The sequence below is a fragment of the Eumetopias jubatus genome, unplaced genomic scaffold (genome assembly GCF_037043125.1).
Source record: "Eumetopias jubatus isolate StellerSeaLion01/CBP00866 unplaced genomic scaffold, mEumJub1_p1.0 scaffold_2, whole genome shotgun sequence".
NCBI lineage: Eukaryota > Metazoa > Chordata > Mammalia > Carnivora > Otariidae > Eumetopias > Eumetopias jubatus.
The window spans coordinates 161,973,194-162,045,282 of record NW_028274808.1 but is presented as its reverse complement, the minus strand read 5'-3'; the positions used below and the strand labels follow the sequence as shown (position 1 = coordinate 162,045,282).

Below are 72,089 nucleotides of genomic sequence, written 5' to 3'. Positions count from 1 at the left end.
AAATAATACACGTTAACAATGGCCTGTTTTCTAACTAACTAATCAATAACTGTTTTCTAATACAAATATTAGAAAATCCAAACAGTTCAATCAAAGCCTATTTTCTCTAGTGCTTCATACATCCGATTAATAAGGTTTTTTTTTAAAGATTTTATTTATTTATTTGAGAGAGAGAGAATGAGAGATAGAGAGCACAAGAGGGGAGAGGGTCAGAGGGAGAAGCAGGCTCCCTGCCGAGCAGGGAGCCCGATGTGGGACTTGATCCCAGGACTCCAGGATCATGACCTGAGCCGAAGGCAGTCGCTTAACCAACTGAGCCACCCAGGCACCCCCGATTAATAAGGTTTTATTGTAGGGAGGCAGGAAGTTATTCAGCACAACATGAAAGGCAGTTTGAAAATGTTGGGGACACAGCTACACAAGTCTATTTATAATTAATTTCCAGAGAATCATGCTAAGAGTCATAAAGTCTTGGCAATGCTAGATAACACTGTGATTTTTCCCTCTTAGAGGTGTTTATGTGCATATTTAGATGCATCAGACGCAGATACATAAGACATCGCTCCTACTTTCAAAAGAGCTCCCAGTCTAGAGGAAGAACCCAGTAGAAACCCAGCAAAATCTGCTGTATAACACTGGTTCCAGGTACAACCCCAGCCCTCACGGTAAGGCTCGGCACTCGGTAAATGTCACAAATGACTACTGAACTGTCTTGAAGAACGGGGATTGGGGGGTCCTGCTCATGTAGAAAGCACTGCATTAACAAAGGTGAAGAGGAAGTAGGTATAGAGGGAAGGAACTAATGTTTATTGCATTCTTAACATTTGGCCTGCAGTAGATACTCTATAAATATTTGTTCAGTGAATAGGCATCCTCGTTAGAAAATCATTATAGCCATTTGTAGATAAAGAAACTGAGACACGGACAGATTTAAATAATATTTCAAAAGTCACTTAACCAGAAGTGGTGGAGTTAGATATGGACCCCAGGCTGTCTACAGAGCAGGCTTATCTTCTCCGCTGCTGTGTGACTAGAGGGCCCACGTGTGGCTGACATAAAAGGTGTCCCTCAGAGCCAGAGAGGGGACCGGACTGCAGCAGTCTCTAAACGGACATCCTAAGGCACATACACAGTCTTCAGTGACAAGCCACCCGAGATGTTCAAGTAGGAGAGTGATGCCAGCAGTCTTTATTTCAGGGAGTTGGGTGCGACAGGGTGGCCGGTGGGGGGCGGGGGCTGTGGCAGAGAAAGTAACCTGACAAAGTGAGGAAGCACGGTTGCAAGGCTGATGAGAAGGAATATGAGCCTGAGCAGGGGCTGGGGCAGTGGAAAGGGGGACCACACTGGATGAGACCTGGAGATGCATGGTGGGGGGGGGCAGCCATCAGTGCTCACTGGCAGATGGATTTGAGAGAAAGGAAGGGATGCAGGATGGGGCTGGGACTTCTAGCTTGGGTGGAGGACGATGCCATTAGCTGAAACAGGGGCTATAAGAAAAGGAATGCAGCTGGTGGGCAGAAGATAACGTTTGGGCCCTTCCAGTGGACACTCCAAAGAGATGTATGATGGACAGCAGGAAGTAAGAGATGAGAGCCAAGGAGAGCTGCGGAACCAGAAAGGGCTAGAAACCTCCAGCCTGGGGACGCCTGGGCGGATCAGCCCGAGAAGCGTCTGCCTTTGGCTCAGGTCGTGATCCGGGGTCCTGGGATGGAGACCCCCCACCCCCCACCCCCGCTTAGCGGGAAGTCGGCTTCTCCCTGCCCCTCTCTCCCTGCTCATGCACTCTCTCTTGCTCTCACTCTCTCTCAAATAAATAAGTAAAATCTTAAAAAAAAAAAAAGAAAGAAAGAAAGAAAGAAAAGAAACCTCCAGTCTGTACGAGGCCGTTGGGGTCAGAAGGGTGACAGGGTCAGGGAGAGAGGGAGAGAAAAGCGAAGAGAAGGCAGAGGGGTCGGAGTCGGCGAACAAGGCTCAGCAGCGAGGGGCGGGGCTGCGGAAGGAGGCCCCGGGGGAGAAGGGTGGCACAAGCCAAGGGAAGAGCCAGGTCCTGGTTTGGGCTGACAGAATGTTCTTGATGATCCTGGTGATTTCAGCTTCCCAGGAACGGGTGGGGCCAGGAGCGGATGGGGCAAAGCCCGGGATGTGAGCACAGCCTATTGTATCTGAGGCTCGCAGCTAGGAAAGGAGGGACTCGGGACAGGGGAGTACGGCGGAGGGAGAAAGCTCAGGGGGACCATGTGTGCATCGCGGGGCTGGCCGCTTTCTGAACGTGGAGGGGGGAATCAGACTGAGCAGTAGCATCCTTTTTATCAGTGTTAAAAGATGGGAATATCGCAATATTAGTGTTCTCGGGGGATGTCCTACTGATTTGTTTTACAATGATGCTCTCTTTGGAAGGGATAAACATAGGACTGGGTTTATAGCAAAGGCAGTAGCAGGTGGCTTAAGTGCCTCAATTCGTGAACCAGAATGTCCTAGGCTCAAAGCCCAGGTCTGCCACGTACTGTGTGGCATAAGGTAAGTTATTTAACCTCTCGGTGGCCCAGTTTCCTCATCTGAAAACAAGAGTAATGACAGGACCACTTTATACACTTGATAGGATTGTTATGAGCATTATTGAAACCGATGAAAGGACACGAATGACTCGGAACAATGCTGGTGCAGAGCCAGCCCCATGGAAGCCTTTAGCTGCTACTGTTAATTGTTATGCCAAGGATCTTGGGCATCAGCCCCGGAAAGAACCCTGGTAAGAACCCTGGATTTTAACTGACCACGATCTTTCCACCTACCACCAGCCTATGTTGCTGCTAGGATTGCTTGCTTTGGCTGTTCTTTCTCAACATGAAATGCTTTTAATTTTGCATGTAACAGACCCTATAAATTAATATTTGCTCTTCCAGATTAAAAGAGGCTGTTCTTTTTTTTTTAAGATTTTTTTATTTACTAATTTGAGAGAGAGAGCATGAGTGAGAGCACGAGCAGGGGGAGGGGCAGAGGGAGAGGGAGAAGCACTCCCGGCGGAGCAGGGAGGTGGAGGCTATGCGGAGCTCAGGACTCTATTCCAGGACCCAGGGACCATGACCTGAGCCAAAGGCAGACGCTTAACTGACTGAGCCACCCAGGTACCCCAAAAGAGGCTGTTTTTTTTTAAAGATTTTATTTATTTGAGAGAGAGAGAATGAGAGATAGAGAGCACGAGAGGGAAGAGGGTCAGAGGGAGAAGCAGACTCCCCGCTGAGCAGGGAGCCCGATGTGGGACTCGATCCTGGGCCTCCAGGATCATGACCTGAGCCGAAGGCAGTCGCTTAACCAACTGAACCACCCAGGCGCCCCAAAGAGGCTGTTTTTAAGTGGAAAAACAACAGCCTTTCTGCAGGGTAATGAGGACAAAGACACCTTTTAGGAGAAACTGGTTTTGGTATAGTAAAACTCTGAAGTGCGTTGCTCATAATGGTAAAATGAAATAAGTATAATATGGGGGCGTTCTCCATGTTAGTAAATATATTACTGTTTGGGGGAGCTATATATATGCTTCATATCTTTCTTAAAACATTCTTCTTCTAAAACACTCCAAAGCACCAAAGTAAAAACATCTGGTACCAGGCAGTATGCAAAAAATAGCCTTTTATCTTGCAGCGATTTTTTTTTGGTGGTGGTGGTGGCTGGTTGGTTTTTTAAAAATTTTTTTATTGTTATGTTAATCACCATACATTACATCATTAGTTTTTGATGTAGTGTTCCATGATTCATTGTTTGTGCATAACACCCAGTGCTCCACGCAGAACGCGCCCTTCTTAATACCCATCACCAGGCTAACCCAACCCCCCACCCCCATCCCCTCTAGAACCCTCAGTTTGTTTTTCAGAGTCCATAGTCTCTCATGGTTTGTCTCCCCCTCCGACTTACCCCCCTTCATTCTTCCCCTCCTGCTATCTTCTTCTTTTTCTTTTTTCTTAACATATGTTGCGTTATTTGTTTCAGAAGTACAGATCTGTGATTCAACAGTCTTGCACAATTCACAGCCCTCACCATAGCACATACCCTCCCCAATGACTATCACCCAGCCACCCCATCCCTCCCACCCCCCACCACTCCAGCAACCCTCAGTGTGTTTCCTGAGATTAAGAATTCCTCACATCAGTGAGGTCATATGATACATGTCTTTCTCTGATTGACTTATTTCACTCAGCCTAACACCCTCCGGTTCCATCCACGTTGTTGCAAATGGCAAGATCTCATTCCTTTTGATGGCTGCATAATATCCCGTTGTGTATATATACCACATCTTCTTTATCCATTCATCTGTCGATGGACATCTTGGCCCTTTCCTCTTGCAGCGTTTTCTGAGGGCAGCTGGGGTTATTATTTGGAATTGCTCTCTCTCACTGCTACCTGCTGGCAAGGTGCCAGATGACTTACAGTCCGTGACCACACTGGTTGGCTTCTGAGTGCTCCCCAAAGGTTGCAAAAAGATGCCCTCATTTCTTCCTATTAAGAAAAAACATTTTAATTTACATCCAGGGCCAGGTCCTGGTTTCATGAGCTGTAGCTTATTCAATATGAACAACATTCTTTAACACTCTTTCAAATAGGGCTGTCACTTCATTAAAAAATGATTTTGGGGGCACCTGGGTGTCTCAGTCGGTTAAGCCTCTGCCTTTGGCTCAGGTCGTGATCTCAGGGTTCTGGGATCGAGTGCCGCATCAGGCTCCTTGCTCAGCGGGGAGCCTGCTTCTCCCTCTGTCTGCCTCCCCCTGCATATACTCTCTCTCACTCTCTCTCTCTCCCTCTCTCTCCCTGTCAAATAAATAAAATCATTTAAAAAATGATTTTGTAATACTTCCTCAGTGAGAATAGAAAGATAATTCAGCTTTTACTCGATCATGGTTCATCAAAGTTTGTTTACTCTTGATAGTTGAGAAGAATTTTCCTCAGCTTCACAATTCATTTGCAACGTCATGTACGTACTGAGGTTTGTGGTCAAATCTGGGGAAGTCTCTCGTTCTTGTACCAGCGGTAAGATTTCAGGACATTTTCTAGCTTCCTTGTACAGTACAGTGTCTAGTCTGGAGTACTGTTTGAAGGGACAGCACTTATTAATCATTTTGGCTCTGTGAGCCCCTTGTTAGGGGTATACTAAGGGGTATACTATGATATACCTTATCATTTTAGATGGCACTATTTCACATCAAGTGAGCAAGAAATTTAAATATTTTTCCAGTTAAATATATTTTTCTCCTCTTCATTATTGGAATTATCAAACAGCCCAAAAACCTATTTATTACTTCTATCTGAAATGTATCTCTTCCTCTTGATGAATTACTGCTTTTGGTATGATCTGAAATTTTTATCACAAGTTGCTTCTCCATGTCAGACTAATTTCTTTTGATTTCATTCTTCATAGTAACCGCTTTTGTTTCATATTCTACTAACTTTTTATCCTAATTTTCTTTCAAAAGGGTAACTATGTGAGGTGATGGATGTGTTAAAGTAACTTTATTTTGGGGGGTGATCATTTCACAATATATACATATATCATATCCTCACATTGTACACCTTAAATTTATACAATTTCATTTGTCAATTACATTTCAGTAACACTGGACGATGTTTTCCTTTCGGTTCTTTAATAAATAAATAAGTCGTCGAATGATATCTCATTTTGCTGAAACTTTCCAAAACACTTTCCAAATTGCAGGTAACATGACACATTTTCCACTCAATTTCTCCTTAGCAGGATCCCAAAACTTCGTTCAGATGCTCTAATGCCCTTGGCAGGTGGGACATGTGACAGACAGGAAGTTGGAGTGGAAAGGGACAGCTGTCTGCACCAATTGTGGTTAAAATAGTTTACTTTTGGAAAATTGTATGTAAATGTATGCCCATGCGAGCACCTTGCTGGGGCCCCTTGCAGGGGGCATTAGGTCCACTGGAAATCTCCACACCTTACCTTAATTACTTCTGTTCCCAGGAAGTGCCGCGGGTCTGGGACAACTTTGCATTACTTACTGATTCTGTTCTGCAGTTCCTCTCTGTGCAGAAAACTGCTTTAATTTAAATTGGGTGGATAGAAAGTCAATCTAAAATAGAGAAAATTCAGAACTAGGAGATTAGGAGATATTAGAATTAGGAGATATTTTTATTTTATTTATTTATTTATTTATTTATTTATTTATTTATTTATTTAAAGATTTTATTTATTTATTTGAGAGAGAGAATGAGAGCTAGAGAGCACGAGAGGGAAGAGGGTCAGAGGAAGAAGCAGACTCCCCGCTGAGCAGGGAGCCCGATGTGGGACTCAATCCTGGGACTCCAGGATCATGACCTGAGCTGAAGGCAGTCGCTTAACCAACTGAGCCACCCAGGTGCCCTAGGAGATATTTTTAAATATACTTTTTACAGTGTAAGCTAGAAAACAAGAGACTGGTCTTGTTCTGTCCCTGAAACAAATTGAGCTTGATTCATCGGTAAAGTGAGTTTACTCGTCTGTAAGTGAGAGTATTGGGGTGTCCGCTGAACTAAATAACTAGATGATTTTTATGATCTTTTTTTGACTCAAAACCTCTGTAAACTTGACGTACATAAATACACACACTGGGTTGTTTCTAAGAAGAGAGCAAATCAGACCTTTTTCTAAAAAATGAACTTGCAGTAATTAGGGAGATTATTTCTTATTTGTGTGCTACTAGGCTTGAACACTTTGATTATAATAAACAGTCTAGGGGCGCCTGGGTGGCTCAGTCCTTGAGCATCTGCCTTCGGCTCAGGTCATGATCCCAGGGTCCTGGGATCGAGCCCCGCATTGGGCTCCCTGCTCGGCAGGAAGCCTGCTTCTCCCTCTCCCACTCCTCCTGCTTGTGTTCCCTCTCTCACTGTGTCTCTCTCTGTCAAATAAATAAATAAAATCCTAAGGAAAAAAACTGGTCTAAATATTTGCTTTAGTCACGATCTTATATATTATTAATTGACCTAGAATCCCACATTCTTCTGTTATAGTACATAATATACTTACAGCCCAGTTCCACAGTGATTACCACTGATTTAATATTGTCCAATGAATATTGTATGTATATATGTATATAGTACTAGGCAAACATTGTTATGTCATCAGGCTTTTTTTTATTGTTGAAAAATATGCCACCTTCTAGGGGAAAATATTGTTTTAAAAATAACTTAAATAGAAGATAAAAGTCTTTTTGCTTTAATCTGATTTGCATTCCTAAATTTTATTGTCTCTTAGAGAAGATTGATGCTATTTCCACCATGGCTAGCCAGTTTGCAAAATCTTTAGATCTGAAAGCAAGTGTTGAGGCTCAAAGTGTTGGGTCCCTGGTTTATTCTCTCCTAGAAGGCCCTGGGCTCATTGTGCAAACTCATTTCATCTCTTTCCAGCAACCTGCTTTGCACTCTAGAAATCCCTGGGAAGAACGATGCCGAGATTCCTTCTGATGCGACCTTTGCCCTCCTCTAATGCCTCCTGGACAATGTATGTCATAACTAAGACAGGCTGATGAGATGATTTTTCCCAGGACAAGAAGGTGCACTGCAGCTTCCATCACCAGACAGAGGATCAGCTAGAATAACTGAGCACGTCTGTTCAATGGGCCTCTTATTTCAAGTTGACCTTAGTAAGTACCCCGTGACATAGACAATCCAATGCACACATGGTTCAGAATGCCACATATTGGGGGAGGGACTTCTTGGCCCCTAAGGACCCCCAATAGGTAACACAGCATGCCACCTTGCTCAAGTCTCCCCAAGGTGCTACTGATTTGGAAAGGAATTCTTAGCATATGATGCTCAGTCCTTCCTCCTGCCCTTCCCTCTGGAATCAACCTGCAGAAAGCGGATGCTCTGTTCTGCAATTGGCCACCCAATAAAGGATCTGCCTGGTGGGTTGAGACCTGTGGTTTTCTAGGGTGCTGGTAGCTGTGTGGGCGAGTCTGCCTACTTCTTGAGTTGTTATTAGGACATCCATTGTTGCTGCATATATAAACCACATGCTCCTATTCAGCTTTTTCCAGTAATTAAGCTGCTAGTTTTTTATTCTTCATCTGCTTGCTTCCTTTGTATTTCTCAGTTGGTTCAGGTATTGGGTGGGGAAGAACGGTGTTGTTTATTAATTCCTTCAAGCTGCGACGCTGTGTGCCAAGACACAGGGAACTACATTAATCAAGACAGAGTTCCTTCCCAGTGTGAGTGGACAATCTAGCAACTATGAAGATAGAGAAATTACGAATTCACCTGGGTCACATATTGCCAAACTGGGCAATTCCAACTCTTTTCCCCTTCATCCACCAGCACAAGCTGGGATTCCACCTCTGGATGAGCCATCACACAGGACTACTCCTGGCCCTAACTGCATGTGATGAAGCTAATGGCGTGGGCAGTATTGCAAAATGTGTTCTGTGTGTGTCTGAATGGGAGAGAATAGACAATGAGATGAGAGAAGACGAGACGGAAGCTAGCTGGAACTATTTCAAGCTGATTCTGGTGCTGAACTCGTTTTAACTTGCCAAGCAGTGGAGTACATTATCACATCTGCCCGGTCCTTTTCCCATAAGTTAGTAAGCTTCCTTTGAGCGTGTGTTAAGTGACAGGTACATTTCTCATGCTTTGTCTTTGGGTTCAAGGTTTCTTCAGTAGACTGTGCTGGCGTGCTTGGTGAAACATCTGTTTTAGATCAACTGCTCACTCCCTGAACTCCATACACAACTTCGCTTTTCCTGACTGTCCCTTTTCTAGATGTCACTCCATTGATCTGGAATGGATTTCTCCCAATCCCTGCCTTTTGTAACCCTTTCCATACCTCCAAGCCCATCTGCCTTGGTCACCTTAGTGGTGTGAGATTTTGCTCTATGTATGAAGGACCCTTTCTTTACTTAAATGTTTCCTTAATAAGCTACCTGCTGAATTTCATTTTCTTCTTGAAGTTTCTCTAGTGGGGCCCCCGAATTGGTCTTTCATAGTTCTGTCATGTAGGAGTCTAGTAGAAAATGATTTCACAGACACAGCAGTGATCTCTTACACTTCTCACAAGACACACATATGGATATCTATTTGATTCATTTGTTCAAGTATTTTGTTTCAGCTCAAGTTATATACTCTGGGAGGGATGTTATTTTGCATCTTCTAAGATACCTATTTAACAACTGGGGTTCAATTAATGGCAGAAGAGAATGAACAAATCCCCTCCCCCCCTGCCAAATTCTGGAAGACGTGTCAAAGAAATCTACTATGAACCTTAAATGCTCTATCCTAAAACTTCATATGCATTTTGCATCCTTCTCTGTAGTATATTCACATTTATTTTAACATAAAAGCGTGATGCTTTTTGTGAAATGCTTACACTGAGTGACCATAGTGCTCTGAAAAGATGTGCAATAATGAACTGCCGAGTCTATGTATTTCTGATACGCTCCTGCTCACCCCTGTTCCATATTCCAGTTTGAGAAGCATGGCTAATAGATGTTTAATGAATACTTACTGGATGAATACATGATATCCAAATCTGGTAACACGAAAGAAATTCTTGTATTTAGGTAACTCCTTCCAGAAATTTATATATCGGGTCACAGTCTTCCGAGGGAGCTAACTTGAAGCATGGTATGTTTGATCCGTATCTCTTTCAAGTCAGACCAGTTAGTGCATGGATGCCATCATTTTTTATGTTCTATAATTACCCTCACTTTGTAGGTGGGAAAATGGAGGCTTAGGCATGTAAACGAGCACCACATTAGTCTATGTGTAAATAGACTGTAACAGCCATGGCTCCAAGGGCCCGCAGGTCTGCTCCCTCCCATGAGGGACAGTGGCATTTTCCACGCTGGGCTGTGATTACCTGAGCACTTTGGCTCCACCACTGGACCATGAGCTCCTCCCTTGCTGGGACTCTGTCTTGATGCCCTCTGTGCACTCATGGATCATGACAGCCCCACCCACACAGAGGGCTCCCAGGAAATGTTAAAATGAAGTAAGAATGTATAAATAGAAGAAAATGCTGAATGCTTCTTGATTTTCCAAGCCTGTCTTCTAAGTAAGTCTTTTTTGTAAACTGTGTTTCCATAGTGTTCTTGAATATAAGTCTAAATGAAAGAAAACCTGATGCTTATATTATAATATGAACTCAGTATTTCTCGAGACTTTCTAGTTCTATTTTTACTGTATCGAAAACGTTCACTCAAGCAGATCTTCTTTACTTTGGCCAACATGATTGATTTCCTTTTCACTCTTTGAGAAGCCCTCTTGGCCCATGCCACAGTAATTGTTTCTGTTGGTCTCTGAGAACAGGTACTTCCTGCTCTGTTGTTGCAGGAACACAACCTGCCTTATCTCCTGTGGGGATGATGGTTATCATCTTGATCACTACTCTTACAGGACTCTGAGTAGAAACTGGCTCCAGGTAGATATAACAAGAATCACTTGCTAACTATTTGAAATGCACAGATTGAAATTCTACAACTTACACTAGTTCTTTTTTTTTTTAAGATTTTATTTATTTATTTGTCAGAGAAAGAGAGGGAAAGAGACAGAGAGCGGAAGGCAGAGGCAGAAGCAGATTCCCCGCTGAGCAAGGAGCCCGAGGCGGGACTTGATCCCAGGACCCTGGGACCATGACCAGAGCTGTAGGCAGATGCTTAACCAACTGAGCCACCCAGGCATGCCACACTAGTTTTTTTTTTTAAGATTTTATTTATTTATTTGATAGAGAGTGTGAGGGGGGAGGGGCAGAGGAAGAGTAGAAAGAACCTGAAGCAGACTCTGCACTGAGCGCCGAGCAGGGCTCGATCTCACGACCCTGAGATCATGACTTGAGCTGAAACCAAGGGTCAGATTCTCAACCAACTGAGCCACCCAGGCGCCCCTATACTAGTTTTTAAAAGCAGATTTATTGAGATTTAGTTCACATACCATAAAATCCCCCTATTTAAAGTATATAAGTCCATGGCTTTTGGGGGATTCACAGAGTTGTGCAACCACCAACCCCCCTCCAATTCTGGAGCATTTCTCATCACCCCAAAAAGAAACTTTGTATCTTTTAACCATCACTCCCTAACCCCCACACCTGCCCCAACCATGTGCACAATGAGATAGCTCTGTTGCAATTATAAGAAGCTACTTTGTTTGAATATGAGCTGGTCAGGATTATTGTGTTTTCAAGTGACAGAAACCTGAATCAGACTGGCTTGGGCAAAAGGGAGGATTTATTGTCTAACAGGATCCATGGATGCATTGAACAAGCAAACTTTGGGCAGGGCAAACATGCAGCTGGATCTTAGAAACAAATGGAAAGAGGGACTTGAATACTGCCAAGACTCTTTTCCTCTCTGCTCTTCTTTTCATGTTGTCATTTGTCCCACTGCAAACCGTTTTCCTCCACGTGGTGGGAAACATGCAGCATTTCCCTGCCTTCCATTGCATGACATCCCCCACCAAGGAGGCTAAAAAGCCATCAACACGGACAAAGTTCCATTGGAACACAACAGGCCAATCTTCAAAAATCCTTATTGATTTGTGGGGTGGGTTTGCTTCTGGGTTATATGGCGATTTTGTACTTTGAACTGGGTATAATCTATAAAACAGAAGTGTGGGTCGGTGAGACCCAACATCTGGGTTACAAATTAAAGCTATAAAAGTAATAAAAATTAAGATGCATGTTTACTTCACACCATGTGCTTAAACTAATAACAGTCATGATGCAGAGGTATAGGTACAATAAAATCTGTGAGAGGTACCATAAAGGTAAGGTAAAAAACACGAATAAAATAAGGAAGGACTGTCAGTGCAATCGTATGATGGAGTTCATAGGAGAGGTAAGTGGAAGTAGTGTGTGCAACTTTTAGGAAACGTCCTTCTCTTTTCTTATTCTTGTTGGTTTGAATGAGGATATGAAGTCTGGTGCTGAAGCAGTTATCCTGAGTCATGAGGTGGAATCTGCCTGTTGAGGATGATGAGCAACAAGATAGAAAGAGCCTGGGTTCCTGATGACTGTAGAGCTGTCCTATCAACCCAGGATTACTGATGCCAACATTTACGTGAGATGGACAACACCTCAACTTGTTGACGTCACTGTTACTTTGGAGTTTGTATCATATTTGGTCAAAGCTTGGGATGAATAATTGCCATGACATGTTTTCTATTCTAATAATTTCTCAATCTCAATGGATCGTACTAGCAGGGTGGATAACAACATTTGCAGATAAAACCTCAAAAAACCCACTTGCTTCCTATGTACTCTTTCTCAGGAAGCCGCTGGAGTCCACCAATGAAGAGGAAGACATGGGATCCTGGAAAGAGGGAGCCCAACACAGAAGAGAGGTGAGAGCAGTTTCTCAAATGGCGCTGATGGGAAGCTTCAGGACAAGAGCTCTGGAGCCAGCCTGGAGAGCAGCCTGTCCAGACTGGAGCAGAAGAGTGGAGGGCACCACCAGGAGAGGTGATTCCAGAGGAAGAAGGGAATGGGTAGAAGGCCTCATGGGTTTGACTATCATGAGGTTTTACAACTCTGGGGGCCAGTTTGGGAATGAATTTGTGGTTATCACAGGTAAGTAAATGAAAAAAAAATCAATCATAAAGAGAACACAAAAACTATATGAGAAATAAAATAGAATTGCAGTGTTCTGCATGATGCGGCAGTGACAGAATCTTAACACAATAAACACACTACTGATTTATGAAAAATTTGCGAAATTGTCACAACTATATTGGATAAAAGAAGGCAAGAAGTATGTGTGTGTGTTTATGTGTGTAGGGAGAAGAGATTAAACCCCCATGTTCTACAATAAAAAAATCAACAACGATGTCTAATTTTTTAAAAAAATCAACACATAAAAATATGGAAGTAAATACCAAAAAAACAGCTAAGGGGGGGATGCCTGGGTGTCTCGGTTGGGGGACCGGCTATTGGTTTCAGCTCAGATCATAATCTCAGGGTCCTGGGATTGGGCCGTGCCAGCCCTGCCTGAGCCTCCATGCTCAGTGGGGACTCGGCCTGAGGATTCCTTCTCTCTCTCTCTCTCTCTCTCTCTCCCTCTGCCCCTCTCCCTACTCGTGCACGCGCGCTCTGTCTAAAATAAATGGGTGGATCTTAAAAAGAAAACAAAACAACTAAGGAGTTGAAACTGGTTACCCCTGAGGAATGGGGATCAAGGGCAGGGAGGGGTGAGCCAGGGGAAAGATGTTTTGTCATTACTATGTGACTTTTAAAACCATGTATTCTATTCCTTTGATCAGAATAAAGATTGAATTAATGAAATAAAATGAAACTATTTGACTATATAATCCCTAAACTCTTTGGAGAGGTTGGATTGCATGCAAGAACATTAGGAAAAAAATAAGAAGGGAAGACATTATCAGGGAGAATTAGTCTGCAAAAGAAAATCCTAGTTTAAAATAATTTATGTAGAGGTACCTGGGTCGCTCATCCGTTAAGTGTCTGCTTTCAGCTCAGGTCATGATCTCAGGGTCCTGGGATCGAGCCCCGCATCAGGCTCCCTGCTTATCGGGGAACCTGCTTCTCCTCCTCCCTCTGACCTTCCTCCCCACTTGTGTCCTCTCTGTCCCAAATAAATAAATAAAATCTTAAAAAAAATAAAATGATTTATGTAGTTTTCTCTTTGTTTTCTGTCAATAAGAAAAAAATTCATTCATTCATTCATTCATTCATCAGCAAATATCTATTGAGGGCCTGGCATCTCACTGTTCATACTGAGTGCCAGGCCTACAAGGATGAACATGGCATAGTGCCCACCGCCACAGAGTGTACCCTTTAACCTTGGTGCTGCTTACTCTGTTCACTACAAAGTAACTATAGCATCGCTGTTTTTCTCAGAGCCTACTCCAGGTCAATCATTTTTCATATGGTGATGCAAATCCTCACAGTGACTCCACAAAGGAGGCTTTACAGGAGAGGAACCTGATGCTCAGAAAGGGTAACTCACTTGCCCAATTGCATCGGAAGGCTGGAGTCAAGATTTGAATCTAGGAGAGCTTGGTTTGACAATGCCTCTCCTTCCATGGCCTTCCTAGACATTCTTGGGGTGGTGGGTGAGTATAACAGCTGTTACACACCAGGCGTTGGGCTAAGGGCTTCGCATGCCTTACACTCATTTGCTTTGGCCTATATCTAAGGAGGTGCTGAAAATGCCAGTCACTTGCTCCCCTGGGCTTTCTTGCAGTAAGAGCACACGGTCTAATCTCCATCACTCAGACTTTGACCCAGGAGCCGGTGAGGCCAGAGCATCTTCTCTGGGGGCAGGGACATATGCCCCTCAAATCTCCAAGTGAACCTGCTGTGAGGAGCATATTTAACAGCATAAATGCATCCACTGCCCGCATTCATTCCATGCCTCTGCTCTAACCTGGCAGCTCCGTTCAATGGAGGGGGAAAGTGATGCACAGGAGCCGGGCTAGTCCTCCCGAGGCCGGATCCTCCGGTAGCCTCCCATTCTGTCCAGCTGAGACTTTCGCAGAGGTCACCACAGTCTGGGGCTCCCCCCTCCTGTCCTCCCTTCTCCCCGCTCTCTTTTGCAGGAGCATTGGACCCACATCACCCTCTGAAGGCTCTCCTCGCCTTCTCGGGCTCCCTCCCCTTTTGTTTTTCAGGGGTATTCCCCTCATAGATACCTTTCAATTTTAATTCTGTCCTGGTGTCTGCTCCCCTAGGGACCTTAGCTGACACACTGTCGCTGGAGGTGTTGGCAGATATGGCAGCCGAAAAGGCGCGGTCTGGGGGGCAGTGGTGGCTCCCATGCTGGTGGTGGGAGCAGGGGAGTTGAGTTCCCAGCGCGGACATGGCGAGCTAACTGTGGCATCCGGTGCTCAACGCAGCAGAGATTTTCTCCATGGATCAGGAATACAGCTTGGCTTCTGACCCTTGCTCCCAGAAGTTTAGCTATGGGCTAGTCCACGGGTGAGCTGGGATTTGAATACGGATGGGTTCATCTCTGAAGCCCCACTCTTAAGGGTTGTATTATGGTCTCCATTTTTCCAGTTCAAAAGAATGTGGTGCTTTTAGTGGTAACCTTAGTTGAAAACCTGACAGAAGACTCTGGCAATTGAGGAGACTGGATCCCTCCCTGCCTGTACTGATTTCCCTAGAGAGCATTTACTGAGCAAATATTCCTGAGAGGCAGCATAACAATGCTTAGAGGACAAACTAGTTCAAGCATCACACTCACATTTTTGTAACCTGATTATTCCTCTTTCTCTCCTTCTTATGCCTAGAAGGGCACAGGATGAGCACTCAAGGGCATCCCCTTAATTTTTATACTCCCTTAACCTCTGGGGAAAAAACTGGATAGGGGCATATCGGTTAGGGCAAGGCTAGTTCCGTACTGAATAAACCCCGGCATTTCAGTGGCTTAATCATATTCACCAGTTCAAGGTTGGTGTTCCCAGTCAACAGGCTAGCTTTCCTCTTTGTAATGAGTCAAGGTCTTCGGCTCCCTTCCTCCTGTGGCTCAGCCTTTCCCTAGGGTCTCATCATAAGCAGAAGAGGAGAAAAGGGGAGAGAGGCAGCACGTTCCATCCTCCTTGTCTGGCAGTGACACATCCCTTGGTCACATTCCACTGATGAGAACTAGTTACCTAAGACCCCATGGAGATGCCAGAGAGCTGAGAAGTGCAGCCTCTGGCTGGCAGCTCCTCTCTAGTAACAGCTCTGTTCTCTGGACAGCAGAGGACAGACAGGAATGCTTGGGCAGATAGTTAACCTTCTCCACCATCGGAGCTTCCATTTTGTTTCCATTCAAGGAAAGCAACTTAGTTGCCCAAAGTGGAGAGAGGCAGGCAAAGAGTATTCTTTTGTTTCTTCAGAGCCACAAGCTGAAGTCCGCTGATCTCAAGCAAAATCCAGTGCCTTGAAGACTTTGGCTAAAACAAAGCCAAGATCATCAGTTTCTTAGAGATCATTACTTTTTTCATTTTGTTAGAGACGTGTAACCTCTCTCTTTTGAATGAACTGAATGGGGGCGTGTTCATGTTTTCTAGGTAGGGAGTCTGTTTATTGAATATTACCATAAACAAAGCAACCTAAATATCCATCAAAAGGGGAAGGGTTAAGTAAATTATATATAACCATGCTATGAAATAACATAAAGCCATTAAAAGTCACGTTTCAGAAAATTCCTGATGGACATGAGAAAATATTCTTAATGTATTAGGCAAAAAAGAAGCAAATAATCAAAGATAATTAAATAACTACTAATCAATTCCTAATTAAAATGAAAAGGACTAACAACTGTAAATTCTCCCTCTGTATATACATATAATATAATGGACTGTGTGTGTGTGTATACATATATATATAATAGACGTAATGAATTGTAATAGATTGCATTATTGTTCAAAACACTCCCTGCTTCTTTTGTATACACTTTGCCCCACTGAATCAGCTTGACCACTCTATTTGCCGAGTGTGATGTAGTCTTCGATGAGACCCACAGGTAGAGGCTGCTGCTTCAGCCTGAGTCCCAGATTCATGGGGATGAAGAACCGTGGCAGCTGCCCCGCCATGGACATGTGATGTGAGTGAGTAATAAACATCTGTCATTGTAAAACACGGACTTAGCTTATACTAAAGAGGCCCGGATGCTCTAAAAAAAAATGGGCATACTTGAGAGCTTGAAGAGACACGAAGGAGAGTTTCTTCTTGTTTTGCCTCTTCAAAGAAAATCATTTCTGTTTTTTGTTAGACCAGAGGATCTTTATTATTCCATAAAAAGTATTATCTACTTGTAGAGATTCTTGTCTTCTGATAAAAATAGTCTCAATATGTTCTGACTGACCTTGACGTGTTCAGCCTCCAAGAAACAGGGAAGGAGGAAAGGAGCAGTGGGTAATGCCATAATGGGCTTCATTCATTTCCATGCAAAATAAGAATGCAAATGGCATTTGGAGGTCAAAGAAGAGATACCGACAAAAATGAAAAGACCGTGGCCTTTGAAATTAGATTAAAACCAGGCAGACTGTAAATACAAAAACTGAGGTAGCAGCAGTGAATTACGTATAATGGATGCATTCACAGAGCAGATCAAGCTGAATGACGCTGATAGTTATATAGTAACTTATATTCTGTATGTCATGAGTAAAAGTTATACAGTAACAATAGTTAAATAGCAACGAGATTAAATGGAGAGCAAGGTAATTAAAAGTTCATCTAAACGGGCGCCTGGGTGGCTCAGATGGTTAAGCATCTGCCTTCGGCTCGGGTCATGATCCCAGGGTCCTGGGATTGGGTCCCGCGTCGGGCTCCCTGCTCCTCGGGAGCCTGCTTCTCCCTCTGCCTCTCTCTCTCTCTCTGTCTCTCATGAATAAATAAATAAAATCTTAAAAAAAAAAATAAACATTCTGTTGGACTTACGATATTTGGGAATGAAATTAAAAGCAACTTCATAATTAACCTGTTGTAGGAACAATAATTCAAACCACATAAGAACTTAGGTACTTACAAGCTACATAAGAAGGGGTCAGGAATCATGATAGATGTTCCCACAATGTGCCACAGAGGGACAACATGGTAAATCAGAAAAATTATTGCAAACACAACCAAATTATTATTATCCCTTTGTAGAAGCGGAATGGGAAAAAAAAACCCTAATGAAATTCTCCCTGGCATATTGATGCCATTCTTTTCTCCACAGTTGGAAGAAAGTCAGAATGAATTAGAGAATGCCTAGAGAAGGCAATTAAAATAAGCTCAGAATGGAGAGGTTATTGACGTAATGGCCAAACAAGTACTTACCTACAATATGCTTAGCATAAGGTCAAATATTATGAAGAGATATACAAATAATAATGCAAGTTAAATACCATAGGCGATATGCTGAGTGCCTTAGTACTTAATCTATTTAAACCCCAAAACAACTATGTATAAAGTAGGTGTTTATAGCAGAAACAGCTGCTCACCACAACCTGATTTCTTTCCTTTCTGGGCTCACAGCTACACTGCATTTTTCCAGACTCCCTTGAAGGTAGCAGTGATCAAATGGTTAAAGAGAAAAAAAAAATTACTAAGACTAAAAACTGAGCTTTCAGTTTTTCAGTAGAAGAGAAAACACAATGCATCCTTAATAGAAGCAAAGTTCGCCCTACAACTTAGCTTTGAAAGGGACAAACTTTACAGAGCACCTACATGGCACTCACAGCACTAAATACGATGTTTTTCATATGGGAGCAAGAAAAATTAATGTATGTGGGCAAAGAGGAAGGAAAAAGCAGTGTCTGATGTTTATATTCACTGAAGCCCTTCACATGTTGAAGGATGGCTGATAGAAAAAAGACTGGAACAGAACCAAAACGTTTTTATAAAACATAACTAGAACGTATTGCATTTTTAAAGCTGTCTTCTTGAGATATAATTCACACACCTATAATTCACCTGTATACCATGTGTAAGGCAATAGTTTTAGTATATTCATAGTTGTGCAACCACGGCCACAATCTAATTTTAGAACACTTCATCCCCTCCTTGAAAGAAACTGTATGGGGGCGCCTGGGTGGCTCAGATGGTTAAGCGTCTGCTTTAGGCTCAGGTCATGATCCTGGAGTCCTGAGATCGAGTCCCACATCGGGCTCCCTGCCCCTTGGGAGCCTGCTTCTCCCTCTGCCTCTCTCTCTCTGTCTCTCATGAATAAATAAATAAAAAAAATCTAAAAAAAAAAGGACAAAAGAAAAACTGTATGCCCATTTGAATATTCCCTTTCCCTTGCCACTTGTCCCCCAGCCCTAAGCAACTAATTTACTCTTGGTCACTACAAATTTGCCAGTTTGGAAAGTTTCATTTAAATGGAATTGTACAATATGTGATTTATGTTGTGATTGGCTTCTTTTACATAGCGTAATGTGTTCTTTTTTTACATTTTTTAAAGACTTTATGTATTCATTTGAGAGAGAGAGAGAGAGAGGGAGCACAAGCAGGGGAGAGGCAGAGGGAGAGGGGGAAGCAGACTCCCCGCTGAGCAGGGAACCTGATGCCGGGCTCAATCCCAGGACCCTGAGATCATGACCTGAGCCGAAGGCAGATGCTTAACTATCTGAGCCACCCAGGCGCCCCTAACATAATGTTTTTCAAGCTTCATCCATGGTGTAGCATATATAAGTACTTCATTCCTTTTTGATTGCTGAATAATATTCCAGTGTATGGATATACCACCTCTTGTTTATCCAACCATTATTTGTTGCACATTTGGGCTGTTCCCACTTTTTGGCTATTATAAATATGGTTCTATGAACATGTGTGTACAAATTCTGCATGTTTTCATTTCCCTTGGGTATACATACTTATACTTACCCAGGAGATTGTTAGGTCATATGGTACTTTATGTTTAATCATTTGAGGAATTACCAGACTATTTTCCAAAGTAGCTATACCATTTTACATTCCCACCAGCAATGTAGAAGGGTTCCACTTTCTCCAAATCTTTGCCAACACTTGTGATTGTCTGATTTGTTGATTATAACCATCTTAGTGAGTGTGAAGTGGTATCTCATTGTGGTTTTGATTTGCATTTCCCTAATGAAATTATTTGAATATTCTTTGCCTGTGCTTATTGGCTACTTGTATATGTTCTTTGGAGAAAGGTCTATCAAATCTCTTGTTCATCTTTAAATTGGGTTGTTATTGTTGACTCAAATTTTTTAATGTATGCTCTGGATAACAGCTCCTTACCAGACGTACAATTTGAAAATACTGTCTCACAATATGTGCATTGTTTTTTCACCTTCTTGATAGTGTCCTTTAAAGCACAGAGCTTTTAATTTTGCTGAGGCCCAGTTTATCTCTTGTCTTTTTTTACTTGGGCTTTGGGTATCATTTCTTTTTTTTTTTTTTTTTTTAAAGACTTTATTGATTTATTTGACAGAGAGAGACACAGCAGAGACGGAACACAAGCAGGGGGAGTGGGAGAGGGAGAAGCAGGCTCCCCACTGAGCAGAGAGCCTGATGCGGGGCTCGATCCCAGTACTGTGGGATCATGACCTGACCGGAAGGCAGATGCTTAACGACTGAGCCACCCAGGCGCCCCTTTGGGTGTCATTTCTAAGAATTCACTGCCCAACTGAAGACCCTGAAGATTTACTCCTATGTTTTCTTCTCAGAGTTTTATAGTTTTATGTCTTACAGTTAGGTCTTTGATCCATTTAGAATTAAATGGCATATTGCATATTGTGTGGGATAGGGGTCCTACTTTATTCTTTTTCAGGTAGGTATCCAGTTGTTCTAGAACCATTTGTTGAAGACCATCGTTTTCCCCCAGGAAACTGTCTTGGCAAACTTGTTGAAAGTCATCTGATCCCAATGGAGAGGATTTATTTCAGGACTCTCAGTTCTGTTCCACTGATCTATATGCTATCCTTGCGACAGAGTACTAGTAATTACCTGAGTGGTTTGTAACTCTTTGTTCCAAACTGCTATGGACTTATAGCAACAATTGCTCTGAAGCGATTCTTATACTTTTAGGCAACTCTTCATTGTTTCATTTCAGAACAACTTTCCAGAAGTGATAAACGATAAAGTCTTCTAAGGAGTTAAAGCGAATTAATATAAATCGCTTTGGGAAGGTTCAAAAATTTTTTTCAATACATTCTGGGGTGTGGTAATATTTGAGCGAGAAACAACCGGCCTAGTTCACTGGCTCCATTGTTAATTAGAACGTCTCTCCCTTTCTCCTTAGGGATGGGCACTCTCAAACATCATTATTCATGAAGTTGAGGAGGGCAGAGTTTCCTCGCACATCAGCGGTTTTCTCTCCCCTGAGCAAGGGTTGCGACGTTTCTAAAAGCCACAGAAGATCCTGGAGCCTCTAGAATGTTTGGACCACCCTCCCCGAGCGCAATTTGTTTACCACCAAGCCGAGAAGGAGTAGCGCAGCCTGGGGAGCCGCCCGCCTCCCGAGCGTCGCCCAGGCCTTAAGAAAGCCGAGGTGCTGTTGGCTCCTGTTCGCCCAGAGCGCGGGCGCCCGTCCTGCAGGCCCCCTCCCTTCCACCCTTCCCCTCGTTAGCTCACCCCCGTGGGCCTCGTTTAAACCCGGCACCCCCGGCCTGACGCTACGCCGGTTCCCGCCCTCCCGGGCGTCTGCAGCGCTCTTTCCCCGGACTGCTCTGCGGCCGGGCCGGGCGCCCCGGGTTTTGCCCGACGTAGGGGTCCGAGGCCCCCGTGAGCCCGCCGGGAGCAGTCGCGGGGCCGGCGCCGGAGCGCGCAGCTGGCACGCGCCCGGGCAGGCTGGGCTGGGCGTGGGGAGCGGAGGCGGACGCGCGGCGGCCCCACCCTCGCCCGGGCTCGGCTGGGCGCGCTGGCCGCGGGCTGGTGGGTGGCGGCCGGCTCGGCGAGGGGACGTGCGCGCGGACCCAGCTCCCGAGGACGCAGCGGTGGGCGCGGGGCGGGCGCGTGCTGCTGGCTGAAGAAGCGCGGCTCCACGTCGCGGCCATGCCCTGGCTGTGGCGAGAGATCCTCCTGGAGAGCCTGCTGGGTAAGCCGAGGCCGCCCTGGGCGCTCGGTCGGGGCGGCCCGCTCCCCGCGCCTGTCTGGAGCCACGGCGCTGGGCCGGGGGGCTGGGCTCGGGAAGGAGGGAGCGCGCTCCGCGCCCCAAATAGAGAAGTCCCCTGGGAAGTTTTGCTACCGAAGTCAAAAAGAGACGAGACCCAGATTGGGGATGGGAAGCCGAGGATTCGGGGCGGGGTGGGAGGGAGACAGTGCCTCCGAGCTCCCACGCCACCCTGGGATTGCGCCCAGTTCTCCACGTGGAGGCCTTGAACTGGCGCTGCTGTACAGCCCCCCAGACCTTTAAATTTAGATTAATAAACTTCAGTGCTGGACCTTACCTTTCTGAAGGAAAGGGGCCGCCGTGTCCCCCCGCGGCCTGAGGTGGGCACACCTCACCCTTGGGCATTTGACGAAGAGCGTCGAACTCAAGTCCTGTGTGTGCACTTAACAGCTTTGCCAAAAGTCCCAAGAACAATTATTGGCGTAATTCTGTCGGACTTGTGTGATTAAAATCAGAATTCCCAGCCAAGGGCGCCTGGGTGGCTCAGTTGGTTAAGCGACTGCCTTCGGCTCAGGTCATGATCCTGGAGTCCGGGGATCGAGTCCCACATCGGGCTCCCTGCTCAGCGGGGAGTCTGCTTCTCCCTCTGACCCTCTTCCCTCTCGTGCTTTCTATCTCTCATTCTCTCTCTCTCTGAAATAAATAAATAAAATTAAAAAAAAAATTCCCAGCCAAACGTTTGGGAGAATGCTATCACCTCTCTGTTCATTATGAAACATTAATTGGGCTTGGGAGGGGCACCTGCCTAAAAACTTGATTTTCTGGGAGCTGCTCATATTCAGAAGCCCCCCCCCCCCCGCCCCGCTTTTGCCCTGGCTCCAAATGTATCTCATAAGTACAGCAGTGTAACGTGAATTACGTTCAGTAAGTACCCAGGGTGCTAGGTACTCTGAGTACTTGATCTCATTTAATCCTAACAACCCTGTGAGGTGGCTAAAAGAGCTATTTTGCTGATTAAGAAAGGAAGGCTGAGAAGTACGAGGGGAGAAAGTTAACTACATGTGACGAAGATAGATGGCTGCATTTGGAACCAGACTGCCCGGGTTTAGGTTCACTCTGCCATGTGCTACGGTTTTGACCTTAGGCAATAACTTTCTGAATCACAGAAGTTTTCTTTGCTTTTACATTTGTAAGAGGGGAGTAAAAAGTGTCCATTTCATAGGACATGAGTTGGATGAGGAAACAAGAGAGATGATCTCTGTAAATACTTAGCACAGATGTTGACACATAGTAAGTGCCCATTAGTTAATTATCATTAATGTAGAAGATGATGCAGTCAGTAGTTGGCAGAGGTGAGCCTGACTTCAGATCTAGGTTTTTCACTTACCCCATACTGTCTCCTAAGGTTAGGTTTAAAAAAGTCTACTTACAAGAAAATGATTGTTGCCTAACTAACCTGCCTTTGGGTGCCGTCTGGAGTGGGAGGAAGGGAGTCCTGCTGCTTGTCTCCCCCCACCCCTTTTTTTCTTTGCTTTTTTTTTCTCATAATCTCTTCATCCAACATGGGGCTTGAACCCACGACCAGAGATCAAGAGCCGCATGCTCATCCAACTGAGCCAGCCAGGCGCCCCTGTTTGTTCTTCTTTTTGATTTTCATGATAACTGCTCTTTATAGAGGGGTTGACTTAGGTAAAGACATTTTATCAATTAGGGTCCTGACAGAACATCAAATTCAACACAGATGGTCCAGGTAAAGAGGTTTTAAGAAAGGGACAACCTGTGGGAGTGTGAACAAGGTTAAAGGAGTAAACAAGGGGTGTCAAGCGACTCACCACAGCAGGACCCATTCTCATCCTTGGACATTCCCTTTCTGATGGGTTAGAGGGGAGGAATTCTGTAGTGGAACCCTGTTAAGGTCAGAATGGTGAAGCAGGGTGGGTCGGCCAGAGCAGTTATGGGGGCGGGGTGCAGGGCTACTGCGGGGAAACAAGGACACCTTTACACTTGCCCTTTAAACATTTTTTTTTCTCTTTAAAACATTTTTCCCCCTAGGGTATGTTTCTTGGTCTCTCTGCCATGGCCTGGGACCGATGATCTATTACTTTCCCCTGCAAACTCTAGAACTCACTGGGCTTGAAGGCTTTGGCATAGCGTTTCTTTCTCCAATATTCCTAGTATTTACTCCTTTCTGGAAATTGGCTAACGAGAAGTGGATGCTCATTCTGTTGCGGATAACTACTGTGGGTAAGATTTAAAAGTGCTTCTTTAAGGTTTTTCTTTTTGTCAAAAATCAAGTGAAAATATGTAGACTGTTCTTTGAATGCTAAATGATTAAATGAAACAAGATTTATCTTTCTCTTATGACTACCTTAAAGAGTTTTAGTGGAATTGGAAGGCTACACCAAGAGGCCATGCCTCTAACAGTTCTAACTTTTCTGTCAGATTGGAAAAGCCTAAGGATCACTGAAATGAAGAGGGAGAACAGGTCACCTCTTGAACATTTTGTCTTCTTTTCCCAAGTACGACACAAAAGTCAGAAATCATTAAAAATTGTTGAATGCTACTGCATGAAAATAGAAAAATTGTGCATGATGAACGGGATAGTAAAGCAAAGTCAAACAACAAATTAGGAAAGATACGTGCAGCTCTTTTAGCCAAAGGGCTAGTTTCACTAACATAGGGTTTCTACAAGTCAGTAATAAAAAGGGCCAACAACTCAATAGATAACAGAGCAAAGAATATGATTGGTTTATTGGAAAGGAAGTATAATCGGTTCTTAAAAATACTAAAATGTGTAGAATACAAGGAACACCTCCCTCCCCATACACATACATTTGTATGTAGCTTCACGTACTATGATTGCTGCCTCAGAAAACAGTTTGGCAGTTCCTCAAAATGTTAAACGGAGTTATCATATGACCTAACAACTCCACTTCTTAGTATATACCCAAGAAAAATGAAAACATTGGTTCACAATGCTTATGGCATTGTGATCCTGTAACCATCGAACACAAATGGTTATGGCAAAATTATTCTTAATAGCCAAAGAATGGAAGCAACCCAAATGCCCATCGCTGATGAATGGATGAACAAAATGTACTATATCAGCGCAGTGGACTGTTAATCAGCCATAAAAAGGAATGAGGTACTAATACATGCTACAGTATGGATAAGCCTTGAAAACCTTATGCTAAGTGAAAGAAGCCAGTCACAGAAGGCTACATGTTATATGATTCCATTATACGAAATGCTCAGAATGGGAAAAATCCAGACACACAGGAGGATTAGTGATTGCCCGGGGCTGGGGTGGTGGGGAGGAGGAAGAAGGAGGGTCTGATAATGGGTATGGGCTTCTTTTTGGGGTGGTGAAGATATTCTGGAATTAGTGGTGATAGGTGCGGAACTTTGTGAGGATATTAGAAGACACTGAATTGTACGCTTCAACGTAGTGGATTTTGTGTTACGAATGACATCACAAAAAATTTTTAAAAGATTTATACACACGATTACATATTAACTTGATCTACCTGAGTATAAAGATGGTATAAGGCACAACAGTTACCAAATGCAGATCATGAGGTCCTGATGCACGATTGCCAGAAACGCTTAGCTCCCCTTTACTTGTTTGTAGGCGGCATAGCTTCCTTCCTGGCTCCAAATGCCAGGGTTCGGCTGGTGGTCCTTGCCCTTGGTGTGTCTTCCTCGCTGATCCTGCAAGCCGTGACATGGTGGGCAGGAAGTGGCTTGCAAAGGTATGGTATCTTCTGTCTATGGACAGAGGTTTGTATCTTATGCCTGTAGACAAACAAGTGTGATCACTTTCCAAGCGGGAGGTTGGGACCAGGAATTCCAAGTGATAGTACTTACTTTGCATACAGCTTGTAGAAGTCTCATTTTTTTTTTTCTTTTTCACGAGATCAGAATGGGAATGCTTGCCATCAGTCTCCATCATGTTTTTAGAATTAAGGAATTATAACAAGTTGCCTAGGTAATGGACTATATAAAGACTCAGGCGTATTCCTTACTGCAAATTACCAACAGGACTGTTTCATATACTCATTCTCTGAATTATGACATTCACTATGAACATAGCACACAGAAACCACATAAAAAGTTGTTAAATATATTTTTGTATTTACAGGTACCTCAGAATCTGGGGATTCATTTTCGGACAGATTCTTCTTCTTGTTCTCCGCATCTGGTACACTTCACTAAACCCAGTCTGGAGCTATCAGATGTCCAACAGAGTGATACTGACATTAAGTACCATAGCCACACTTGATCGCATTTATACAGGTAAGTGTACGCTCAGTTTTGTTTTGTTTTTTTAAGAATTTGCTCTCTTGCGTAGTTTACTTTTCTTACCTGAATGCAACACATCTTGAAAAGATAAAAAGTCTTTCTGCGCTATTTCTCCATTTCAATGTTCTGTCCCTCTGAAATAGTAACTGCCATAGCCAGTGGAGTATTATCTAAGCAGAAGGCACCTTTTCCTTGCCAGAACAGACGGTGAAAATTTCTGGCTCTTATCGGTGTGGAGTGGGAGGGTAAAACAGGCCTCAGACTCCCAGCCGGCTTTCAGCTCTGTTCTGTCTTTCTCCCTTTTCCCTCCGGACGGAGCTTTCCAGGATGAGACCCTTCATTTCTCTTCCTCCATACTGACCCCAGTATATCTCTAACACTCTGAGAAGTTAGTTGTCAGCAAGGGCTGGGAGAACTATCTGGGTTCTTTGTAATTTTTTTTTTTTTTTTGTGGGCATCCGAAGATACATTTTATTAAAGATTTATTTGTTTGAAAAAGAAAGTGAGCGAGTGAGCAGGGGGAGGGGCAGAGGGAGAGGGAGACAAGCAGACTCCCCCTGAGCAGGGAGCCCAACACAGGGCTCGATCCCAGGATCCCGAGATCACGACCTGAGCCGAAATGGAGAGTCAGACGCCCAACCGACTGAGCCACCCAGACACCCCGGGAGTCTGAAGATACTTAAGCTTCAAGTCTGAAACTTGAAAAGAAAGGAAATCTTGCATATTTACACCACCTTTCAAGTCACCTGTCTCTCTCTGGAGCTGACTTTCTCAGAGACATAGACATCCCCAACTTGGATGTTTGGTCCATATGCTAACTTGAGATCCTTCTCAAAAGAAGGGAGAAGTGTTACTAGATTCTGGTTAACTTACACCTGGCTTTTTGTGTAAGTCTCAGTGAGTCACTATTCTTTTGTCAATACAAGGAGAAATCTCACAGATTAATGGAAGTTTAGAGGGTTTTGGCTCACCATGAACAAAGTGCTTGTGTAATCCCCCTTTGGCCCCAACTTTTGCATGAAACGGGGGCAGTGAGAGTAAGGGAGCATCAGGCGAGCAGATTGGTCAAGTGACATTAATATTAGTTAGAACATTTAGAATGCAGTCTGGCGCCCTAATACATGCTTTATGTTTTATAAAACACTAACATCTAAAGGTGGCAACTCAGGCAGCAAATTTCACAGGTACAGCCTGATAAAGATCTGCACGTCAGGGTATCGTTTACATTTCCTGACTTGAGTTTTCTTCTTTCTCGCCTGTTTTAAATTTATGTGACCCAGTTGTTGGTCTCTTCCTGTTTTTGCCCTGTGCCTCATTTACGAAACTCCAGACTCCTCACCTGTTTGCCCGGAATATCAGATCATACCAGGCATTTCTGTAGTTTTATCAAAGATTTGCTGGGTCCTGGGGGAGGGGTCCCGCGCCATAGGACACAGCAGTGATTCTTGGCAAATTTAGTTTAGGTCTCTCCTTTCGTAAAGTCTGCTTAGTCTCCAGGTCCTGGCCTCCTGCATCTTCACCACTCTCCCCATCATCCCTGTGGCTCCCAGCTCTGCTCTCCTTCTGACCCCTTTAGTAGCAGAAGGGCTTTCTTCCTCCTTGTGAAATCTAGCTGCCAGCCCCACAGGCAGACCCTAAGGCTTTCTTCTACCCTGTGGAGAGCTTCACAGTATCATGAGGCATCTGCCCAACAGGCTGTCTGTTCCTACAAAGAAATTCTCCTGCCCGCATTTTGTCCAGTTCTTACGTTTTTCTATGTGAAGTCATTGATGCAATGAAATGAGACGTCTTGGTGAAAGAGTCCCATGAAGTATGGTGTAGTTAGGCACAGAGGCACGGGAGCCAGTCTGCCTAAGCTCTATTTACCAGTATGATCTTGGACAAGTGGCTTGTTCTCTCTGGGTCTCAGTTTTCTAATCTGTAAAATGGGACTAGTAATAGAGTTTACCTCATGAAGTTGTTGGGAGGATGGAATGAGTTTGTATCAAAGGCTGGGAACAGGACCTGACCCTCAGTAACTGCTCAGTCAGTGTACTGCTGTTCCTCTGGGTGCTCAGTGGGTTAGATGAGAGCCCTGTTCTGGGGGGGGATGCGGCCTGGTATTCCCTGAACATATCAGTCCCCTTTTCTCTCCATAATTTTGCTCATAACTGTTAACTTCACGTAACTCTTAACTTCACAGTAAATAACTTGCTGCATTTCTTTTTTTTTTTTTTTTTTAAGATTTTATTGATTTGAGAGAGAGAGCAAGAGTAGTATGGAGGGGCAGAGGGAGAGGGAGAAGCATGCTCCCCGCTGAGCAGGGAGTCTGACACAGGGCTTGATCTCAGGACCCCGGGATCATGATCTGAGCCCAAGGCAGACGCTTAACCAACTGAGCCACCCAGGCGCGCTCCCCTTGATGCATTTTCACTTATGAAATTCCCAAATGATTTGTTCTCTCTAAACCATTCCTGATCTAGCCTGTCTGAAATCGTCTCTCCCACCAACTAGCTTCTCAGCCTGTTCTGCTTTGTATTGTAGTTTCATGTCTCACCTTCCCTTCTGAAATAAGCTCCCTGAAGCCAGGTGCCATTTCTTAGCTTGCTAAAGGTCTGTGAAAGGTAGAGGGTAAATTTTCATGTAACTGACTCTTTTCCATTTTTTTTTTTTTTTTTTTTTTTTATCCTAGATGGTGACTGCAATAAACCAGAGGGAAGAAAGCCTGGAGAGGCAGCCAAGGGCATGGCCTCCAGACCTGCCTGGTGGTTGGCAGGGGCTGCCTTTGGCAGTCTTGTGTTCCTCACCCATTGGATTTTTGGAGAGGTCTCGCTTGTTTCCAGATGGGCAGTGAGTGGGCACCCCCATCCAGGGCCAGATCCTAACCCATTTGGGTGAGTTTCGGTTTGGAAGCAATCAAGAAATTGGCTAGTATAGTTGAAGGAAGAAATACTTCTTTCGTTGAGCAGCTAGATCTGTGCCAGCCAGATAGTTCCTATTCCACTTTCCCGACCTAGCATGACATTATTGCGTACTGTGGGTGTTTGCCCCCGTGCTGAAGGGTTGCTAAAAAGCAGGTGATGGAAGGCTGAGGGATATGCATGGCTGAGTAAGAGGTTCTGGGAGCTCCTGCTTGGGCACTCTGAGGAATCCCCGCCTGGAGGAGCGTTCTCCGGGGCAGGGGAGACATGGCGTTCCCTGCCCATTTCCTCCAGACCCCTCATTTGGCATTTGGTGGGATGAGACCCCAGTGCCCTGATTGAGAGACCAGGCTGGCAGTCTGGGCGTCGGTCTGTATTCTCTGAGAGGGAGGGAAGCCCAGGGAGATCTTTGCATCCTCTGGTACTTGCTCCAACCATGGGGCACCTGGGGAGTCCGCAATCTTGAGTTTAAGTGTGGGTTTGTGTACTTGGTCCTCATTAACCCTTTCTCTAATTTTTGGGATACCTGTTTTCTCCTGTGTTCAGGCCCAGCCTTTCATGTAAAAAGATCGGAGGAACCTTTAAAACATCTACCTCAGATAACTATTTCAGCTCAGGCCATGATCTCAGGGTCCCGGGATGGACAGCTTGCTCGGGGCTCCGAGCTCAGTGCAGAGTCGGCTTGTCCCTCTCCCTCCCCCTCTGTTCCTCCCCATGCTCCCAAGCTGCACTCTTTTTCTCAAATAAATAAATAAAATCTTTAAAAATAAAATAAAATGTCACATGGCCAATATAGATTCTAATTTAATAGTCTGAGAAAACTGTCATTGTGTTTTATCTTGACCATGAAAGATTGAAGATAATCATTTATCTCAAGTCTGAGCTGCTATTACTTACATCTTCTGAATGGATATTATGTTGGTTTTCAACGGGCTTTCATGATCTCAGTGGATTTTTTCACCCTCATATTATCCCTTGGAGGTACCTAGAGGTAGGAGATGTATTTCCCTTTTATATTTGGGGCAGTGAAATATTAATGACGGCAGATGCCCCATAACATGTCATTTTCTTACAGAGGTGCAGTCCTGCTGGGCTTGGCGAGCGGATTGATGCTCTCGGCGTCTTCATGGTTTCCCAGTTCCAGTTTAATCTGGTGGGTTACAGGTACGTGGGGTTTGCCTGTAGAAGTGCCCGCAATTCTGCTCTGGTTGACCGCTTCCTTGCAGGCATGCTCGCCTGGAGTGGAAGCCGACGGCCAAGGCGGCCATACCGATCTGTGCTGTTGCCAGGTTGGCTGCTGTAAGCAGCTGCAGCCACTGGAACCCGGATATCACCAAGGGTGCCAGTGCCTGCCGGCTCCAGGTTCCTGCTTCCTCCTGCTTCATTGCCTCTCTCCTCCTGTAGCTGCGTACTGCTCCCTGACGACGCCTCCATACCCTCCCCCATCTCCCGGACAAGCCATGTGTGTCAGTAACAGTGTTCCCGCAGGGCTGAGGAGATGGAGGTCAGGCACCACCACGTTGCCAGACATCTTGCCCTCTCCAAGCTTCCCTTCTTCTCTGGTATTAAGGAACACCCTCCTTGGCGTCTCACCCCTCAACCCAGCTTTGGGGTCCACCTTTGCTCATTCAAAGGCTGGGATCCTCTCCTCCCAGTCACACCCGTTAGGATTACAGGATATTGATGGAGGCCATCATATTTTAGGAGCAACTACTTATTTTTATGACTATATTTTATTACTATGACTGAATTGTGCCACTCTTCTGCCTTCCCCTTAAAAGGCGGAAATGGTTGGAGTCAGTTTTAGTGTTAAATAAAAAACTCCCCACTCCGTGACAGAGCAAACAGCGTAATTGGTTTCTGTGAGGAGAGATGCCCCATACATGTTCATTAGCCAGGTGATCCAGAGTGTTGCCCTGGATGCCCTGTGAGGGTTCGAGACTGTGTAGCCATAATAGAAGGTGCGGGTTGACTAGCATAGTAAGTACATTTCTTTACACCCTGAGTACCATCACTCTTGCGTGGAGATACACGTGTAATCCACATAGATGGCTCAATTAATGAGCTTAGCCAGGTCCTCGTCCTCCTGGAGCTGCGTGAGCAAACCCCTGCAGTCATGGTGACCTGTTTTTACTTGTGTGCGTATTTTCTGATAGGCATCCTATGCGGGGTCTGTGGAAGTTTGTATGACTAGCATACAGAAGGAACCTTTCTTCTCATCAGAGATGTGCTAAGAAGATTCCTCAAGAAAAGGGCTTTTGTAAATGCCGAATTTGCAGTGAGCAAAAATAGCTTCTTAATCTGTACACCATTGGGGAAAGGGACATGAAGTACATTGGAAGTTTCTTCAGCATGGATAGCATGCCTTTTCTCATGGGATATAAGCAACATGCTTCCTGGGCAGGGAATTGGCAGCTTCACCTTAAACATGGGAAAACCGAGGTCCCCAGAAACATAAACTGTTAGTTAAAGGACAGAAAATCTGGGACCCTCTAGTAGTATGCTGATACTTATTTCCCCCGATAAGTAAAGTCAGACCTAATCTAGTTTTGCTGTCTCTCTGAAGTATTAAATAGTAGTTTAAAAAGACCCCGGGGGCAAGCGGGTTTGAGGTTTCTAATGGGCTCTTTGCAGTGAAGAGGAAAGCAGGGCCACAAATCATGGGCTTCAGCTCCGTCTCTGTTCACCTGAAATAAGTTGGAGCTCACACAATTACCTAGAAATGGTGCCCCCTTTTCACTGTGTCCCATCTCTGGAAACTGTCTCATAGAGCAGAGTATAGAAAAATAAACCTTATTTTCTTTTTATTGTACAGTTAAAATTTGCAATCCCAGTGGATCTTAGCATGAAATAAATCATGGCAATGACCAATAGAATTTCACAAATGCAAAGATACAGGAGCTTTAAATCTTGGTGGCAATTAAATTATTAAAATCAAAGTTCTATTAAGAGAAAAAACAGGTGTACCAAACACATGGAGAGGAGCCCGGTGTACTATACAGTGGTCCTATGATTTTATTGTATGAAAAATTTGATCTATTGAAAACTAACATGTTAGTTATTATAAATATTATTGGAATATTCAGTTACCATTCTGCTTGGTGTCTTAGATATAAAGATTTGGAGGAGATTACTTGGAAGGACTCGGTTTCAAACACAAAACAGCTAAGATATAGAGTTAAGTGAAAGAGGCAGAGTGATTAACAGTGTATGTCATATGCCATCACTGGTATGAAAAAGGGACGGAAATGCCCACACATGCATAGATTTCTTTCTATGCATCATACGATCTCTGGAAATAAGCGGAAGGCAAAGTGCTAACAATGGTTGCCTCCATTGGGGGAATTAATGGGTGACGGGCCAGAAAGACTCCGTTTCACCTTTCTGAATTTTGGATTTTGAATTTATAAGCTATTTAAAAATACAAGTGTAGTGGATGTAAAAATAGGCAGCTCATTTAAAAATGGAAATTAAAAATAAAAGCGGTAACAGTCAAGGGAATTTGAAAAGATGTTTTCTTTCCCTCCGGGTAATTCTTTGTAGTAAGACAAAAACAACAAAGTCATTTGAATGTCTTTCGTTTAGAATATCAACTCAGGACTCATTCTTTTTTTTTAAAAAAAAACAGCCTTTGTAAGCTGGTACCAGGAAAAATTCACACTAATCATGAGAAAAGTGAAACTCCCCAAATATGATACTATTTTCCTCATTAATTTGGTAAAGATTTTTAGAAAGAAATAATTTTGGCAGCGTTCAAAAGGTGAGACTTTGGGCAAAGTTTCTGGAGGAAATGAAGATTGATACAACCTCTTACAAAAGCAGTTGACCATAAGTAATGACTCTTTAAAGCGCTTTTACTGGGGTGCCTGGGTGTCTCAGTCGTTAAGCATCTGCCTTCTGTTCAGGTCATGATCCCAGGGTCCTGGGACCGAGCCCCGCATCGGGCTCCCTGCTCTGCGGGAAGCCTGCTTCTCCCTCTCCCACTCCCCCTGCTTGTGTTCCCTCTCTCGCTGTCTCTCTCTGTCAAATAAATAAATAAAATCTTTAAAAATAAATAAATAAAATGCTTTTACCTCTTGACATGGTACTTGTACTTTTAAATCTCTTTTTAAAGGATTATTTTAAGGAAATGATCAAAGATGCAGTAAGAGATTAGTTGACAAAGAAAGCCGTTCCTCACAGTGTTGGAAGCTTCGTAAATGGCCAACAGTAGGAAAATGGTGGCTTGTCTTGTGGTGTATTTATCCGTAGTATAGTATATATACATAAAAATGTTTTTGAAAAAAACCAATGCTATGAGGAAATGTTCTTGGATATAATGTCACATAAAAAGAAGAACATAATCCTCAATATGTGGTATGATTCCATTCGTGTAAAAATACTTTTTTATATACATAGAACAAGACTTAAGGGAAAAATACATATGAGTATTGGCTGTGATCAGCTTGGTCTTAGGCGATCCTTAACTGCTTTAAAGTTTTGTAGCTTTGGGGTGCCTGGGTGGCTCATTCGTTAAGCGTCTGCCTTCTGCCTCAGGTCATGATCCCAGAGTCCTGGGATCGAGCCCCGCATCGGGCTCCCTGCTCGGCGGGAGCCCTGCTTCTCCCTCTCCCACTCCCCCTGCTTGTGTTCCCTCTCTCTGTCAAATAAATAAATAAAAATCTTTTAAAAAAAAGTTACGAATTTTTAAAAATTTCTACAGCAAAGAGTCATTACATTTGTTCATTTCAAAATGAAATAATTTTTTCATTATTAAAATAACTATTGTCAGATCTAAGTATTGTCAGGTCTTACTGTGGAGTTAACCTCTGTGGGTCGTAAAGGGCTCTGGAATCTGGTTCTCGCGTTCATCCGCGTGATGTTCTTTTTGGAAGTGGGGGCAGGGAGGGGTAGGCAGTCCCACCTCATTGCCCTATGGTGGTACAAATGGAACTCTTTGATGGATGAGAACCAGGGCGGGCTGGCTGGAACCACTTCCTGCTCCCCACTCCTTTTCTGGAGTTCTTGTCCCAGCAGTGAGGAACCTTCTGGAGATACCCTGGAAGGGTGGGTCACAATTATACAACACCAACTGAACTGTCTGTAAAATGTCACATTTGACAGAAAGGTGTTACCCTGATGGATCCCAAATGGGGCGCCGTAAGACCCTGATATGCTGTCTCAGAACTGATCTCACAGGAACTGGGAGAAATGCTGTGCTCTCAGGTTGGGCTCAGCAAACTAGCAGACATTCACCAAGTGCCTGCTGTGGACCGGGCAGATGGCATAGCCCTCAACACCGACTAGGCTGCTGGGTCGTGAATGAACCGCCTGCAGAACTGCTAATGCCGTGACCCACTCCTCCTCTCTCAGTCACGTCTTCTCTGAGGGACGTGTGCTTGGGAAAGCCCACTTTGATATTGCAGGACAAGGGGCGGCATTTAGGTGGATGGAAAGTCCTTTAGAAAGTTCTTTAAACAAAACGGTCCTAGAAACCATGCTGACTCTCCATGTTTCCTAATGTCTTGGATCTGGCTAGTTATTTTTTTAAACAGTTACTTTTTTTTTTTTTTTAAGAGTTTATTTATTAGAGAGAGAGAGATCAGAGCGAGAGTGAGAGAGCACAAGCAGGGCCAAGGGCAGAGGGAGAAGCAGATTCCCCGCTGAGCAGGGAGCCCAACACGGAGCTCGACCCCAGGACCCTGGGATCATGACCTGGGCCGAAGGCAGACGCTTAACCGCTGAGCCACCCAGGCGCCCCTGGATCTGGCTGTTTAAATTAAATGGACAGATTTTTGGTATTACAGAAAATTTCAGGTTTTTTCAGTTTTGTTTTGTTTTGTTTTTCTATTAGGATCTTAACACAACCTAAAAATGCCCTTTTTTCTCTCCCTGCCCTTCCTGAATAAATAGCTCTGGACTGAGAATTACTAGACTCACATTCTGCCTCCAGGTTTGCAAGTAACTAGCCGTGTGACCTTGAGCGAATCACGTTAACCACGCTAGACCTCAGTTGCTCATCAGTCTGGAGATTGGACCAGTATGACCTCGAGGTCCCTTCCGGCTCTGAACTTCTCTATATGAGCCTCTTTCTTCTATTAGCCTATTATTTCTTTTCTGTTCTTTTTTTTTTTTTAAGAAAATGGAAGAGATTCTTCTGCCTTTTTGTCTGATTCTTTCTCTTTTTCTCTCTGTCACAAACAGGAGCAGCTTCGGCTGCGGGCCTCCTGTACCTGCCCACATGGGCAGCTGCTGTCTCTGGCTGTGTGCTCGCCCTCTTCACAGCGTCCATGTGGCCTCAAGTGCTTGGACACCTTCTTAGCTCAGGGTCGGGCCCTGGGAAAGCCATGACCATTGCCATGATATTTTATCTTCTAGAGATATTTTTCTGTGCATGGTGCACGGCTTTTAAATTTGTCCCAGGAGGTGTCTATGCTAGAGAGAGATCTGATGTGCTTTTGGGTGAGTATATTTGAAAGGTTTGGATTAAAGTAACTACTTGAAAATACCCTTCAGGCAGACTAGGATTTAGCACTTTACGTGACTGGTGGAGCTAAATAGGATGATCTTATTATTTTTTTTTTTTAATCAAAATAGACTCTTGATAAAAGTAAAACAAAAATTACTACTTAAAAGATTTCTTAATTCATCAGTGAGTTTCAGTAATATTTATTACTGCAAAGGCTTTTTAAGTAAATTAGTTGTGGGGGAGAAAAAAACAAGTTTAATCCATAGTAGAGTATAAAGAAATACTATGTAACAGTTGTATTAGAGGCTATGTTAGGAAAAGGTATGATCATGGTGCTCATGTTGCGATTTCAGTGTTGGCTCGTAAATATAAAAAGGAATTGTGATTTTTTTTTTCCCACATCTTAATGTATGATTTTTATTTACCATATTTTTGCCAATAAAATATATTTTACATATATGAATCTTAGTCTAAATGATAAAGTCCCAAGTCACAGAATAGATATTTTCTATTTCAGTGGTTGTAAACTACGTACCAAAGTGAAAATTTCATAAACTTAGCTCAGTTGAATATTTCAAAAATTGCCTTCTGTCAAGGATGAAATTATCGATGAATACAGGCATATGCAAATCAAATGTCGCCTGTCATTTTAGTTTGAGTAAAACATGTCAAGCGCTTCCAGGATAAACATTGTGAAAACTTGAGGAGACAGAACATGTCTGTAGGGGATTCAGTCCTTGTTTGTTCACAAATGCATTTTTCCATTTGTGCATTAAATTATTGGGCACCTGTATGTCCCAGGCACCGTGCCAGGTGCTGGGGATCGAAGGGACATAAAGTCTCTGCCCATCCGGAGCATCAGCATAGCGGGCACAACACCATCCATAAAAGTAGACAAATACTTATGGAATTATAGTTGGGGTGAGTGCTGCACAGAGGTCTAGAATTCCACCTGTAGTTCGCCCCTTGGGCCCTTGGTATTTTTCCAGCAACTGTACATCTTCACATAAACTTCTCTACTCCCTGAGCTAGGCATCTGTCAGGAAAGGCTGATTTGGAAGATAGATTTTTTTTTAATTATATGAAATGTTTAAAAACAACTGAGAATTTGCTATTTCTGGTAGACACCCATGCTCTCATGCACTTAGAGACATATAGTGCTGCTTTTCCTCGTCAATAATCTTGGCTTTGCAAACTGTGTATTTCTTCTGGTTTCTTTCAGGTGTGTGTACTCTGTCCTGCTCTATCTTCTTGTCCAATGCCCTGCTTTTTTCTTACTCCAGCTTGCTTAGGGGTCTGCCATGTGGAGAAAACGAACAACAGTAAGAGCCATTCTAAGCATAAGTTTGTTTCTTCAGAATGTTATGAATGATGTGCTTTTTGAGGTTTTTTTTCTCTCACTATGGGACTGCAGAAAGGGCTTTATTACAGTTGCATAAAAAGAACTTTTTTTTTTTTTTAGTAAGAGTGACATTGATAAGGCCACAAAAACTAGGGCAAATTGGTAATGTTCAGCATAGCTTTTAATACAATTGAAGAGAATCTGTAGTAAATCAGACACCAGTAACACATTTATTATCAAGCTTACTCCTACTATTTCCTAAGAATTGCATATAATTTTTTTTGTTTTTGCTAGCCTTCCACCTAAGCTTAACTTCTACTTGACATTTCCTAATTTAGATATTGTTCAATCATACCTCTGTTTCCATTCTCATTGTATAGGACTTGAGAAGGATGTAAACTTTACATATAAGTTACATTGTAATGCATGCACACCAAGCTCGGCCTTATTGGCTCCGTGTGAGCTGTAGTATGCGTCCTCTGTTGAGGACCCACACCCCAGGCGAGAATTACTGTCACAAACACTGCTGGATTAAGAATCTACGTTACTTCCTCCTGTGCTCCTCAACCTGGTGCATTTGAAGTCTTTTCAGTGCAGAAAACTCAGTCCCCAAAGCAGGGACTCAAAAGGCTCCTTTCTCTTGTACTCCACCCTCCTCTGCAAAATCACCAGCAAAGCACACTGTTACCAACCTAACAACAAGGAAACACTCAGGAAATGAAAAGACATTCCTCATAGAGAAAAGGCTGGAGTCTTCTCATTTAAAGCAGGGTTCCTAGAAACCTAGCTGATTTCTTAGAATCAATCCCAATTATCAAAACACCACTAGAGTAATTGCTTAGGTACTGAGATAAATTAACTCAATCGCTGAATTTTCAGGGTATGTCCATTTAAATGAAAGCTAGGCTCCTGGAATTTACCATGGGGAGGATTTTTGGATTAAAATGTAATATGTTCTTGCTTTCTCTTTTAACAGGGACAGTGATGCTAATTATTGGCCTGAATATGCTATTTGGTCCTAAGAAAAGCCTTGATTTTCTTCAAACAAAAAATAGTCCTAAAGCACTTTTCAGAAAGAGTGAAAAATACATGAAACTTTGTAAGTTTTGCTTTCTTTTTTTAAAGTACTTAATTATAATAAAATTTCAAACATATATGAAATTAAAAAGTATAGTGAATCCTCATGTACCCTTCACCGAGTTCCAACGATTATTAACATTTTGCCAGTGTTGATAACAGCTGTCTTCCTTACTGGTTTTGGTGAAGTACTTTGAAGCAAATCTCTGACAGCCTCTCATTTCAACCACAAATGCTCTGTATTAGTTTTGTTTCACTTCTCATGTAGATAAGATTATTTAACAGGTAGAATTTCCAAAATGCTTTGTTCTTATTAGAACTATTTCTATTTCAGACTATTTCATTTCTTGTTCTCCTTTTTGGGGAGCTTAAATATGTTAACATTCAGAATATTGATGAACTAGAAATTCACAAGTGAAGTGAGTTTACTATTCAATCTGACTAATTTCACTCACAAGTGAAGTGAGTTTACTATTCAATCTGACTATTCAGTCTGACTGGATTAAATAAAAATGTTTATTGAAAGGATAACATTTGCAGATAGTGTATTAGGATACAGTGCCACTCCATAACTACAGAGCATTATGTAGGATACAAAGACGTGTAAAAACAGGTCTCCATCATCTGTGACTTGGTATTTTTATAAAGAAGACAAAATATTATAGTGTAAAGAGAAAACAGTTAAGCTAAATAAAATTGTAATATATTTCTAAAAGAGATGTCACAAAGCAGTGAGACCATTATGTAAACACCTTTATATATGTTCCATCGTAATTTGAAAAGATTATATTACAATTTGGGGGACATTTTTAAAATTTAGAGTTTTGTTTTGCGTGTTCTTATGTTTTAGTTATATCTCTTAAAACTAAGACCTGGTAGGTTTTGTTTGTTTTTTAATCCTGACAGTCTTTGTCTCTATTGTTGCCGTTGTTGTTAATAGCCGTAGTAGAATTAAGAACCAGAATTCTCTAGTTCACTCATCAGATTGAGGCATTTGGAACATTTACTTACAAAGTTGTTTAGACATTTCTGTGTAATTTTTTTAAAAACAGACTTTATTTCTTCGAGCCACTTTTGGTTTGAGCAGAAAGTACAGAGATTCCCCACATACCCACTGACCCCACATACACACGGCCTCCCCCACTATCAGTACCCCCCACCAGAGTTTCTTATTACGTTTATTATCATAATTATTTTTTAAAGATTTATTTACTTATTTATTTAGAGAGAGCATGAGCGGGAGGGACAGTGGGAGAGGGAGAGACTCTCAAGCAGACTCCAAACCCTGGCAACTACTGATCTTTCTACGGCCTCAATTGTTTTGCCTGTTCTCGACCTTCAGTCTTGTCTTTCAGCTTGAACATGTAATCTAGTTTTGTTGTGATTTCTCATGCATTATTATTTATTTCTGTCATTTCTGCTTTTGCTTCTTCTACCTTCTCTAGGCATATTTCTCCCTCTTTTTCTCCTTGCTTTCTTTTGCATTGATTGGGTTTTCTTTCTTCTTTTTTTCTTATCCTCTCCTTTATACTCCTCTTCCTAGTTTGGAAATTATACTTTCAATTTCTATTCTTTTAGTAGTTGGATTTTTTTTTTTTTTCCTTCTCTCAGCACATTGAAGATACTCTTCTGTTATCTGGTTTCCGTTCTTGCTGTTGAGAAGTCAGCGGTCAGCGTAATCTCTGCTCCCTTGGAGATCATGTGCCTTTTTTCTCTGGCAGCTCTCACGACTTCTCTTTGTTTCGGTGTTCTGGAGTTTCACTGTGGTATATCTGGATGTGACTCCCACCCCACCCCTGCCCCTTCCATCTTCCCCCCCGATCTTGCTCGTTAGTGTTTGGGCTTTCTGAATCTAGAGAATCGTGTCTTTTATCACCGCTGGAAAATTCTCAGTTTTATTTCTGCAAATATTGCCGCTTTTCCATTCTTTCTCTTCTTCCTTTCTGACTCCAGTTAGATTGTGTTGGATCTTCTTAATATCTTCTCCATGTCCCCTAACCACTTTCAGAGTATCTACTTTTGTTTTTAAGCTGTCCCTTGCACTAATTCTCTATTCAGCTTTGTCTACTGCTACCTTTCTTGTCCACTGAGTTTCTAATTTCAATTATTTATGTTTATTATATAATTTTATTTCTAGAAGTCTATTTTATTTCTTCACACATTTTCCCAGTCATTAATTTAATCTATTTCTTAGTCATCCTGTTGAATACCCTCTTTTATTTTTTGACATGTTAAGCATGCTTATTTTGTATTCTGATTCTAAAAGCTGCAATATCGGGGCACCTGGGTGGCTCAGTCGGTTAAGCGTCTGCCTTCGGCTCAGGTCATGACCCCGGGGTCCTGGGATCAAACCCCGCATCGGGCTCCCTGCTCAGCGGGAAGCCTGTTTCTCCCTCTCCCACTCCCCCTGCTTGTGTTCCCTCTCTTGCTGTGTTTCTTTCTGTCAAATAAATGAATAAAATCTTTAAAAGCTGCAATATCTGAAGTATTTGTGAGTTTGATTCTACAGGGTTTTTTTTCCCTGCTGGTTTCTGCTCATGGAGACTTGTTTTCTTGCATATTATTTCTTGAATATATTTATGGTTCTTGGAACACTTTCAGGGAAGATCCCTTAAAACCTGAGTTGCAGGGGTGCCTGGGTGGCTCAGTCAGTTAAGCGTCTGCCTTCGGCTCAGGTCACCATCTCAGGGTCCTGGGATCAAGCCCCTCATTGGGCTCCCTGCTCAGCAGTGAGTGTACTTCTCCCTCTTCGTCTCCCTCTGTGATCTCTCTTGATCTTGCTCTCTCTCAAATAAATAAATAAAATCTTTAAAAGAACCAGACAAACCTGAGTTGCAAGTATGGGTAATGCATACATATCACACATGAAAATTAGCCCAGGAATTAGACTTCTCCTTTGCACAAAATCCTTGACTAATAGATTTAATAATTTCATAAAATTATTATTTTTCAGTCAAGTATAATTAACATACAGTGTTATATTAGTTTCAGGTTTACAGTATAATGATTCAGCAGCTCTATCCATTACTCAGCGCTCAACACAAGAGTATTCTTAATTCCCATCACCTATTTCACCCATCCCCCACCCACCTCCCCTCTGGTAACCAGCAGTTTGTTCTCTAGAGTTAGTCTGTTTTTTTGTTTGTCTCTTTTTTCTGTGTTCATTTGTTTTGTTAAATTCCACATATGAGTGAAATCATATAGTATTTGTCTTTCTCTGGCTGACTTACTTCACTTAGCATTATTCCCTCTACATCCATCCATGTCATTGGACATGGCAAGATTTCATTCTTTTTTATGGCTCAGTAATATTCCATTGTGAATATATAAACCACATCTTCTTTATCCATTCACCTCTGCAAGCCGGTGCAGCCACTATGGAAAACAAAAAACTAAAACTAGAACTACCATGTGATCCAGTAATTCCTCTTCTGGGTATTTACCCAAAGAAAATGAAAACATGAATTTGAAAAGATCTGTGCACCCCTATGTTTGTTACAGCATTATTTGCAAAAAAATATATATTTTTTAAAGATTTTATTTATTTATTTGACAGAGAGAGAGAGAGAGCGAGAGAGGGAACACAGGCAGGGGGAGTGGGAGAGGGAGAAGCAGGCTTCCCGCGGAGCAGGGAGCCCGATGCGGGGCTCGATCCCAGGACCCTGGGATCATGACCTGAGCTGAAGGCAGACGCTTAACGACTGAGCCACCCAGGCACCCCCCCAAAAAAATATTTTTAAAAAGACAAACTTAGTTTCTTTTAAACAATTATTTCTTCTTTCTGTTTAGTTTTGTGGCTGCTTGTTGGTATGGGGCTATTGGGATTAGGAATACGGCATAAAACCTATGAGAGGAAATTGGGCAAAGGGGTAAGTAATGAAAACTTTTGATATAGAATTTTATATGGTATGTATGCATATGCATCTATTTGCACACTTTTCATTATGTTTGAACTGTAGATCTGCATCATGACTTCAGGGCCCTGTAAACCATCTCTTGAAGCCTTAGGCCATAGGTTGATAACATGAAAGAATTATTTCATGAAGTTGGGTTCTTGGGATAGACCCCTTTATTAAAGGCAAGATGCTCATAATTTTATTGTATGAAGTTATATTTTCCATTTCATGATTTAACATATCTAAACTATGAAATAAAGAACCATTTTATAATGGGCTTTTTTGTACTGTTTGGCAGATACTGCTGAAGGCAACAATACAAAAGTCTGATTTACAAACGATCTTACAGATAATTCTTGAATTTGAAGATTTTGGGTAGCTTGTGTATTGATGGGTCATGGAAGTTTTCCTGTCTTCCTTTTCTCTCTTGCTGTCTACAGTTTGAAATGTTTTACTGTCCCTTTCTCTTCTAGGTAGATGGGCAGAAGAAAGAGTAGGTTGCAGCGTTGTGCTTTCTCTCTGCTCTGGTGAAGTTTGATGTGATTCATAATGCAGTTAGAGTTACAGTTTTGGCTAAAGCAGAATTTGAGGGCTAACTTTGAATTTTAGTATTCTGTATTACCAGGCAGATTTTTTTTCATATAAATAAAAAGCTATACTGAGGACAGAGACCATGCTTCTCTTACTTACCTTTGTAGTTCCAGCATCTCACAAAGCGTTTGGCATATATTCAGAACTCAGTAGCAGTTTCTTTTTTTTCTTTTTTTTGTAACTATTCCTTAATAAGTAAATAATTCACTATATGGTCTCTCTTTTTTGTCCTTTAATTGTTAGTTGTTGTTATTGCAACATAACGTCGGTCAGAAGAAGACACCTAATGTCAGCCAGGGACTCTTTTCAAAAGGAGTCATTGCAGTTGGATTTAATACCTGTTTTTTAAATTAATTCATTCATTTGATAAATGCTTACTGAATGTGTCTTGTGTGCCTAGTTCCAGGGGTATAAAGGTAAACAAGTTGGACAAGACCCCTGCCCTCATGGAGTTTACATTCTAGTAGGGGAGAAAGATGGTAGTCAGAGGAACAAATAAAACCATTACTTTAGATCAGGCTGCTCAGAAGCAAATAGGGTTATGAAGTAAGTAGAGAGTAACGGGGTCTGGATGGTTAGAGAAGGCTGCTCTGAGGACGTGATGAGATTTGAGTCGAGACTTGAAAGCTGAAATGAAGCCAGTTACAGAGCTAGGGGTAGAGGATTCGGGCAGAGGGCACGTGTGTACAGGGCTGAGGGGGAATGACTGTGTTGTGTTTGAGGCCCACCAGGGTGGCCGGTGTAGCTGAAATTTGGTGAGTAAGGGGAAGAGTGGTAGAAGATGCGGACGGAGAGGCTGGGGAAGGTCCTATCATAGAGGGCCTCACAGAGCACAGTGAGGCATCCTCATTTGATTTTTCTTGCAGTGGAAGCCGCTGGAGTATTTCCAGCAGGAGCATGAAGAAACATGACATATATATCAGTTTGGCTGCTCTGTCAAGGATGGATTGTAGAGTAGAAGTAGGGAGAGAATTAAAAGCCTTTTTCAGTTGTCCAGGAGAAAGACCGTGGACGTTTGGATGGGTGCGGTAGGTAGTGGAGTTGGAGAGAAGTGGATAGACTTAGAATATATAGTTGACCCTTGAACAACATGAATTTGAACAGCGCCAATAGACTTACGTGCAGATTTTTTTCAATAAGTATGTCGGAACATTTTTTGGAGATTTGCGACAGTTTGAAAAAACTTGCAGGCAAACCGTACTACCTAGAAATAGTGAAAATTTCAGAAAAAGGTATGTTGTGAATGCATAAAATATATGTAGATACTAATCTATTTTGTCATTTACTAATAAAGTATACACAAATTTATTATAAAAAGTTAAAATGTATCAAAACTTGCACACACAAACCCAGACTGTACATGGCACCATTGGTAGGGGAGAGAAATGTAAATAAACATAAAGATGCAGTATTAAATCATAACTGCATAGAATGAAGTGTGGTACATACTGTACTACTGTAATTATTTCCTAGTCACCTCCTGTGGCTATCTCAGTGAGCTCAAGTGTTGTCTCAGTTTCAAATGCTGTGTGATGCTAATCCCCAGGTGAGCAGTTTGTCTCTCTAGTAAAGTTCTTATTACGGTAAAAAGTGATCTCTTGGGGCACCTCCATGGCTCAGGCAGTTAAGCGTCTGACTCTAGATTTCAGCTCAGGTCATGATCTTGGGGTCATGGGATCGAGCCCTGTGTCGGGCTTAGCTCAGAGTCGGCTTGTTCCTCTCCCTCTGCTCCTCCCCCTACTCTGTCTCTCTCTCTTTCTTGCTCTCTTAAATAAATAAATAAATAAATAAATAAATAAATAAATAAATAAATATATTTAAAAAGGTGATCTCTCTTGTGGTTCTCATGTGTTTTTGACTGTAAATAATACCATAGACCTTGAATAACACCATGGGACCCATACAAAGCACCACTAGTGATGCTAGAAGGGCTCCCAATGAGCAGGGAACAATCATGACAAGAAAAAGTTGAATTGCCCGATATGCTCTTAGATTGGGGCCTGCAGCCTCATTCACCAGCATCTTGAAAGAAATGAAGCCAGTGTAAGGACCACTGTAAAAAAAGAAAAGGGAATTCGTGAAGCTGTGGCCGCAGCCACACCTGCAGGCACGAAAACCTTGTACCTTTTGCAAAATACCTTTTTATATCATATTGAAAAGGCAACTTTTGTGTGGGTGCAGGATTGCTGTAAGAAAGGCAGACCTATAGACTGACATGACTTGAGAAAAAGTGAAATCGTTATATAACAACAGAGCAAAACGAAGGTGAAAGATCTAAAGCTGGAGAACTTAATTTTAGAAAGGTTTGGCTTAAAAAAATGTCAAGATAACAGGAGGAGCAGCTTCTGCCCACCAGGGGGCAGCAGACGAGTTCCCAGACACCATTAAGGAAGTCACGGAGGAGAAAGGTTATCTGCCTGAACAGGTTTTTAATGCAGGTGAAAGAACCGTATTGTGGAAAAAAAAAAATGCCACAAAGGACATCTATTAGTATGAAAAAGAAGCGAGCACCAGGATTTAAGACAGGAAGGGATGCGCTAACTCCACTGCTTTGTGCAAATGCAGCTGGGCTTATGATGAGGACTCTCTTTATCTATAAAGCTGCTCACCCTGAGCCTTGAAGGGAAAAGATAAACACCAGCTACCAGTCTTTTGATTGTACAGCAAGGAGGCCTGGGCAATGAGAACCCTTTTTCTGGATTGGTTCCATCGATGCTTTGTCCCTGAAGTCAGAAAGTACCTTGCCAGTAAGGATGGCCTTTTATAGTTCTTTTGATAGGAGACAATGCCCTGGCCACCCAGGACCCCATGAGTTCAGCACGGAAGACATCAAAGTGGTCTGTTTGCAACCCACCCCCCCCACCCCCGCCCCACATCTCTGATTCTAGATCAGGGAGTCACATCGCCCTTTCACGCCCATTACCCACAATACTCTATGAAGGAATTGTCAGTGCTATGGAGGAGAACCCTGTCAGATACGACATCATGGAAGTCTGGAAGGATTACAGCACTGAAGATGCGATTGCTTAGCAAAAGCCATGAAATTCATCAAGCTCAAGACAATACGTTCCTGCTGGAGAAAACTGTGTCCAGATGCTGTACATGACTTCACAGGATTTATGACAGAGCCAATCAAGGGAATCATGAAAGGGATTGTGGGTAATGGCAAAAATGGTGGAGACTGAAGGGTTTTAAGGTATGAGTCTTGGAGAAATTCAAGAGCTAATAGACAGCACAGCGGAGGAATGAACGGGAGACGACCGGATGGAGATGAGTGCTTCTGCACCAGTGCCAGGCGGTGAGAAAGACACAGAAGAAGCAGTGCCAGAAAACAGACTGATGTGAGACAGTCCGGCAGAAGGGGGCTGATTATGCAAGACTGCTTTTGATCTCTTTTACGACACGGACCCTCCTATGACAAGGGCACTGACCCTAAAGCAAACGGTGGAAGAAGGACTGGGCCATATAGAAACATTTTTGGTGAAATGGAAAAGCAAGAAAGTCAGACAAAAATGACAGTATATATCCAGAAAGTCACACTGCGTGGGCCTATCTCTCCTTTACCTCTTCCACCTCTGGCACCCCCGAGACAGCAAGACCAACCCTTCTCTTCCTCCTCATATTCAGTCTACTCGATGTGAAAACAATGAGGATGAAGACCTTTATGATGATCCACTTCCTCTTCATGAATTGTAAAATAACCATCATGCCGTACACTTAATAAATCTATCTGGTGTGTATGTGTGTGTGTGTTGGTGTGAAAATCTATTACCTATATGACAAGAACTGTACGAGACGTTTGGGGTCATCATCGGCGTTGTCACCTAATATTCATCACATAGAACAGCGTGTGCAAGACTCATGTGGAAGTGGACAGCCTGTCCTTATGTAGGCATCAGGTGAGTGTATTTAATGTAAAATTAATAACATCTTCATTTTCTTACTGTTTTATAACTCTTACTTTCAAAGAATTATATTACTGTACAGTATGCCTCTCTCTCTCTCATAATTGGAGAAACTGTATCAGTCTATCATTACAGGGAAGTTTTTTTTTTAAGTGTAATAGTGTTTCCAATACTGCATTATAATTATGACTGTAATACTGTAAGCCATAAAAATTTTATAACGATTCATTCATCAGTGTATAGGCTGGGGTACCATGAAGCAATCATATCGATTAAACTAGGTTACCATAAAACAAACATATTGCTGCTTCTTCATTATCAATGCATGAATTGTTATAGCTGCAAGTAAATATGAAGTTCTTTTTCACATTATCTTTTCATGTTCGATGTCTGCTGTTAGTACTACACGTAACATCTACAGAGATGTAGGTACTGATGCACGATTCGTATTGTAAACAGATGATGTAAACTTCCAGTATCAACTAGAGTACAGGACTGTAAATGTGTTTTCCCTTCCTTATGATGTTCTTAACACTTTCTTTTTTCTAGCTTACTTCATTGTAAGAAGACGGTATATAATATAATGTACAAAATATGTGTTAATCACCTGTTATGTTATTGGTAAGGCTTCCAATCAACAGTAGGCTATTAGTAATTAAGGTTTTGGGAACTCAAAAGTTAGACATGGATTTCCAACTGTGTAGGGGGACAGCGTCCCTAACTCCCATGTTGTTCCAAAGTCAATGGTATTCTGAAAGTGGAGTTGATAGGATTTGCTGATGGATTCGATGTTGATGTTGCTGGACAGGGAGAAGGAAGGAAATCAAGAATGACTTTTATGCCTTTGGCTTGAGCACCTGGATCGAGGGTGGTGGCATTTATTGACAGGGGAAGAATAGAGAATAACAGGTTTTGGAGTGATGAAATCCAGAGTTAATTATAGTTGTAGAGTTATGTGAAAAGGGATAGCTTGATGAATATAATCATGCCTCTTGAAATCCCTTGTTGATGGTTCCATTCTCTTTATATGATATTCACTCAACTGAATAATCTTTCCTGTATAAGGATGAAAGGTCCAGCTTACCGGGCTGGTTAGCACACTGAGCTGTTTATGTTATGTAGTGGCCCTCCGTTACAAAGAGGTTGCTACTTATCTTTCTCCCAGTCTGAACTTGTATGGTCCACTTTAAGTTGCTTTTCCAGTTGTGGTGGTGGATTTGTTCTGATCTAGCCATACTCTTTCTCAGGATCCCTGTTATAGATCAGTTAGGTAGTCATTTGAGATGGATGGTTAGGGTTGGGCAGTGATTGTCTGACTGAGCCCATGGACCCAAAAGATGAAGTCTCAGAGGGGGCTGTGCTCCTGAGAGTTGGCCTTGCCCGGACGGTAGGGGAGTAACGACATGTATAACTCAGAGCCAGCAGACTGCTTTATAGATCTGTTGAAGGACTCTGTGTATCCCTCTGTGGTCTCATTCCTCTCCTGCGCAAGGGTGCCTCTATCCAGAATATGGTGCTTATCATTTTCATACATTTCTTTATCTTATTACTACCTACGATATAGCCCCAGAGGATACTGTTTTTCCATGTTTTTGACTTCACCTAAATGACATCTGACATATACATTTTGCAACTTACTTTTTAAAATTTAAGATCACTTTCATAAGATTCATCCATATGGAAATATACAGCCTTAGCTCATTTATTAGGGCTGTGTAATATTCCATTTTATGTATGTGACACCACTTATTCATCCATTTTCCCTATTTTCCTATTGAAGCGACAGCCAGGTTGCTTCTAATTTTTTTGCTATTATAAACAATGCTCGTTATAAATGCTCACTTTCCAAATATTCCTCCTAACTTCCAAGCTTAAGCTAGAAGTTCACAGAAGATTTATTATTATCTAGCAAAGAGCTCCTTATTTTTATGAAGTAAATGTGGGCAAATTTATCAAGAAAATTCTTCTGCTGAAATACAAATTTTGGTAGAGATGTGGAGAAAACTGCCATTGTTCACAGTCATCTTAAATTACCCTTAAAACTATTCCTCAGGCACCAGCCACAGAGGTGTCTGCCGCCATCTGGCCTTTTAGGTTTGGCTACGACAATGAAGGATGGTCCAGTCTAGAAAGATCGGCTCAAGTACTCAATCAAACAGGTAAGCCTTTTACTGGAATTAGTTCCAGGTTTTGAGAAACTACTATTGTTATTTTTATTTTGAACAAGATCATAAGTAATAGGAGGAGGGTTTGCTGGGTCATAAACTAATCTCTTCAAAAGGCTTTACTCGGGTAGGCAGCTGCAGAAGGATTCAGTTTCTATAACTGAGAGCAGTTAATTCAGTTGATTCTGAACAAAGCCTCATACTGAGTATATGCAGGGAGTTCTTGTCATGCCTCTGCTCTTAGAGATACTCCTGCTGGTGGCTTCGGTGGCTTGGGGACCCACTGTTGGGGATCAGAAAGCAGTTGGGGTAAAAGGCAGAATGGGTCAGAGTGATGCTCATTTGTGAAGCAGATTGCTCTGAAGAGCCTAAGGGCCAGTTTTTAAGTTTCTGGGCCCTGGGGTGTTCATCTTTGTATGAAGCATCCTTTCAAAGATGTGGGTATTTGGTTCTTAGATCAACTTTGTGGAGTGTGGAGCAAGATATGGAAAGAGCTAAACTGTTCTGGTTAATCCTAATGATAACCATGTCTCCTGAGAAATTGCTGGGGGTCTGTATGGTTCTGATGCCACTGAGAAATTTCCATGGCTCTTCATCCTGATTATAGGCCTCTGAGGCACCTCTGGCCAGGGTCTGACAAAACCAGGACACTTCTGTGCCAGTACCATGGAGGTGTTTTCCCAGGAGTAGAAATGCTCTTGCATACCACTCTATTATTTCTGACCATCAGTTGGGTATTTGAGAAAGGCATTATGCTTATTTGAAATTTTGGGAAAGATGTTAAAAATATTTGAAAATTTAGAAATTATGCTTTTATCCTTTCCTGCATTTCTTCAAGGTGTCCCATGTTTTAATTACATTCTAAACATGGGAAAACTCCTTTTATAGCTCAGGTTTGATCGGCTTCATTTTAGTGGACTCATTAGAAATTTCTTTGTTTTTCTGATTTATGAGGAAAGGCGAAGGGTTTAAGAATAAAGTTTTGCTAATTGTTTTTGCACAGCTGTGGTTACTCACTGTGTGCATTTTTTTTTTCCTGAATAGGTGCAGATTTCATAACAATTTTGGAGAGTGATGCCTCTAAGCCCTATATTGGGAACAATGATTTAACCATGTGGTTAGGGGAGAAGTTGGGTTTCTATACCGACTTTGGCCCAAGCACGAGGGATCACACTTGGGGGTGAGTGTACCTTGGGAACATAGCCCCAAAGACCAGGCAGCATGGGCTTTGAGTGGAAAGTTGATGTTGTCATACCTTAGTCCTATGAGTATGTCCCAGGGTGTTTCCAGGGGGGGATGAGGAAGTGTGAAAATGTGCATACTCCATGATTGTTTGAAAGGTGTCCCTGTTGCTGGGTATTTTCTGTTCTTCAACATTATAAACTCTTCAGTGTAGGAGCTGAGGTTACAGCACTAAGCATGTCTGACCTGATGCTGTGTGCATGGGGCTTACATCCTTGTGTGAAGAAACAGAAAATAACCATGCACACACGGAGATAAATAAGAATTGGAGGTGGTGGTAAGCGCTATGTAGAAGAGGAAAGTGACTGGGGACGAGGGACAGGGGGATGGTCAGGAAGGTCTCTGGGAAGATCTCATGATGAGAGGGACCCACGGTCTAGCCTTGGGAAGAGGAGGGAACTGCCAGTGTAAAGACTCGAGGCAGGATCAGGCTTGGTGGGCCTGAATGTGGGGACCGAGGGGGAAGCGGGTAAGAAATGAGGTCAAGGGCGGGCCCCTGATCTTAGAGAGCCACACAGTCCATGCTGAGGCCTGAGTAATTCAGTTTTGATGGGAAACCATTGGCTGGTTTTTAGATGGGAGCCATCCGGTCTGATTTACACTTTATTTATTTGTTTGTTTGACAGAGAGAGTGAGAGAGCACAAGCAGGGAGAGAAGTAGGAGAGGGAGAAGCAGGCTCCCTGCCAAGCAGGGATGCAGGGCTTGATCCCAGGACCCTGGGACCATGACCCAAGCAGAAGACAGATGCTCAACCATCGGAGCCACCGGGGCACCCCTGAGTTACATTTTCAAAAGATCATTCTGGCTGCTCCTAGAACAGCTTATTGGGGACAAGGATAGGAGTGAGCGGGGAGACGGGTGATGAGGTAGATGCCCCAGTGCAGGTGAGGTATGGCAGTGGGAGCCGTGGACACGGAGAGAAGGGGGCACTTTCAGGAACTGCTTTGGAACAGAGCTGACAGGACTTACTGATGGTTTAGGTGTCGGGGGCCGGGAAGGGACAAGGGCAGCATCGACGTTTTTTACCTGAATACCTGATAGAGATGATGCTGTTTAATGGGATGGGACCGACAAGGCAGAGCAGCTGGATTGTGCTAAATTTGAGACGCCTCTGGATTTAGTTAAGCGACGTCCAGTAGAAGGTTGTGTGAAGCCTGGAGGGCCAAGTGGGACGGAACAAGCTGGACATGTATGTGGATTCAGGTAGCATCACCGTAGGGATGCTCCCGCTGGAGGGACTCCCTCTGGGGCCAGGGAGAGAGTGCGTGCAGCTGGGGAAGAGAGCTGGCTGAGGTCTGAGCTCTGCTCATCCTTTTCAGATGTAGCTCTTGGCCTTGGAGTAAGGTAGGACATGTTTTCATATCTTTATCAGACAGTTCGTAATTGCTCGTTTTGTGAATTGTTACTCCCTGTCCTTGTTGGCAAGATAACATTTCCAACATTTTGAAATGGGCTGATTGATGTTAGAATTGTTTATGCAAATATGTTGCCAGAGTAACGATGCAAGGAAAATGGATTTTGTGTATTACTAATTCTGCCCTATTTGTGTCTCCATAGCATTTATTAAAACAGAGTTGATGGCGCTGTGCCTAGCGACACAGCGAGACATGCTAAATAGCAGAGATTTATTGCCCTCTCAAGCCGACTGCGCATTAGTGCCCTGAATGGCCCGCAGTGGTTTGCTTGGAGTGCGACACATCCCTTTTTAACACCTGTGTTTAGTCCTGTCTCCATGATATGGTGGGACCAACGGTGATGCACGTGTTTCTTTTCATTCCAATGCAGGATTATGGTTCTGTCACGATACCCAATTGTAAAATCAGAGCATCACCTCCTTCCGTCACCAGAGGGCGAGATTGCACCAGCCATCACACTGACCGTTAACATCTCGGACAAACTGGTGGATTTTGTGGTGACACACTTTGGGAATCATGAGTGCGTTTCTTTGGTCCTTCTAGTAGTACCCGAATGCCAAGAAATATGATTAATACATTACTTTGATTTCCATGCCTTGACCTTTTTTTTTTTCCTCCCAAAGTATTTTTCCTTATGTAGCTGGTTTTAAGAATGAGGCATGGAAACCTTTGAGCAGGCGGTCCTTAGTGATGGTGCAGGGCAGCAACGAGGGCCGTGTGAGCCAGCAGGGGCTGAGCAGGTGCTGTGCTAAGTGCATTATTGCACACAGTTAGGACCATTATAGCCCCGTTTTACAGATAAAGACTGTAGACTGAGAGAGGGTAGATGACTTGTCGGACAGGGTCATGCAGTGAGGCATTAGGCAGACCCAGCTCCGAGATAGGCTCATACCTGGGACCACATGCTAAACCAGACTACAGAAGAAGGAAATTTCCTTTTCCTACAGGATTATTACTGTTGGGATTCGAGGGTACTAAACGATATTCCCTTTGCCCTTGTGTTTTCACAGTCCACTGAAGGGTAGACAGGGGAATCTGGCAGGGAGATCAAAATATCTCTTAATTCTGATAAACCTATGTGGGCGACATGGCTTAAGTGTGTCCACATGGACCTGCTGATACATCCCCCGCAACAATGCAGGAAACTGACTCCCCCAAAGCAGCAGACCTACCAGCAGGGGCAGAGTCTGCCCCGTCAAAATCTCACCTAGGTAGACAGAATATGCCAGGAACACCCTGTCTGCAAGCTGGCAGGTTCCAAGGAGAAGAGAGAGGAAGGATTTGAGACAAGCATGCCCAGTTCATCCTGCCAACTAGTTAGAAAAGTCCTCCCAAAAAGTAAAAGGTGAGGGAGAGAGGCCAGACGTGGTTTTCTAAGCAAGTCCTTCTATAACGGGACATGAGGAATGGGGAATGACTTTTATCCCCAAAGGATAACATTTACAACCAGTGACTTCGTACTGAATAAATCATGAATAATGCCAACCCTATATCATAAAAGTAAAGGTAAAAGTATGTAATTTATACTGTCAGGCTAAACATTCTGTAATAACAATGGAAAATACTAACATTAAGTGCTATAAAACAGGGCATATAGGTTCTGTCCGCATTAATGACAAGAGGCCACAAAGCTTTAATGTAACATACAGAACATTAGGACAACACTGCTGTGCTGTAAGTTTCACCTAAACAAGACGAGTGTGTCTGCTGCCCTTATTTTCTGGTTCTCTCACAGCATTATGTGGATCTGTGAAGGCATACTTGAATATCTTCTGAACTAAATCAGAGCTTAGTAACATAAACAAACCATCCAAGTGTAATACTGTGAATCTTTTGCTCACCGGACCCTTGCTTGTCTCTTTAGAAATAGGAAGGGTGTTTAGAGGACAGATGATACTTACTGATGGTCCATATTGCTTTAAAAAGCTGTTTAAAGAAATGTCTCTTTTTCTCTCAATAATTTTCATGTAGCAAGTACAGGCATTCAAAAACCGTTCCACTGACCTTACATTGGGTTTGGCTTTTGAAAAATAGGCACTTCTGTGTTTAAAGTTGCAAGGTCTTAACCTAAGAAACGGCTGAATATACCCCTTTCCATTTTTCCTTTGCTTTCCCCCCACCCCCGTCCCCTTTAACTCCTTCCAACCTCCAAAATGTAAAGAATAGACTTGAAAGAGAAGAGAAGACTAAAGAGAGCCCTCCGAATGTGCTTGGAAAAGGGGAGGGAGGGATGACCTTTTCTAACTTTCTATCAACCACATATTTAAAGCCCTCTAATCAACGCCACACCTTTCACATGTTCTCATTCGCTTGATGAATGATGCACGATTAATGATGCGTGATTAATGATGCACGCACACGTGCATCGCACACACATACGCACATCCAGTGACGACAGCAGTAATGGTGCTAACTCTTACCGAGGAACTTAATTCCAGGGAGGGAAGAAGGGTATTCGGGTGGCTAAAAGCATGGGATTCCAGCACGTGGAATCACACAGTCTGGTCTGAACCCCAACTGAAGGTGTATCCTTCACCAGCTTAGTTAATTGCCTCGGGCCTCGGTTTTCTCATTTGTAAATCAGGGGCAGTGATCCTACTGACGTCACAGGGTTCTTGTGAGATCTAAATGAGATAGTATCATTGGTCCAGCGGCTAGCACTGGGTGATACAGATTCTGATTAAAAAAATGTATCATTCCATCTCCATGTAGTACAACATATAGTTGTACAATGTTTTGTACTTGAATTTCATGATATTAAAACATTGAAGTTAAAAAAATGAGATAGTATTTCATGCAAAGTACAGGAGTACAGTAAGTGCTCAGTTACTTGGGCAGCTCAAAAAAGAACCGATTCATCAAACACAGACCAGGCGTCTGCCACGTTCCAGGCACAGAGCTAGGTTTGGTCATAGCTCGGTAGAAGCCCCGTCCCTGAACGCTGTCGTCTCCTCGAAGCAGGTGACATGAAGACGGTCATCCTTTGAATAATTTGAGAAGCCATCATTACATGTTTCCATTTGCCTTTGTTTTCTCCAATACTAGATAAAAAATTCCTAGTGTGAATAAATATTGAGAGATTTCATTTTCTAGTGATTATGGCATGCAAACAGGAAGTCATATTAGGAGTGAATTATGGAATGCGTCTGCATGTTATTAGCTGATTCAACAAGATTTTTTAAATTACTGACTACACAAATACCTCTTTACCACCAATAAATAGGAAATAGCAGCATTCCTTAGAAGCATTTAGGTGTACACCGTAACTAAAATTAATGTTATTTTCTGCAATTAACTGAGCGACCAGTTAATCACCACTTCCCCCCCCCCCTTATAACATCATAAGTATACAAAGAAGAAAGAGTGCAGAACTTGTAGTCTGTAGTTATAATTTTGGTCCTGTTGTAAGATAACCTCAGTGGGTTCCAGTCCTCTTGTTTCTGAATTGGATAAAATTATTTTTTCTAGCCCACATTATAGGGTTATTGGGCTGATCAAATACTAACAGGTAAGGAAACATAAAATTTGTTCTCTCTCTCACTCCCTCCCCCGCTTCTTTCCTCTCCTTTCTTGATACTCATACATATACTATTTTTTAAAAAAATATTTAAGTAATCTCTATACCCAACATGGGGCTCAAACTCATGACCCTGAGATCAAGAGTTGCATGCTCCTCCAACTGAGCCAGCCAGGCACCCCAATATACTATTTATTTTTATTATTATCACTGGATGAAATTTATCTCCTGAGAAAATGCGAAACCAAATTCATAGATTTTTTTCCAATAATATATTGTTAAAATATATTTGCATGAAAACACTATCTGTGGTACAGTGACCTTGGACTTCTTTTGACTAGATTTGAATCCCAGTTGTGTGCTTCAGAAGGAACAGAATTCACTGCAGAGCTAGTTGAGGAACTACTCACCAAGATGTTGGAAGGGTCAAAACAACAGATAAGAGATACTATAGTAGTTGGGAAGAGGGGCCATGAAGCATAAAGAATGCAGCTACTGGGGAAGAAATACTCAAACCTCTCTCTCCTCCCACCTTTTTATCTCCTACTGGGGCCTCCAATTGGCCAAACCTAACTGGATATCAGCAGAAAAGAGAGAGCCAGGAGATGAAATCTGCATGGGTGAGCCTCTCAGGACACAGAGAAGGGCTGAGAACAGATTCGAACATGGAAGGTAGAAAATAACCATAGGTATGGTCCTTGGCCTCATTTAAAAATAGAGCTAATGCCTGCCTCTCCAGTTATTGTGAATATTCAGTGTCAAAGATGTTTAACAAATGGTCATTCTTTCACTCTTCTATTTCTTAAGACATCTTTTAATAGTACTCAGCTGTCTATACATTCTTATCTAGGCTTAATTCTGTCTTCAGATCCTGCCTCAGTGAGGTTTCTCCAGTCTTCTCAGTTCAGTTCTTGGTCATCTCTGTCTTTGTCATGGTTTGTTTTTTGTTTTGGGTTTTTTTGTTTGGTTTGGTTTTTGCTTAAGTCATTATTAGCTACCTGTCCCTATAAACGCCTGTGTGGGTTCTACTGCCTGTTTGCTCTTGGATCCATTCCTGGTTTGTCTCCCTCTTGGCTAAACATTGCAGGGAACCACATTTCCCAGAGTCTGTTGCTTTCTGGCTCCTGGATAGGTTTAGCCTATGGAAGGCATTGGTGCAAGGCCGCAGGGCTGGAGGAAGAGAGAAGACAAGGTATTACTCATGATCTCTCGCTCTCTTTTTTTTCTCTTTCTTCTTTCTCTGCTGTCTCTGGCCACAGCCGAGTCTCCTGTGGCTCTAACTACTCCTTAGGTGGCCCCGGCACCTTCTGGGCGGCCTCCCTCCAGCACCATCTCCCACCAGTCAGGGCTGGCTTGCAGACTTTGGGCGTATCATCTCTTGTTGCCCCTCTAGCCCGACCAGTGGTACTGGTTTCTCATTGTTTGCTAAACTCTGGTTGCCTCACTGATTCCTGTTTCGCTTCCCATCACCTAGGTAACCAATTTCCTATATTAAATTCAGCCTGTTTAAAACACCTAGAGTGGTTTCAGTTTTCCTGGCTGGATCATGTCAAATGTGATATCCCTGTTTTTCCCCAAACTGACTGTAAACCTCTCAAAAGCGTGATGTACCTACCTAATTATCTGTTACACACCTACAATGCTTAGCCCAATAAAAGCATCATGTTTAGCCAGCTTTTGACCAGGAGAGCCAGGGAGGCTTTTAGGATGTGTTCGGTTGATGGAGCTGAGTAGGTTACATAAGCCTGGTGTGCTCTGTGAACATTAGGATTCTCCCTCTTACCAGTATTTCTGACTTTAAATTTTATTTTATTATTATTACTTTTTTACCTACTATTCTTTAGCTGTAATACGGTGGTTAGGTCTTAGATTACTGATGCAATTTCTTCTGGTGAAAAATTGAGCAAATACTGTTTTTGAATAGATACTTAAATTAACTTGACTTCAGCTGATTTGTGGGGAAAGATCATGTTCTTAATCCAGAGTTTGTCAGCCTGCCCAGCCGAAGCACTGTGTCTCTGTCTTGTTCATTTGCATAACATTAAGTTATTTATCCAAGTAGGAATTACTCGGGGTTTGTGTACTGTGTGAAGATATTCTTTGGGAACCGTATGTAGGTACTTTCTAAAAAATTGTCTTGCAAATACAATAAAGAAGTACATTTTTACATTTTAGAGATGACCTTGACAGGAAGCTTCAGGCAATTGCTGTTTCAAAACTCCTGAAAAGGAGCTCCGATCAAGTGATATTCCTGGGATATATCACTTCAGCACCTGGTTCCAGAGATTATATACAGCTCACCGAACACGGCAATGTGAAGGTAACATAATCTTAATAGGATTTCTGATTTCTTAAGTAAAATGTTTCTTCTTCATGTTAAAAAAAAAAAAACCCAGTGCGACAATTTAATATGTATTTTGATTATAGACTGCTGCGTAGAAAACCAAGAGACATACTGGCTTTAAACAACAGCAATTGTCAGTGGCTCCTGGATCTGCAATTTGGACAGGGCCGGGAGGGGATAGCTCATCTCTGCTTCACACAGCTGGGTGGCTCAACTGGGGACTGGAGGATCCACTTTGCAGATACTTCCCAGGTGGCCAGCTGGTGCTGGTTGTTGACCAGGAGCTCAGCTGGGGCTTTGGGTGCAGGGTCCTGGTTTCTCTCCATGGGCTAACTTGGGCTTCCTCCCTGCAGATGGCTGGGTTCTCAGAGTGTGTCCCACAGAGAACCAGGAAAAAGTTGTATTGCCTTGTATGACCTAGCCTTGTGAGTTATAGTGTGAAGCCTGCTCACATTCAAGAGGGAGAAACAGAAATCCCATCTCTCCATGGGAGGAGTATCAAAGTCACATTATAAGAATACCATATGGAAAGTGAGTTATTGTAGCCATGTTTAGGAAATATAATCTGCTACCTTATGCAACTTAATTATGATGTTTGAGGGTAAAGGACAGAATGAAATATACAGAGAGGCTGGCTGACCAGCCATATAGGGCCTCACTAACGGAATTACTCCTTACCTGTTTGGATCCCAAACCTCAATTTGTCAGTGTCCCCAGATCATATGATCATGCTCTGGGGAACTGACACACAAATCAAATCCTTGAGACATATGTGCACTGGAATGCTAAATGCATTAACTGATAAGAAGAAATATAATTGTAATATTTCATTATGCCCTATGTGGATTTTTTGGCCCTTCACCTTTTGTTTTCAACTTCATGTCTTGAGATATTTGCGGAGAAAAAGGCTTACTCCTTTTACCACGTGCTTGGAAAAACAGATGAGAAAGAGCATGGTGTGATGAGGGTTTCCAATGTGGCTTAAATATGAGAGAAATGAATTTCTTTATGTAAAGGTCTGGGCAGGTACTCCAGTACTGGTGCCCTCCATGGTGTCAGGAATGTGCTCCTCTGTCCTGTGGCTTCACTTTACAGAGCCTCCATTCCCAGGTTCGCCCCGTGGTCCATGGTGGCAGCATCCATGTTCTAGCTAGCAAGACAGAGGAAGGGATAAAGAAGGGGCCAAGAGCATATGCAAGTTATCTCTGAAGGCAAATGCCAGGAAACAGACCTCCAGCACGTGTACTTACATTTCATTGACTGGAATTTAGTCACATGGCAACACCTGGATGTACAGAAGGTCGGAACTTCACTGTGAAATCTTGATATACACGCAGCTAAAAATACTACAACTTGAGGAGGAAGGCAGTCAGATATTGGGGAGATGAGTGAATCTTGGCGACTATGGATGAGGCAGGAAGTGAAGTCAAGATGGACTCCTGATTTCAGCTTCCGTCAGAGGGTTTATGATGGTGACGTCATTAAAGAGGACACTGAAGAAAGAAGAGTTTTGCCAAGATGACAATGAGTCTAGCTCTAGGCTGAGTCCAGGCATCTGTGGGATATTGATGGAGACGTCCAACAGGCAGCTGGTTCTACAGCTTTGGAATGGAGGAGAGCAGTCAGGACTAGAGATATAGATTAAGTTGCTGCCACCATCTATGTGGTCATGGGAACCACGGAAGTGGATGACACTGCTACTAAGCTAGAGAATTGCGAAAAGAAGGTCAGAGAAAACCCCTGATAAGGCTACATTTAATGTGGCTGTCGTGGGGGTGATGGTGAGGGAAGACAAGGGGAATTACCTCAGAAGAGAGATTAAGGAGAGGCCAGAAGAACAAAAGGAAATCCTGGCGAGTGTGGGGTCACAGAGGCTCTTCAGTTGCTGCTGGTTGTTGGCCGGGCCTCTCTCTCCATGTGGTCTCACTAGTCCAACTGGGGCCGCATTTACCAGCTGTGTGACCTGGGGGCAAGTTATTTAAAATTTCCTGGCCTCAGTGGCCGCATCTGTAAAATGGTGATAGTCATATCTGTTGTATGACAGGGTGGTTATGAGGATGAAATATAAGATAATGTCTGCAGAGCCCTCACTCTTGTATGTACGAGGCACTCGGTGAGGGGCAGCTATGTATATGTGTTATGTGTATCTGGCTGTATGCATAAAATCAGATAAGATAATTGTTTAAGAACATGGTCTCTAAAGTACAAAAGAATATTAGACAAGACAATATTTGGCAAGTCTAAGGAAAAAATGCATCCTAATAAGAGAAGGAATTCTTACACTGTGTGTGTGCGTGTGCATGCGTGTGCGTGTGTGTAAGGGATGTGGATGGTTAAGGAAGAGGAATTTTATTTGATATTTAATCCTCTGGTGGTTACCACTATCATGGTCAGAAGCTGTGTCAAGACTGGCAGTGGATTCTTAAATAGCTTTTTCTATTAGGAAGTTTATTAATGCAGAGAGGAGTTTTAATCATAAATGCTTGAACAGATTTTTCTCTTTAAGAAATGAGTATTTGAATTCTGCAGCCTTAAAATTTGACAGCATCTTTTTAAAATCTAATAAAAAAGTGACAGTTAAACGTATTCATAGTTTATTATTCCCTATATATACAGCTGAATGACTAAATTTTTATTTCTTTCCAAGGCAAACCAGACAGTACTCTTTCAATTTATTTGCTTTTTTCATCATTAACATTTTAAAATTTAATTTTAAAAATGTATTATCATTTTTCCATGTATGTCAAGGCATGTATATGTGTGTATGTGAGTGTGAGATGTTAGTCATAGTAAAGATTAACAAAGCATCCATGTGTTCACCACTAAGCTTATGAAAAAAATTAAGAAATAGATAATAAATTGTGTTTTCTTTTAGTGATTTAAAAACCTGTCTTAAGTTAAATTTTAATAGTAAAATTGAGAAATGATCGAGAGTCAGGTATATTTTTTATTTATAGGATTCTTTAAAAAGAAGATGGAAATTTCTTCAGTATAAAAGCTCCATATTTAGAGTTTTCCCAGAACATTACAGAAAAACAATATGTTTAATGTTCTGCTTCTCTGATGAAAAATAACACTGGTCTTAAGCTTTCAACATCCAAAAGACTCATGGTTACTCCCCAAATGTGTTTATTTCCAATGATTCAATTTAACAAACTCAGATTGAGCTCCTGCCGCATGCCAGGCTTCCCGCTAAGTACCAGGGAGCCAACGTGATTGAGTCCCTCCGCTCGGGAAAGGGAGGTTTGAGACCCATAAACAACGGTACAGAAGGGTGCAGCTCCGCTCGGGAAAGGGAGGGTTGAGACCCATAAACAACTCCACAGAAGGGTATAGCTCTGCTCGGGGAAGGGAGGGTTGAGACCCGTAAACAACGGTACAGAAGGGTGCAGCTGGTGTGTACAAAGTACTGCATAGCATGACCGAGGGCGGTGCGGTAAATTCTGCTGGGCGTGAAAGACGTAGAAAGCCACAGGGAGCCGGCCCCTGTGCTGCTGATTTGCCTGCCTACCCCTCTCTGTCACCCACCTTCACCTTTGCACCCCCAGCATCCAGTGCAGAGCCTAGATGGGCACCTAGGAGGTGCTCCAGAAATATCTGTAGGATGAATAAATAATTTGGACCTTAACGGATCATTAGGAGTGAGGCAGAGAAAACAGCGTGCACAAAATGCCTATTTATTACTGCCGTTCACACATTTTCTTGGCAATTCAGAATAGAGCATTGTTTTTTATGCTTTAAACGTTCTCTCCTCTGTTCTTTATTTAGGATATTGACAGCACAGATCAAGACAGATGGTGTGAATATATTATGTACCGAGGGCTGATCAGGTGAGCAGAGGTTTGTGGTTGTTGCTGTTTTATTACCTACTATTACTGTGATCTTTTGGGTCTATCCTGGAAGGAAGAACTTTATAGAAGCAATTAATTTTATTTTTTATAAACATTGATTCGGCTAGTTACACAGTTGAACATTTTTTTTTCAAGGCATGGCCTAATTTAAGAAAGAATAAATGGTAGAGTAAATTAAGCTTAATTATATAAAAAGGATACTGTATAAGTTATTAAGCATGATAAGGACATAACTGTCAATACATGTTAGGAATGGCACCAGTTCGGACTGTAGGGCATGGTGGAAACACGGATCATGGAGTAAGAAAGCCCTGGGCTGAATTCCAGCTTTGCCAAGTTCTAATCATGTAATTTTGGGTAGGTTAACTCACTTGTTGGAATCGCTACTATATTGTGGTGAGATCTCTAGGTAAATTATATTTTTAAAAATCCTTGATATAAAAAAGTGAATATCCATGTAATATATGCATTTATTAGTGTGTGAATTTATATAGTGTGAATATATGGATATATGGATATATATATTCATTCCAAAATAATATATCTAAAGGATCTTAAAATTCAAATATGTAACTGTGTAAATCTGTTTTGAAGGCCCTATTTCCTTAAAGCTAAAGCAGTTTAATACCAAAAAAAGGACCGATTTATTTTTTTCATTCATTCATTCACCAAGTAATTATTAAAAAACTATTATGTGCCAGGCATTGTTCTAAGCAGTGGGGATCTAACAGGAAAAAAACACATTCCTTGACTACCATAGAGCTTATATTCCAGTGGGAGGAGATAGAAAATAAGCACATAAGACAGAGAATGACAAGTGGTGATGTGATGGAAAGATGGAGGAGTCCAGGTAGGAAGGATGGGGATGGGGAGTGTGGGGCGGTGGGGGGGGGGGGTGACTGTGCTATGATCCAGAGGATCGGCAGCAGCCTGAAAGAAATGAGGGAGGTCACATGCGTATACCCCGGGAAGAGCACTGCCTGCAAGGAAAAGAGCAAGTACAAAAGTTTGAGTGGCGCATGCTTAGTATTTGTTGGTAAGAGCGAAGGGGCCAGCAGGGCTGGAGTAGACTGAGATGGAAGTGAGGTGACATGAGAGAGGTAAGTGGGGACAGATCATGTAGACAGTGGATTGATTCACAGGTCCCTCCACTTATAGGGTCCTTCAGTGGAGGGAACATGCTGGAGATAGTCCCTGAAACTCACGGCAATACTCCTGCGAGTACACAATTTGTTGGGGGATATTTGACTTGAGGCCTCTAATACCCTCCTCGGGACAGTGCTGGAACTCTGTGCGGGCTTCTAGGAATGGGCCTCTCTGGCCTGACCCTTCTCCACACAGGCTAGTTCATCACCTAGAGGTGTCTTGGCATTGGCTACCTGAAGTTAGGGGTTGATGGTGAACTTATCACCCCTAAGTAGCCTTATATTTTAAGATCTGTGGTCTCCATTTATGAGGGAAAATGGTTGGCTTCTAGGGATGAGACTCACAGGATCAACTTCTCTCCTATCGGAGATGTGGCTTGTTCAGTTATGAGTCAGAGTCTAGTGAAAGCACACGGTGATGTTCAACTCTTCTTTACCTTATTTGTGATTCAACAAGTATTGGTGGAGTATAATGTATGCCAGGCACCAGGGGTATAAGCAGTAAACAAAACAGAGACGGATCCTTACCCTGGCAGAAGGAAGAAAGACCATAATAATTCCATGGCGTCATTGTTTAGGAGGTGGTGAGTCTGGTGGAAACCAACTGAGCAGGTTAAAGAGCATCCAGAAGATGGAGGTGGGTGCCACTGTAAATAAGCGGGTTGGGTGGGTCTTACTGAGAAGGTGACACTGGAGCTAAGATTTGAAGGAGTGGTCCATGTGGGTGAGAGAAGACCCTTCCAGGGACTAGCTTAGTGCAAAAGCCCGAAGGCACATCTGCACAGATGTGTCTGAAGAAAAGTGAGGCTGGTTGGGCTACAGTGTGTGTAGGGGATGGGGGTGGTAGAAGAGGTAAGGGGGAGTATATGGACAGGGAAGGAAGGCAGAAGATCACATCAGGTTCTGTGGACTCTTATTAAGACTTAATAAATGGTGACCCTTATTGGTTCCTGAATAAATCCATAGGTTCATGGGTTCATATGCTTACTGGGATGAGACAAGGAGACCTTTGAGATGCCAAGATAGTTCTGGTTACATTAATAATTCAGAAACTCCAAAAGGCCCAGAACATGCCCACGTGGCTGCAGGACAGATAGCTTATTATTTTGGTGTTTCCAAAGGGTTGAGGTGGGAGGGAGAAGCTAAAGTGTTAGTTTTATAAAGTATATGATACCAGATTGAAAACACTGTTTCTGTTTTCATTCATATTAAAGTGGTTGTTTTAATGAGGATATTAGAATTTCTAGAAAACAGTTTATGATATATAGTGAAGTAGGTATAAAATGAAGTTGTCAATATTGTTAGTTGCCAAGGAACAGTGATATTTATAGTACCAGTGCCCATAATAGCTAATCATTTGGCTCTGTATACTTGTGGCCCAAGACCCTTATTACCTCTCCTTGGAAGAGTGGGGTGGCAGATTTTTAATATATAAATATTTACATATATATATGCTAAATATGGCTGGGTGGCTTAAACAACAGAAATTTATTTACTCACTGTTCTGGAGACAGAGAAAAAGAGTGTGTGCAAGCACATATGCTGTATGGTGTCTCTTCTTTTTTAAAAAAATGTTTATGGGCGCCTGGGTGGCTCAGTTGTTAAGCATCTGCCTTCGGCTCAGGTCATGATCCCAGGGTCCTGGGATCGAGTCCTACATCGGGCTCCCTGCTCGGCGGGAAGCCTGCTTCTCCCTCTCCCACTCCCCCTGCTTGTGTTCCCTCTCTCGCTGTCTCTCTCTCTGTCAAATAAATAAATAAAATAAAATAAAATGTTTTATTTAAATTCAATTAGTTAACATATAATGTATTATTAGTTTCAGAGGAAGAGGTCAGTGATTCATCAGTCTTAAATAATACCCAGTGCTCATTACATCACATGCCCTCCTTAATGTCCATCACCCAGTTACCCCATCCCCCTACCCCCTCCCTTTCAGTAACCCTCAGTTTGTTTCCTATGATTACGAGTCTCTTATGGTTTGTCTTCCTCTCTGATTTCATCTGGTTTTACTTTTTTCCTCTCTTCCCCTATGATCCTCTGTTTTGTTTCTTAAATTCCACATACGAGTGAGATAATATGATAATTGTCTTTCTCTGATAGACTTATTTCACTTAGCATAATACCCTCTAGTTCCATCCATGTTGTTGCAAATGGCAGGATTTCTTTTTTTGATGGCTGAGTAGTATTCCATTGTGTATACAAACCACCTCTTCTTTATCCATTCATCTGTTGATGGACATCTGGGCTCTTTTCATAGTTTGGCTATTGTGGATATTGCTGCTATAAACATTGGGGTGCAGGTGTCCCTTCAGATCACTACCTTTGTATCTTTGGGGTAAATAACCAGTAGTGCAATTGCTGGGTCATAGGGTAGCTCTATTTTCAACTTTTTGAGGAACCTCTATACTGTTTTCCAGAGTAGCTGCAGTATGGTGTCTCTTCTTATAAGGACACTAGTCTTATTGAATCAGCGTCCCACCCTTATGACCTCATTCAACTTAATTACTTCCTTGGAGATCCCATCTCCACATATGGCTACACTGGGGATATAGCTTGACATATGAATTTGGGGGATGATACAAACATTTAGTTTATAACAGATGGGAAAGTAGCAGAACTAGAACAAAAAAATCCCCAAATGTATATGAAACCACAAAATACCCCAAAGAGTCAAAGCAATCTTGAAAAAGCAAAGCAAAGTGGGGGGGGGGCACCTGGGTGGCTCAGTCGTTAAGCGTCTGCCTTTGGCTTAGGTCGTCATCCCAGGGTCCTGGGATCGAGCCCCGCATCGGGCTCTCTGCTCAGTGGGAAGCCTGCTTCTCTCTCTCCCACTCCTCCTGCTTGTGTTACCTCTCTCTCTCTCTGTCAAGTAAATAAACAAAATCTTAAAAAAAAAAAGAAAAGTGGGAGGCATCACAATTCCAGACTTCAAGCTATATTATAAAGCTGTAGTAATCAAGATAGTATGGTACTGGCACAAAAACAGTCACATTGATCAATGGAACAGCATAGAGAGCCCAGAAATGGACTCTCAAGTCTATGGTCAACTAATCTTCGACAAAGCAGGAAAGACTATCCAATAGAAAAAGACAGTCTCTTCAACAAATAGTGTTGGGAAAACTGAACAGCAACATGCAAAAGAATGAAATTAGACCACTTCCTTTCACCAAGCACAAAAATAAATTCAAAATGGATGAAAGATCTAAATGTGAGACAGGAAACCAAGAAAATCCTAGAAGAGAAAGGCAGTAACTGCTTTGAGATTGGCCATAGCAACTTCTTTCTAGATATGTCTCCTGAGGCAAGGGAAACAAAAGCAAAAATACACTATTGGGACTACATCAAAATAAAAAGCTTCTGCACAGCAAAGGAAACAATCAACAAAACTAAAAGGCAACTTACAGAATGGGAGAAGATACAGAAGATATTTGCAAATGACATATCTGATAAAGGGTATCCAAAATTCATAAAACTCAGCACCCCCAAAATGAATAATCCAATTAAAAATGGGCAGAAGAAATGAACAGATATTTCTCCAAAGAAGACATCTAGATAGCCCAACAGACACATGAAAAGATGCTCACGATCAGTCATCAACAGGGAAATGCAAATAAAAACTACAGTGAGATCACCTCACACCTGCAGAATGGTCAAAATAAAAAACACAAGAACAAGTGTTGGCGAGGATATGGGGAAAAAGGGACCCTCTTACACTGTTGGTGGGAATGCAAACTGGTGCAGCCACTGTGGAAAACAGTATGGAGATTCCTCAAAAAGTTAAAAATAGAATTACCATATGATCTAGGAATTGTACTACTGGGTATCTGCCCCCAAAATACAAAAACACTAATTCAGAGGGATACATGCACTCCTATGTTTATAGCAGCATTATTTACAATAGCCAAATTATGGAAGTAGCCCAAGTGCCCATCAATAGATGAATGGATAAAGAGGAAACGGTATATATACACAGTGGAATATTATTCAGCCATAAAAAGAATAAAATCTTGCCATTTGCAATGCCATGGATGGAGCTAGAGATTATAATGCTAAGCAAAATAAGTCAGAGAAAGACAAATACCATATTATTTCACTCATATGTGGAATTTAAGAAACAAAACAAATGAGCAAAGGCAGGGGGAAAGAGAGAGGGAGGCAAACCAAGAAATAGGCTCTTAACTATAGAGAAGAAACTGATGGTTAGCAGAGGGCAGGTGGGTGGGAGGGTGGGTGAAGTAGGTGATGGGGATTCAGGAGGGCACTTGTGAGGAGCACCGGGTGATGTATGCAAGTGGTGAATCACTATATTGTACACCTGAAACTAATACTACACTGTATGTTAACTAACTGGAATTTAAAATAAAAAAACAAATTTAATGAAGTTAGGGATTATTGTTTTTCAGTTTTGTCCATAAAACCAATTCTATAAACTTTATATCAGCCATCTAATTCAATGCCGTGCACTTCCTAAGCACTTAATAAATCCTTACTGGACAATAAGAGACTCCTTGTTTTAGTAGACAATTTGGATTGTCTGGTTCCTTATCTTCAAGGACTTTTAGAAGGACCTTGAAGGCAGTGTCTATGAAATGAGTTAGAACTTTGATCTTAGAGATTTGATAAATAACAGAAGTTAGATTTATTAGAGACAGTGACCGTGACTTACAGGGAACTGCACAGATTTGGGACCTGGGCTTAGACAAATAGCTCAGCCTGTCAGACACCTGTCACCCCATTCTGATGCTGTCACAGCTCTCCTCTTTCCCTTCATGGTGGGCAGACCTGCTGCCTCCACGTACCCCAGCTCTGGGTTTCTGTCTCTATTTGGTATGTAGTTACAGGTTTTGTTTTTGAATGTTTCTCCTACTACTTGTCTGGCTCAAGCGCCCACCGCCTGTCACCTAAATCCTTACCGTGGCCTCCTAACTGGTCTCCCTTCCCTGGAGTCTGTTCTCTACACAGTCGCCATTGCATTTCTGCACAGAACCGCTTGGATTTCCACCTCACTGCCAGAAGAAGATCTGAAGTCCTTAGAGGGGTCTGCACGGAAAGCTTTGTATCATCCACCATCCCCGACATGTGTGCAAACTCATCTCCTACTGTGTTTGCCCTTATGCACTCCACTCCAGTCACTGGCCCTCAAAAAAGTCAAGCATATTCTCCTTCGGGATGTTTGCATTTGCTGCTCCCTTTCCCTAGAGCACCCTTCTGCCAACATCTGTCTGGGTTGTTTCTTCGTTCAATCTTTTGTGCCAGTGTCACTCTGTCAGAGCGGTATGCTGAGCATCTACTATAAACTAGCAACCTCTGCCACTTAGCATTTCCTGTCCTCTCTACTCTTATTCTTCCGGGGTACTTAGGTACTTTTCACCACCTGATAGATTTTATACATACATACATATTTAATTCGTTCTCCCCAACTAGAATGAAAGCTCTACGAGGGCAAGGGTTTTGTTTTGTTCACTGTTTATCCCTCCTATTTAGAACAATGCCTGCGTGTGGTAGGGACTTGATATATATTTTTCACTGAATAAGTGAATGAACGACTGAAGTGGATAGTTTTTTTTTTTGAAGAGGCAAAATATAAATAAAATAAAATGAATTCTTGGTTGCCCATGGTTCCCCTGTAACTGTAACATGGTTCCCTCACTGTAACTATTTGGATAACATCTATAAAATGCTTTGATTTCCTGTAGAACTGAAAGCTCTAAGCAAAAACAGGATGTGTAATTTTTTTTCAGACATACAAAATCTTTTATTTTAGACTTGTAAATGTGGATGAAAATATGCGTGTGGTATTTGAATTTTTAAAGGTAAGAAAGAGTTTAGGCATATCCTCCTGTCATTTTGGAGAACTGTTCTTGATGTAAAACATAATTATGTGATAGGTGATTTGTAGAGACCAGAATATTCATTAGTGTTTGTTTAGTTGATTAAATCTGTGTGCATGTTCCTTATTCATTTATATAATAAGAGCAATATTTTGATAAATATTTGGAGTAATAAATCAAGCTAATTCTAGTGATGTACAGAGTAGAGTTATAAATGGGAAATTGGCCTAATAATGCAGGTGATATCTATTAGATCTCATCAGATTCCTGTACGGTGATAAAGCCTTTACAAACCATTTCTATTTCTGCCATAGACTGGGTTATGCAAGAATCTCCCATGCTGAACTGAGTGACTCTGAAATTCAGGTGGCCAAATTTAGGATCCCTGATGACCCCATTAATTATAGAGACAACCAGAAGGTGGTCACAGACCAGAGGGAAGTTCCAAAGGAAATTCATTTCAATCCTAGGTGAGTGCGTTCCTTCATGAGGCACCACATCCCCTTTACAGACCTAAATATGTTATCCTGCGATGAGTTCCAAATTAAATATGGTTCTAGAGGTTTGTTCAGGTAAGGACACTCATGGTAAAAATGATAAGATCCTGCCTGGATTGAAGTTATGGTTTCTGCTTTCTGGGATAGAGTAACATGTTATGGTCCCAGGGTCAGGTGAAAAAGATCACATTGGCATCATCTTCATCACCATCACCATCAACACTGCAATGACAGCTAATATTTGAGTGTTCTGTGTTCCAGACCCTGTCCTAGGTGCTTTTGGTATTATCTCAGTTAATCATTCTGGGGTTGGTACTCTCATTATCCTCATTTTATAGGTAAGAAGTTCAGGCTGAGGAAAATGAAATGACTTCACTGGGATTACATGGCTAGTGAACGACAGAGCTCAGAAGTGGGAAGGAAGGCTGTTAGCATGGTTGGGTTGCTGAGAGTCTCAGCTCTGGCTGCACACTGGACTCACCTGCGGAGTCCCACCTCTGGGCTTTGGGTTTTCACAAATCATCCCCAGTTACTCTAATGTGCAATTAGGATTGAGGCTACATAGAGAGGATAATTCATTTCCACTGCAGAGATTCTAGCATGTGAAATATATTGGATTTTGTTTAGTTCTAAATAGAGGTTATCTGAGAAATCTGCAGCAAATTATGTGCTTTGAAATATGTTTTTTTTTCCTTCTCACGGCTAGATAAGAAATGTCTGCATAAAATGAAGCCCAGAACATATCATATATGTTATTATTATTTGACATTTCTACTACTTTTACAAGCTAATCGCTGGAGAAGCTTCTCAAACTTCATTTTATTTGCTCCCCGGGGCGTGGAGGATGTGGGTGAGGGACAGTGGAATTTATGTTTTCTTTTTCTTCCTTGTCTCTCCTTACAACAAGAAAAAAACTGTACTAAAGTGTAGGGAATGAATGTAAGAAGAGCTATAACAAGTCTTTGATTGCTTGCATTGCTGTGTTTGATGTCACCCCTTGTGTGTGTAATATGCTAGTGAAGAACATGGGCTCCGAGGCAAGCTACCTGGTTCCAATCCTCACTCTTGCCAGCAAACAGCTGGGGAACTGTGGGCGAGTTGGCTAATCTCTCTAAGCCTCAAGTCTCTCACCTGCAAAATGGGAAAAACAGTAGTGCTCACCTCCTAAGGTAATTTGAGGTTTGACTGAAACAGAGCTCCTAGAATAGCATGATGATACATGTGATTTTTTTTTTCCTGTTCATACATTTGTGCTGTCCATGTACTTTTGGCACATTTCAATAAAGCTGTTTGGAAAAAAAAAAAGGATGTGCATGGTGAATGCTGAATAGGCAGTAGATACAATAGCAACAGTAATATTTATAATCGTCACAGAAGTGAAATCCAAAGTTTTCTTCCTTTTGTTGACAGAAGTGACTTCTTACATGGAAGCTAGAAAATCTGGGAAGATAAAGGTTCCCCTGTTTCCTTATTCTCATACATCAAGAGTGTGGAGAAGTCCAAATAAAATATTTTTTAGCTAATCACAACTGCAGATTAATCCAAACCACCTGTGAAGGGAGCTCGATCTGCTTTCCCACTCAGTTTAATTATGAAAATAGCAGAAGCATAAGTAGAAAGCTTGTCTTAATTTTAAAAATTCCACATATATATAAAAACATTTATCAAATAAAAATAGTCAAAGAATACTAAGTTCATCAAAAATCCCATTCCTTAATTCAGCAAGTTCTCATTGAGTACCATGGTATCATCACCATGCTAGGCCTTGTGCTAGATACTCAGGACAAAACGGTGAATAAGACCAAGTCTTTGTTGTAAGGGAGCTTATGTTCTAGTGGGGAGATAAGCAATTCAAAAGTTATCACTGGTAATAGTTTTGGATACGTCTTTGCTTTTTATGTGCCTATATATCTATATATCACACAATTATCTCAACTTTATAATTGTATGAAACATATATGTACGTGTGTGTATGTGCATTCTATTTATTAATCTCATTTTTTCCCTCCAAATAGTGTATGATGAGCCTCCTTCCACAATAAATTCTTCTGAAAATGTTTTTAAATGATTGTATAATATTCTATTATATGGATGTACCAAATATAGCTAACCAAGTTAGTTGTTTTTGCACATTTATTCTTTCATTATTATAAGAAGTCTTCTGGGGACTCCTTATTAAATCTTTGGGCATATCCTTGATTAATTCCCTAGGACTCAGTTCTAGTCATAGAATAGCAGATCAAAGGTACTATTTTAATATTCCTTATTATTGTTTTGAGATGACAAAAAAAAGCCAGACCCCCTATGTCCTGCATTATGGAGGCTATGTGGATTTTGTGATTGCTGATGAAGAAAAGGAAGTCAGTGGCTTCATTTACTCAGGTCTTACCTTCCTTTCTAGTGCCTTTTGTATTTCATCATCCCAGCCAGAGCTGTAAAATTAATTAATTATTCATCAGCAAGGTAAGTTGTTCATCTGTAGCACCTGTGGAAGACGTAGAAGTTGAAATTGTGCCAAAGTAGATTACATATGCATTAATGTGATATAAATAACATTTCAGGTTTCAGGATCCCTTCATCCATAAAATGGATATTATTCAAACTGAAGACTAGAGAGAAAATCCAGACTTATTTTTCACCAATGTTATCAGCCAATAATTCTTAAACAGTCGTGCTTTTGGAATGATTCATAACCATGGAAAGAGGACTTTGAAGGTTAAAATTGTAGTCTGCCTTTCCCATATGCATGAATCCTTTTTTATTTCTGCATTTGTTGTTTTGTAAATTGATCATATCTCTCCTGGTTTTATAATAGATAAGTAAAACCATAATAGATTATGGTTGAAATTTTATATAAGAATGTACTTTTCTGAATGGCCTTTACATGTCAATTACATTTTTTTTAGATTTGGATCCTACAAAGAAGGACATCATTATGAGAATAATCATCATTTTCATATGAGTACACCCAAATACTTTTTATAAACTATTTAAAACAGGATTCATTGACTGAGCAAGTCTAAGGAAAACAAAAGTAGAAGAAGAAGAAGAAGAGATGAACGAAAATGGGGAACTACCCACAAAGAACCTCAATTTTTAAAAAAATATGGCATTTATGCAATGGGAAATTCTATCAATTTATAAAATATATTGCTAAGTAAAAGCATTTCTCCAAATTGTTTTTCTTAAATTTCTGATAAAATATAGAATGTGGGGTAATATAAGAAAGTTTTACTGCTAATTTATTCTGTTGTTTTGGATGGAATATTCTCTCTATATCTGTTATGTCCATCTGATCTAGGGTATCATTCAAAGACACTCTTTCCTTATTGATTTTCTGTGTGGATGATCTATCCATTGATGTAAGTGAGGTGTTAAAGTCCCCTACTATTACTGTGTTACCATCAGTTGCTCTCTTTATGCCTGTTAGTATTTGCTTTATGCATTTAGGTACTCCAATGTTGGGTGCATAGATATTTATAACTGTTATACTCTGTTGTTGGATTGATCCCTTTATCATTATGTAAATGGCCTTCTTTGTCTCTTGTTACAGTCTTTGTTTTGATTTTGTCTGTTTTGTTTAATATAAGTATTGCTACTCCATATTTTTTTTTTTGCTTCCATTTGTATGGTAAATGTGTTTCCATCCCTTCACTTTCAGTCTGTATGTGTCTTTATGTCTGAAGTGAGTCTCTTGTAGGCAGCATACTGTTTCCTTTGCTGTGCAGAAGCTTTTAATCTTGATGAAGTCCCAATAGTTCATTTTTGCCTTTGTTTCCCTTGCCTCTGGAGACGTGTCTAGCAAAACATTGCTGTGGCCGAGGTCAAAGAGGTTGCTGCCTGTGTTCTCCTCTAGGATTTTGATGCATTCCTGTCTCACATTGAGGTCTTTCATCCATTTTGAGTCTATTTTTGTGTATGGTGTAAGAAAATGGTCCAGTTTCATTTTTCTACATGTGGCTGTCCAATTTTCCCAGCACCATTTGTTGAAGAAACTGTCCTTTTCCATTGGATATTCTTTCTTGCTTTGTTGAAGATTAGTTGACCATAGACTTGAGAGTCCATTTCAGGGTGCTCTATTCTGTTCCATTGATCTATGGGTCTGTTTTTGTGCCAGTACCATACTATCTTGATGATT

General features: G+C 42.1%; 1 protein-coding gene across 1 annotated transcript; it reads left to right on the top strand.

The window, feature by feature from the left end:
- Positions 1 to 21,424: 21,424 nt before the first annotated feature.
- On the top strand, positions 21,425 to 70,936 carry CWH43 (cell wall biogenesis 43 C-terminal homolog). Its single transcript, XM_028100738.2, has 16 exons — positions 21,425 to 21,467; positions 23,535 to 23,726; positions 25,114 to 25,234; positions 25,624 to 25,778; positions 28,456 to 28,657; positions 29,760 to 29,848; positions 34,868 to 35,125; positions 37,451 to 37,573; positions 41,341 to 41,420; positions 47,997 to 48,102; positions 49,153 to 49,288; positions 51,137 to 51,286; positions 56,459 to 56,603; positions 60,396 to 60,457; positions 67,769 to 67,924; positions 70,858 to 70,936. The coding sequence occupies exons 1-16, from the start codon at positions 21,425 to 21,427 to the stop codon at positions 70,934 to 70,936; spliced, it is 2,097 nt and encodes a 698-aa protein (XP_027956539.1).
- The last annotated feature ends 1,153 nt before the right edge of the window (positions 70,937 to 72,089 follow it).

What these genes read in the sequence shown, in the direction of transcription:
- CWH43 (XM_028100738.2), top strand. Translation starts at nt 21,425, where the DNA reads ATGCCCTGGCTGTGGCGAGAGATCCTCCTGGAGAGCCTGCTGG. An exon ending in TTTAATCTGGTGGGTTACAG is followed by an intron (nt 29,849 to 34,867) that starts GTACGTGGGGTT and finishes TGTCACAAACAG; the next exon opens with GAGCAGCTTCGGCTGCGGGC. An exon ending in AGAGGAAATTGGGCAAAGGG is followed by an intron (nt 41,421 to 47,996) that starts GTAAGTAATGAA and finishes ACTATTCCTCAG; the next exon opens with GCACCAGCCACAGAGGTGTC.